The sequence below is a fragment of the Strix aluco genome, chromosome 24 (assembly GCF_031877795.1).
Source record: "Strix aluco isolate bStrAlu1 chromosome 24, bStrAlu1.hap1, whole genome shotgun sequence".
In the NCBI taxonomy this organism is placed as follows: Eukaryota; Metazoa; Chordata; class Aves; order Strigiformes; family Strigidae; genus Strix; species Strix aluco.
The window spans coordinates 4403799-4466282 of record NC_133954.1 but is presented as its reverse complement, the minus strand read 5'-3'; the positions used below and the strand labels follow the sequence as shown (position 1 = coordinate 4466282).

The window sequence follows — 62484 nt, the reverse complement described above, 5'->3', positions numbered from 1 at the left end:
GGCTTGGTTTTGGCCATGTGAGTGGGAAGGGAAGGGGCTTATCCCTTCCCCAGTACTCTGGAACTGGTGGGAGGAGAAAGGACACGTCTTTCCTGTGACTGCTGAGGGAGAGCATGAGCTCCTGCAGGTGAGAACAGCAGGGACAGTGTGGGAACTGGCACAAGACCCTGCTCATGGTGTCCCTGCTCCAGCTGCAGCCAGCAGCCAAGCAGAGAGGTGCTGGGCACCCCAGACCAGACCACCAAGGTGTGGAGGAGAGTCTGACTCAGCAAGGATCCAGCAAACCAGGGCCCCCACGGGAGGATCTGTCAGGAAGTGGCTGCACTGACCAGGTCACAGCCCACGGGGAGCAGAGACCCCACAAGGCACAAGCGATCCGGTTCCCTACTGATCCACATAGGCCTGTGCACCCGGCTGTGCTCCAGCCCCAGGGGGGCTCCACAACAGCACGGGGGTGTCCTGCAGCGCAGGCTGAGCCCACCAGTGCGAGACAGTCTGTGCAGAACCAGTGAACCACGGGGGCAAAGCAGAGCACTAGATGTCTGTGGGGGCAGGAGCTGCACCAAGGGCATGGATGCAGCTCACTGCTGAGCAGAGCTGCTGCACCTCTGCGGCCGGGTGCAAATCAGGGCTCGGAGACCCATCAGGCACCACATCAGGCACCACACAGGGCTACGGGCACCACGAGAAACAACAAGGAACTCCAGCATGTTCAGCTCCCCAGCACGGAGGAATCTGTGCCTAAAGGTAAATGCCGTTTCTTTCCCTCCCTCCTGAATCACCACTGACAACTGCAGACACAAGCATTTCTATCCCAATTTTCCATCGGCATTTCTAGTCAGACCGGTCCTGTGGCCACAGGGCTGGTAGCTCAGACAGGGCAGCGATGGCCCAGCAGGCAGGGAGCACCCACAGGAGCGCTCGGAGCAGGCACAGGCGCTGCTCAGCTACCCAGAAGATCAGGCCAGGGGAAAGTCACCCAGGCGTGTGCTCCAGACCCTCCCCAGCCAGCCAAAAGGAGCTGATATTTTCCTACACCCCATCAGCTTCTCCTGGCAAGGGACACATCCAGCCTCTGGGGAAGGGGTGAGGCTGCAGCACTGCAGGACCTGCCCATCACAAGAGACACTGAGGATTTAACATGGGACTATGTGGCTGTGACCACAGTGACTGTCACATGTAACCTTGGAGCAGGTACCACTTAGCAGACTTTTAAAAATATTCCTTGTCCTGTGGTAAATACAGACCAGAGGGAGTCAACAGCCCAGTGATAAGATGCTACTGGGACTTTAAATAGCCATAATGCTGGAGAAAGGTCATCTTTGTGTTTTACATCCTTAACAGCCTGCTAATCTTGCAGGGAACAGTGAAATGGCGGGTTTCCTGCTCCTCACAGGCAGGGGCTTGAGGAAGCTGCTCAGGATACAGGATTTCAGAACTCGGAGCTCTGCCATGTGTTGACTACACCTACAAGACAAACCCACTTCTTGTGGTCCCCATCCCCTGCATATTCCACCCAGGGGGTGTTTTGAAGTCACGGTCATGACCTTGCAGGCCCATCTGGTCCTTTCCCGGAGGGCTGGGCTGTGGGAGGACAGTGCTGGGCCCTGGGACAGGGTGGCTCCCACGAGCAGGCGCACCCACAGCTCTCCTCTGCAGCGCAGGCAGGAGGCAAGACCCAGCAAAAAGCCGGTAGTTACTGCTCTAAGTACTGCCAGCCTTCCACCAGCAGGCAATTAAATGAGCTCAGGATAATGGGGCCCAATTATGGCATCTATCTGTAAAATTATAATGCAGTGAAACCAGGAACAATCCAACAGCTGACATTTGTCACCACTTTCATTCAAAGTGACAGCAACAAAAAAAAAAAATCAAATAAAAGGTCAAATGGAGGGCTTACTGTGTAAGCATTTATTTATTCAACAGAACAAGAGTATAACAAATCACTGCAGATGTCTTCAAAATATAAAATGGGTCCAACAGTATTCATAACCTTTTTACTCAAAATTGCCAACAAGAATCTTGACAGAACCAAACTTTAATCCTAACTTTGCACATTCTAGTCAACATGTATTATTTTACATAGGTAGTAATACAAATGGTGAAAATTTAGTATTTTGAGAAACATTCTTTTAAAAATGTAAAAGGCATTAATTTCTTTCTAGACAAATACCATGTCTGGTTTCTGAGTTCTTTGTGTTTGTGTATTTAGATCCCATTTTGTACCTTGCACCCATTTTTAGAAATATACTGCTGGATCCAAACATTTACACAGCCCTAAACATGTATTTTTAGTGATTTAAACCATTCCTGTCCCCTCCCTGCCTGCCCTCCCAAAAGAGAACAGTTGTTACAACTCTCAAACATGTTTTAAGTGTTAGAAAACTACAGAACTCTAAGGGAAACTAGACAAGTACTTGAGCATACTCTTTCAATTTCATGTGTTTGGTATTATACACACTGTAGGCAATTCACAGAGGATTCCCCATTATTTTATGACTTGAAGCACCACGCACCCACGTGACAAAGTTAAGGCTTGAAGCTGCAGAGGTGCGATCAGGATGCTTTCTAGGAAGAAGACAGAAGTATCTGTAAATGACAACGTAGTTTAAAACCAAAATTGTCCACTATACATATCCTATGTGGACAAACTGAGATGCTGTCAAAATAAAAAGGAAAAAGTGCATGCACAGAAAAAAATACTTCTAGGTCTTGACTTGTGGAAAACAGGCTCTACAACTCGAATAGAGTTATCCAGCAGGTATGTTGGTATGTTTACTCTGGCGCTGGGGTGCAAGGGGATTTCTCCACAAAGCTTACACACCCACCGCACATTTTACCAGAAACTTATCGAGTGTGGCTATACATATTCATGGCATCACATAACACACATATCCATATGCATGAGTGAGGCTGGGTTAGTTCAAAAGGCCGGTGTCAGCAGTTTATGTTCTCTCTGCACCTGCCCATTGCCTCCTGGGGGGCGTCTCCGGGGTCTGTTGGAGGAAGGCTCACAGTCCTCCTCACCTTGTACTTTTCCTCGGAGCACGTGCAGATTCTCTCAGCCAATTTCTTGAACAACAAGAGTGGTTCCCACTGGTTTACCACCTCTATCTTATCTAAAAGCACCGGTCTATTAATGTCTATCACCCATACATGGCTCTCTATCCATAAACTTGTTAGAACCCATCTGCTTTCCAAGGACACGGCTCTTATTTTTGCCGAACATAGTAATTCTTGGTAAGTTTCCACAGAAAACTGCATTGTTTTGATGAACACAGTAGTCCTTGGTAAGCTTCCACAGAACAGTCAGGGCAAGCAGGATTCTTAAGCAATATTCAGAAATCATTGTAAGTTGCTATAAGTAAGTTGCAAAGTAGGTGATCATTTCCTTGTATCAGTCTGGCTGATGCAGATGATTTTAATTAAACATTATGCAGTAGGAAGTCTCAGCCTCTTTACAGGCCGGAGAAACTCTTAGAACTTACTTTATGCTCTCCAGGCTGTAACAGGCCCTCAAATATGACTTTGCTAGCTACAGGTGTTATGACCACAGCACCTCCCCAGCAAAGAACCAAATGTTCTCACAAATGCCCAGTAAAGGTTCCACAGAATTCACTCCAGACACCATACAATCCTGAGAACAGCAATATGTAGTGCTGCTTTGCAGATGCAAGACACATGGTTATGGTGCAGGGTAGAAACTCCTGGAAATCACTCTGTTGTGTGCTTCTTGACTTCCACTGCAATGGGACTATAATAGTTCCTGCTACACCAAGGCCTGAATTCAGACAGATCTGCCATTCTTGCAGGGCATTTCCTCTCCCGCCCTCCCTGCCCAGAGTAATTGCATCCTTTCGTTTACAGTTCACAGAAAACATCATCACACAACTCTGAAGGGGCCTCTTTTGCAAATGCTTACACTTATTTTAAAGCATCAAGCTAAGGGACAGGATTTTAGTGGTATGTGCAACCCCCCCTTGCTGTTCTGTTTCCCACTATCACTCCTCTGATCAGGAACCTATTCAGACCTCAGATGGTACCTTCTCTACTTTAAATCAGCCCCCTTCCCCACCCCTTAAAAGCCATCACCACTTCAGAAGTTCTCCTGCTCTTCCCAAATCACTGGAGCAAATAGAACAACTTCACAGATCATCAGCACTGCCATTCAACAAGTGAACCAACAGAGACTTGCTAACTCCTGTGGTTTTCCTGTTAACTACAGGAGGAAAAGCTGCTGAGTTGGTGCTGTGTAAATTTATCAGTCCATTTACTCAATAACAGTGTAACAAAGATCACCAAATGAAGATGAGGGTAACCTATGAAATAAACTCTTGGGGAAAAGATTTGGCAACCAAGGACGGTTTTATGAACTCAAATGTTGCAAAAACTTGTCATGCAGCAACAGCCAAGTCTACAGAGTCCTGCCAGCAGATTCAGAGAGTATCTGCCATCTGCAGGAGCTCTACTGTTCTAGAAAGGGAGCAATTTAGTGCTGGGAGAACGAACTTCCAGGGGGAAGAGATGCTAATACTCCAAACTCTGAAAAGGGCAAGACACATTTTTGGCATGAGATAGAGAAAAATACAAGAATTTCCTCCACTCCCCCAAGTGAGAGTGGTCTTTGCTGAAGCAGCACTTGCCACCTCGGCAACAAGGCTTATCTACAAGCACCTTTAAGCTTTTGCTTTGATGCTAACGGCAAATAATGGTGTGTGATTTCAGCATCAGACACTTCAACATGGGAAGCTTTCTCCCTCTCACCTCCAGATGGAATTTGATAGGTTTTTTTCCCCCAGTAGTGCTGGTTTACGCAGCCCTAGTTTTACCTCTGCTCTGACTTAGCTGCATCTGACAGCAGAGTTCCACAAAGCAAGGAAATAATTTGGTTTAAATCAGGGGAGGAGGGTGGGGGGTGAAAGGGGTTAGAGTAGATAGTGTGAAAAGACTTGTTTAGAGACAGAGCCAAAGAGGCTGGGGAGCAGGGCTGCTTAAACTGGACCACTGTAATGAAGGGCCTGTCAAGAATATGAAATAAAGAATCAGAGGATGCTTCAAAGAAAAGATACAGAGGATGATCCAAGCATCAGATTCCCTCAGAAGCTGTGCTCAGGGAGGCAGGTGTTCTATACTACCCCTCCTGTCCCTGCAGCGGTGCCCATAAAGCACTGCTGCAGCCAGAGATTTCAGTGACTGTCACAATCTACAGAAGTCACAGTGCCAAAACTAGATGCATGGTACTTACAACAATATGGCATCTGGGAAGGACTCAGGGGCACGTACTCTTGAAGGCAAGCAATTCTTCTGTTCAAAGGTGGTACTGGAACTGAAAGACTTCAGTTACTTCTCCTGACAAATGCACTTGCTCAAATTTATGCATTTTACTATAGCACGGAGGAGAGCAGGGACGTAAGGGGGTAGTGCTTTGCCACTCGGAGGTGATGGTGCTTAGAAGAGCTACATATGCTCTAGACACTAGAAGGTTTTCCCAGAAATGTAACAAGTGAAAACAGATAGCACTGCTGCCACCCCTTATGGGAGGGGAGGTATATCATGGCTGAGCTCATACAGAACTGCAGAGCTGTCAAGCGCAGGACTGCTGTTACATATGGGCTTAGACGAACCTTAAACCATCCTTTGGCAAGGCTGGTAGTGCCATCACATCTTGTACACAGCCTGCAGCCACCCTGTACACAGCCTGTCGGATCAATGAAACCAGGCAAGGCAGCTCCACCCAGTTAGCAGCTGGCCATGAAGCTCCCCACTCCCCAAACCAAACTGTGATTACACTTTGCAAAGGGCAAGAGGGGGAGATTTCTGCTAACACAGGGCCCTAATGCCAGCACATCTGCCAAGTCCAAGGTGACAGGAGGTCACAAGGGACTGCTAGCTAACCATTAGCTCAACAGAGCTCAGCAACTGTTTGAAAAGGCTCCAGAGGGAGGCACCTGGCCACACTTCCAAAGTCAGCGTAAGGGCTGAGCACCTTTCACCGCTGCACGCTGGCCAGCCAGCCAGCAGGAACTGAACACAGGCCACGGGCAGGAAGAGCGCCCTGCCACATGCATGCGAGAGCAGACAGTATCTGTGTTTCTAAGGGCTTCCTTCCCTTGCACGGGCCAGTCACATGAGAAAGGAAGTAAACCCGAAGCAGCACCCTAACAACATCCACCGTTCATCAGTATCCCTCCTCCCAGGGCTTGCACAGCAGCAAAGTCAGCCCGTGTCCAGCCATCAAGGCTGGGCTGGGAGTAGGCTGCAACACTGCTCTATACAAAACACTGTTGTAAGGAATCAAACTCACACTCCCTACCTGTTTATGCCAGAGTTGATCATGCCCCAAACAAAAGGAGAATCTGACTGCTCTGACAACTCTGCAAAAGGAAACAGATGTTGTGGTTCAGAACTCCAGCAATCACCACCAGATCAGGAACATCTCTGTTGTTCAAGAGAGAGTAAAAGTTGATCTAATGATGAATGTATCTGCTTCACTCATTTCACTGAGGAACATAAAAGTTATGTTTCCATTGTCATAATTGCACATAAGGTATAAAAGCTTATACTGGAAGGAGCAGACGCTTGGAAATACATCTCCATGCCAGTTATGGCAGGCATGTTGAATAGTTCTCTATACCAAGAAAAGCCTGCTGGGTGGAGAAATGTGTGTTTTTAGGAATGAACATAAGCAAGGTGTCCTACAAGCGAGACCCAAGTGAACAGCATCTCTGGACTCACATGGTTCCAAGTGGAGTTGAAGGACAGGACCAGGGAGAAGGCATCAGCGTGGCAGATGGGGAAGTTCCTCACCTGTTTCCCAGTCTTCATCACATGGAGGTGCCTGCCACGTGCTCATTGCATTCATCTGCTCTCTCTGGAAGCCAGAGGACCAATTTTCTTCAGGAAGAGAGAAAACTCAATGACTAGCTGTCAGTCCTGCTTCAGAGACAGTAAGTTCTTTGGATCAAGCTGTAAAACACCTCTTGGCTTTAGAGGAAATCCTGCTCAATGCAGACAGGTTAGGTACACCCAGAAGTCAGGTACTGATCTGAAATCGAGCAACTCTGAGTTAGCCTTTTTCAATGAAAAGGAAGAGCCTCTGCTCCCTGGAACTTTATGTCCAGGGATGCTTGAGTGCAGTGGAAACATGCTTACATGAATGCAGGCATCACTGCTAGCCTCAGTGCAACAATTGCACTGAAAACTATCTATCTGCTCTGTAGTGTGGCAATAGTTAAAGAGCCACTGCAGGGGATGGAAAAGACACTGCATAGCACAGGATGCCTTCCTAAATATTTTGGGGGTTTTGGACAGCCCCCCCCACCCCCCACTGGACAGAAGGTTTCAATCTTAATTGAAGGGCAGATGATGCAAATGCAGCAGCAGAGCAGCCTGGAAGAGGGGCTGCCCCATGCTCAGTGAAGTACTCAGGTTGCCCTGGAGAACAGCTGCAGGGGTTTCCACAGCTTAAACATCTGTTTGGTGAAATGAACTTTTCACATGGCAGCAGTGGTCAAGCCTAAACAAAGGGAGACCAGCTTTACAAAAAGAAGGGTCTGTCCTTCTGGTCATTAAAGTATCTCAGCTCCTGCTGGAGGTACTTCAACATACACAGTCTAGTGGGAAACCTTTTTATTCAACGAGCCCAGTAACAAAATACATGCAAGGTCTACCAGGAGTATCTGCAATATTCTCATGAGCCTAACCAATAAATCAAAGCAAGTCAGACTCAAGTTTTCACGATGCTGCCATGTCACACAAAACTATAGACAATAACTTGACTCCCACTTTTTGGTTATTCTATGAGCTATCCTTACAGACAGGAGATGTCAGCCTCCAGGGTGAACAAACATCTCAGAGCACAGGTGGTTCTCTTACCTATATCTTGCTCAATTAACCCTTTGTCACTGCACTTCAATACGTGATCACTGAGGTCAGCTTGAGGAACTAGATGGCGAGCATTGAAAGGGCACGTGGCCAACTTCTTTGCAACTTCAGGGTAGCTCTAGACAAGGGAAAACCAAAATCATGTGCCATATCTCTCAAGTTCACTTATCTCTTGCTAACCCACAGAAAAAAACCCAAGGATATTTGTGATGTTGCTTTAAAAAAAAAAGCCTAAAAAAGGAATGGTAATATATTGTTCAGACATTTACTAAAAATGCAGAGGAAACTAACATGACTGTTCTTTAAAACACAATTCACTCAGAAACTCAGCCACCCTTGAGTTGACTGAAATGAAACACACTCTCAGCTGAACTCCCTACAATTTGCTGCAACTGGCAGTATGGCATGGTTTAAAGCACAGATGAAACTATTTTGAAAACAACAGGGGGGAGATGTCAGGCAAATCTAAACTATTCAGATAACCATTTTTTAAATAAGCAGGCACAAAGGCAGAGAAATTCCTTAAACCTTTCAAAACAGCTAGGGAGACGGTAGCATTCCACCTGCAGACTTTAATGCTAGATGATCACCATTCAACGAAAACTTTATCACAGACACAGGTTCTACTGGCAGTGCTCAGCTGTCACTACGGTAAGTTAGCCCAGCCCCTGCAAATGATACAGCCTTTACTGGGAAAAGCACAACTTTGCCACTGTACCCGTGCCTGCCTGGCTCTGGCTGACGCAGCTCTGGCGGTCAGGGATCAGACTTGCACCCGCAGCAGATGCGGAGGCACAAGGGCCTTGCACAGACACTGCTCACTACTGCTGATGACAGCGCAGGCCGCAGGCACATCCAGGGCAGTTGTCACTACCTGGTCTGTACAGCCAGGGCTGCCGTGTCCTCATGTGTCCATCATTTGCTTCAACCAGCTTGAGCAAGCTATTCTGGCCACATAACAGAAGCTTCTCAATGCTAACACAGTTCAAGCTGGAAGGATTCAACTTGCTCTGCCTGCAGTGTCCTGTTTCTGTGGCAGGGCTGCATTTGCACAAAGCAATGGGAAGCCAAGGCAGGTGGAAGCGTTTAATTGGATTTTATGCATAGGGTATGCAAAGGAAATTCAACAAACTACCAAACAAGAAGGACAATCTCCATCCAGATGCTTGCTGCTGCAAATAATCACGCAGTTGCACCTTCAGATGGATCAGATGATAATCCCCGAGCCCTTCTTCTGCTAATTACTTACAGACACCAACTGTGTCTGACTGGTGATCATTATCTCACCTCATCCTCCTAACCAGGCAAGCTTGCCAAAACCGGCCATCAGTTATGCAACACAAGGGCAAAACCAACATGGGTAAGAGCTTACTTGCCAACACTGTTCACCTAGCATACGTGCACATTCTTGCCAAAATTTACAGCGGGTCAACAAGGAAAATTTCAGCCCTTATGAATGTTGAAGAGGTGGAGGTACTTGCCACTTCGCTCTGCCCACCACTTTCACTAGTTACTTCATATTTTTTAAGGCCCTAGTTCCACCAAAATGAATTGTTTATAAGTACCAATACCAGGACACACACCCTACAACTTCATCTTAACTGGAAGGCACAGCACTGTTATATTATTTTAAAAAGACATTGGCAAAATTAGGGAGGAACAAGGGGGTTTTAAAAGGTCTCAGCAAAAACCCAGTCAGATGCTAGCACCTGGCCAGTTTAAAGAAAACAAACAGCAGAGAAGAGGAAAAAATGCTTCCTATTAAGTGATTTGTACTCAAATTCTGGATAAAAGATGGAGAGGGAGAAAAAAACCTCTCCCATATGTGCTGAGCCCAGGATGTGCAGTTTCTGCCAGATGCACATTAAACAGTTATTAGGAAAACATAACAAAAAAATCTCTCTGCTAGGCAGCTGCATTTCCAGCACTCAAAGAAGGAATTCCAACCTCACAACACTTCTACTCTGACTAGCCAGAAGGGGTGCACATAGCTCAGACTGAGTTCTCTCTTCAACTTAAGTGGAAAAATGTACTGCTGAGTGAGCTGCTGGAAGAGGCCAGAATTTCCTCCCTGACCTAACCATGAAGAATCTCCATCTCCTTTCACCAGAGCCACACTGGTCTTGGGTGAATTAACATATGCTTGAAGCTATTACTAACTAAATAATAGAGTTGTATGAAATAAAGCCTTAACAAGGCTATTTGTCAGGAACTTACTCTGGTCAGCCAGAAAATGCAACAAGAATGACACCACACACAGAATTACTCCCATTCAGTGCCTTGTTTAGCAGACCAGCTTACCTTCTTACACTTTACAAGGTGATAGGGAAAACGACAGGCTCTGATTTGATGATGTTTATTATATGGACATGGTATTAATCTCTCTGGATCCAAAACATCTAGTAGAACAGAAAAACAGAGAGGAAAAAAACTAATTAGAAAGACAAGATCTAACATCACTAACTCAGCGAAGCGGGAAAAAAACCATACCACCGCATCAGGGCTGTGATCTCGGGGAGTTAAACCAGTTGTTCTTAGTTTGAAACCACTCATTAAAGCAGGCACCTGTTTTGCATAACCAAACAAATTAATTATGAAGTCTGAGGTGACTGGAATGTTAGTCAGAACAGACAGAATAGTCAGTAGCACTGAGCATAACTCCTCTTTAAGTTACCTTATTAGGTAGGTAACCACACTTACTCAAAGCGAATGAGAACAGCAGCACTTTTCCAGCTATCTTAGAGGAGAATCTGGGATGATGACACACCCACCAGTGCCTTCAGGAGCACTGTCAGTCTGAACCACAGCTTTTTTGATCAACAACTACTTTTGCTGGAGGAAGAATGCCAGGCAATTTAGCTTCATTTCTGAGGAAGCAGCATGCCTAACATGGTGCACGTGACTTGTAAATGAAATTTTTCATGTCATGCAATTATTTAGAAGCTGAGGAGTTACTAGACCAGCTAAATCACCCAGGAATCTAGGCACTGAACAGCGAAGCAGAATGAGTGCATGCATACGTGATATAATTTATAGATAAAATATAAATATTAATACCTCTATTAAAAAACCACATTTTCATATTCTCAGTGAGGAAGAGAGGCAGCCAGAAGATGACACAGGTCCCCCCTGCTGCCTGCATGTGGGGTACACACCAGGAAGCCAGTGTGTACCTTTCTGCTTTCTGTCATCCTTTCTGCTCTGCTGCTCTTTTTTGCACAGGCTTTTAGCACATTTAGGATTTGATTACACAGTAGCTTAAACAGATCTAAGTATGGGCTGCTGCTGCTTTAGCCTCTTCCCCGCTATCACCCCCCCTTCTCTTAGACATGTATTGGTGCTCAGTTGCCTCAACAGCCAGGGCAGGGAGCTCCATCAGCCCACAGGCTGACAGCTGGTTAAGATGTTGTTCCACAACTCACAGTGAGCAGACTTCACGCTGCGAGCCACCAGGAAGAAAGGAAGGACAGACCAAATCCTTCTTCCATCTCAGCTGTGCAGTGCCGCTGCTGCCAGCTCTGCCACCTGTGAGCAGCTCTGACCTTCATTAGCCAGTTCAGGTCATCAGAACAGCTGAAAACTAAAGACTTTATCATTAAGAAGGGTTGACAAGCTTTGTACTGGTTCAGATACCCCTAGAAGAACAATCAGAAGTAGCTTCTCAGTGACCTGGCTCAACACAAGATCAGACCAAGTGTGTTACCAGTAAAAGGAAGGAGACAGGGATGAGTACCAGAGGATGAGGTACATAAAGCAGCAAACAAAAAAATCACAGGAAGGGGCTTCATCAGGTAAATAGCTACAGTTAACACAAGGCTGCAACGAGCAAAGCCTCCACAGCAATGCCATGTGCCAACGAGACCCCTGTCCCGTACTGTATGCAAACACAAATCCCCAACAATCCTGAAAATGTACATCTGGAGCCAGCTGGGACAACAGCTACAGAGAGGAGCGACACTTCAACCAAATTAAGTCACTTTATCCAGGTACTTCCTAAAGGCCGGACCCCAGCCGCACCAGAACCAAGTGTAACAGTGGCCTAGTTAAAATAATCAACGACCCACTGGAGCCTGCTTGGCTCTGGCACAGACTGCACGGAGACAGACCCGGGGCCGGGCCCTGCCCGCAGCGACGGCGGCCGCCTCCCCCTTCCGTCCCCCTCCCCCTTCCGTCCCCCTCCCCTCGGCGGGACCCCACGCCGAGCCTCACCGCACTCCTCCTCCAGCTCCATGCCGCGGGACCGGGCCGGGGCCGGCGCCCCTCAGGCAGCGGTCGCGGTTCTCGCGCGCTGCTCGGCGCCTTTGCGCCTGCGCGGCTGTTTCCTAGCAACCGCCCCCTCCCCGCGCCAGGCCCCCACCGCCGTGGAGCGGTTGCCGGGGAAACGCCGCGTCCTGGGTCTCTGTCGGGCGCCATCTTTCCCCGGCCCGGCCGTGCGGGCGAGCGCGGCTCCTCCAGAGCAACGCGCGCTTCGAGGAATGCTGGTTTCCTCGCCACCGGCGCCCAAGATGGGGACTGAAAACCCCTTCCCGGGTAGGGAGAGTGTGTCCGTGCCCTGGAAGTCTTGCAGGAGGCTGTTGCTGAGAGGGAGCTGGAAGGGGGCCGAGGGCACGGTGGAGCCGCGCGCCAAGCAGCCCTGGTGGGTGGTCTGACCTGCTGGGCTGTTTCCAGATGTTTGGAGTAAGGCAATTTGGTTACCCCACTTGATTCGTGCTCCCACAGGTCTCCTACCTTGAAGGCTGAGAGCAAAGAGACAGCTTAGAAGAAAGGCCACATACTTACACACTGCTCTTGGGCATATGCGATGCAGGAGGAATCTGTGTCAGCTCCTATTAAATCATCTAGATATTTCAGTAAAGTAACATGATTGCTGCTACCTTGCCATTGTTCCAACTCTTTTGCCAATACATTACCAAATAGGGTAGGTTTGTTTTTAAATCCTTGTGGGGTACTGACTTGTGGAAAACAGGCTCTACAACTCAAATAGAGTTATCCAGCAGGTATGTTGGTATGTTTACTCCGGCCGGGGTGCAAGGGGATTTCTCCACAAAGCTTACACACCCACTGCACATTTTACCAGAAACTTATCGAGTGTGGCTATACATATTCATGGCATCACATAACACACACATCCATATGCATGAGTGAGGCTGGGTTAGTTCAAAAGGCCGGTGTCAGCAGTTTATGTTCTCTCTGCACCTGCCCATTGCCTCCTGGGGGGCGTCTCCGGGGTCTGTTGGAGGAAGGCTCACAGTCCTCCTCACCTTGTACTTTTCCTCGGAGCACGTGCAGATTCTCTCAGCCAATTTCTTGAACAACAAGAGTGGTTCCCACTGGTTTACCACCTCTATCTTATCTAAAAGCACTGGTCTATTAATGTCTATCACCCATACATGGCTCTCTATCCATAAACTTGTTAGAACCCATCTGCTTTCCAAGGACATGACCAGCACCGACCTCTCTACAACGTCCTTTCAGGGAGCTGTAGAGTGATGAGGTCTCCCCTCAGCCTTCTCTTCCTCAAACTAAACAGTCCCAGCTCCTTCAATCTCTCCTCACAGGATTTATTCTCCAGGCCCTTCCCCAGCCTCATTGCCCTCCTCTGCACTCGCTCCAGCCCCTCGAGATCTCTCTCGTATTGAGGTGCCCAAAACTGGACACAACACTCCAGGTGTGGCCTCACCAGTGCAGAGCACAGGGGGACTATCACCTCCCTACTTCTGCTGGTCACACTATTTCTAACACAAGCCAGGATGCTGTTGGCTTTCTTGGCCACCCGGGCACACTGCTGGCTCATGTTCAGCTGCTTGTCAATTAGAACCCCCAGATCCTTTTCTTCCAGACAGCTCCAGCCACACCTCCCCAAGCCTGTAGCCATGCAGGGGGTTGTTGTGGCCCAAGTGCAGGACCTGGCACTTGGCCTTGTTGAAGCTCATCCCGTTAACGTTGGCCACCGATCCAATCTATCCAGGTCTCTCTGTAGAGCCTCCCTATACATGCTCACAGCCCACATCTCCTCAAGACAATAGCCCTTTCTTGGAACTGACTTCAAATGAGGAGACTCACATGGATGTGAGCAAAAGGAACTGACCTTCAATCCCCTGATTTCCTTGAGGGAAAGAAGGTACACCAGAGGGTTTCCCACTGTTTTAGTTAGAAGTTACTGGACAAGATTTTCTGGCAGTAGCTCCTGCTCTAATTCCAGGAAGTAACTGAAGACTTACCGATGCTTTCTGGTAGCAGCAACAGCAGAATCATCTTAAAGTACAAGAGATAGTGTTTTTGTAGAATCATAACAGTAGATCAGGAGAACAGTGTAGGCTTCTCCTGAATGGAAATATTAACAGCAGACATTTTCAAGCACAGAGAGACTTGCCTCTTCCTGTCCTTTTGCTTGCAAGAGTATGTAAAATCTTAAACTGTTTCCAGGAGCCCAAGATGGACTAAATCTGCCAAAGGATTGAGATGTCTCCCTGCGTAGTTGGTCTTGCAGTGGCATATTTCTTGTCTGCACTAATGCAGATCATAAACCAGCTCTGACCGTTATGTAAACCCAAGGGCTTACACACAGGAATGACCCTTCTTATCCCCGTTTCCAGAATGTTCCCCAGTCAGGGAGTGATTGACATGTATCTTGGATGCCTGTCCTGAGCTGTCTGTTGGGCTGCAGAATCTAAAGTGGCCATTACTGATAGCAAGGATGGGCTGTGCTCCCCTCTCACAGCAACTGGGAGAACTTCTGACAGAAAACTGTCTTTTCAGTCACAGGTCACTCAGTGACAGAGCAGACACGATTTCTGCAATACACCCTGTGCAGCAGTGCATCTTGCCTTGCCTTCTCCTTTCTTGTTTCCACATTTGATCTTCACCTTTTTTTTTTTTTTTTTTTTTTTTCTTGAAGAAAAGGCAAGCAGAAGGGAAAGCAGTTCCTCGCTTGCAGACAGTCTGTCCTGGCAGGCCTTGTAGTGCTGAATACTGTGTGCTGTTCTCCAGCCATGGGGACAGTGAAGACTCTCCCAAATTCAGGGGTACATGGTGATGTGAATTCAAGAGATGTCATGAACAAGGCCAGCCTCTCTGGTGAGGAAGCTGAGCCATGTGTGCTTGTTCCCTTCTTAGACTGATTAGCACCTGCCCCATGGCAGACCCTGCCCCCAGCAGGAAGATCTCTCCATTGTGGGACATCTTTGTATTGATGTAGTGCTCCAGCAGAACATGTTTTCCTAACTCATTTTTGAGCTTTTGCTTGTGTCCTGGTTTTGGCTGGGACAGAGTTAATTTTCTTCCTAGTAGCTGGTACAGTGCTGTATTTTGGATTTAGTATAAAAATAATGTTGATAACAGAGTGATGTTTTAGTTATTGCTAAGCAGGGCTTATCCTAAATCAAGGACTTTTCAGTTTCCCATGCTCTGCCAGCAAGCAGGTGCACAAGAAGCTGGGAGGGAGCATGGCCAGGAGAGCTGATCCAAACTAGCCAAGGGCTATTCCATACCATAGGGCATCATGCCCAGTATAGAAACTGGGGGGAGTTGGCCAGGAGGGGCCAATCCCTGCTCAGGGACTGGCTGGGCATCGGTCAGCAGGTGGTGAGCAATCGCATTGTGCATCACTTGTCTTTCTTGGGTTTTCTTTTTCTTTGTTATCTTCCTTTTCATTACGATTAGTGTTATTATATTTTATTTTATTTCAATAATTAAACTTTTTATATTGACATGTTTTGCTTTTTTTTCTTTCCGATTTTCCTCCCCATCCCACCATGGGGGCAGGGGGGAGGAGTGAGCGAGTGGCTGTGTGGTGCTTAGTTGCTGGTTGGGGTTAAACCACAACAGCTTGCAAGGGGCTGGAAGATGTGTGTGGAGAAAGTTGGCAGTGTCTCTTTGACCGAGCCAACTGCTGATTAAGGCTCTGGGAGGTTCCTGCATCATCATGCTCAGGAACGTCCTGAAGCAGCTGAGCAGCTCCCTTCCTCAGCTGCAATCCTCTATGTAGTCTTTTCTGCTGGTGACAGCACTGCTTCGGAGAGCTTCTTGACTCGCCTTAAAGAATAATTGGCCACAACCCCCTGCCTCTCTCCTTGCTCTCAGCATCTCTCCAGAAACTTTCCCCAGGAAACCCAGAGCATAGAGGGAAGTAGGAGGATGATGTACACTGTGAGCCTATTCACCTCATTTTCACTCCTGCTATTCTCTGGGAACATTGTCTATCTGAGCATTTCTCCTCCAGCACAGTGACATCCAGAGCAAGAGGAATTCCCTTTCCTCCCTGCCACAAGCCGTGTGGAGCTGCTGCCCTCCCAGGGCCTTCCTCAGCCCAGGCTCCTCAACTAAGCTTGGGAGTAGCCATGTGCCTCTTCTGCAGCACGTGGACCGAGGCCAAGAGGCCATTTCTGGGCAGAGGCTCAACAAAGCTGGGCCTGGTGGCAGGGCCTCTGGAGGAGTCATGGATGCCTTCCTCACCTGCAAGTGATGGTGCCTGAAGGGGGCTCACTGCACTATGTCCCACCCTCCCCTCCTTTGGGAATGGTGAGGGTTCCCCATGTGCCCACTCACCCCTAACTTCCCCAGAGGAACGCCCTTCCTCCTGGCGGTATGTGTTAGGAGTGTCCACAGAGGGAAGGACCACAGTGACAGTGAACAATCACTGTGTTAACAACCACTGCACAACAGTCCCCAAAAACTGCCTCCCAGAACCACCCCTGAGCAACATGTGTCTCCCTGGGCATCTCGGGAGAGCATCTGCAGGGGAAAGGACGAGACAAAGGTACGGTCTGGGATGCAGCAGAAATTTAATGAGTCAAAAAAGGGAAATGAGGTTGCTCTGAGTGGGAATCCCAGTGCAGGGAGGACCAAGACAACAAGGACACGGGAGGGAAAGGAGAGAGTGGGAAAAGGGAAGGCAGGCATAGGCCTGGTGAGAGCCCAGGCTGGCTGTGTCCTTTTGCCAGGGGTGCTGGGGTTGCCCAGCCCCTCTGAAAGCAAGAACCCAGTGCTCCGTCCCCAGTCTGGTACCACCCTGTGGGTCCCTGGGGGCCTTCCCCAGGGCCATCACCAGCAGCTTTAGCAGGGGAGGCACCTCCTGCCGCAGAGGCGGCTGCCAAAGCCGGAGAGGCCAAAGCCCCCAGAGTTGATGGGCACTCCCTCAGAGCTGAGGATGCTGCCAACGGCAGCGGAGGTGGAGGAGCCCACAGCGGTGCTCTGCGGGAAGGAGCTGAGGATGGGGCCAGGCAGGGTCACCACCACAGGAGGGGGCTCAATGACGACGGTGGAGCTCTGGCACTGCCTGACACAGGGCTCATTGCAGCTGTTGGCCAGCGGGGTCGGGCCGCAGGGCTGGCATGGCAGGCATGGCACGCACGGGTTGTAGCAGGACATGTCTTGACGATGGGGTAGCACCTGGGAGAGAGATCAGGGAGAAGCAGAGCCTGAGGTCTGGGTGAGGAGCAGCCTGTCACCCCACCATGAGGGAGACAAGGGATGTGCTGACTGGGGAGCTGAATGGTGCTCAGAGGAGGAGAGAAAGGAAGAGAAAGGGCTTCAGACTCACCTGATCCTCAAGGAGAAGGAGGTGAGAGAAGTGGATGAAAGACTGGGTATTTGTGCTGGCTTTTATACTGCTTGCGCAGTGCCCCAGGTGTGCAGTCATGCTATATACAGGCAGTAATTTTCCAACAGACTCTCTAATTGAAGACATCCCAGCCAATGGTACAGGCCCTTTTGGTTTTCCACTGTTCAATGCTTTCATATTGTGATTTATGCCATGGCCATTTCCTTTTGAGTCTCCTTTCAAGTGCTGACATGAGAAACCCAAGGATTTTTGGGTCAGGAATGCATCATTATGGGCTGAAGACCTGACCCAGTTCCTGGATAGAGATCCAGTGGAGGCAAGTAACAATGGTCTGAGATTTTCCTGTGGGGTTGTTTGTCACCCTGTTCAAAAGAAGGGTCCAGCATGCTCTGATGGTCACTGGTCTGCTTTCCAGTGTGTGGGCTGCACTGCTCATTTTGAATCTCCTCCTCCTGGGGCTCTTGCTTTTGGGACAAATCTGCCAGTTGCCATTTCCTCTCTCTGAGCAATCTCTTGGGGTCTCCAACCAATGCTTTCAGCATATTAGGGTTATTTCTCTGTCCAATCTATGTGCAAACAACATCTGTGTTCATGCATATATGTTTTCTCACTTGTTTGTCTGTATTAATTCTTGTATCAAAAGAATTTGTTTTCCCTAAGATCTTGGTATATATGCATGCTTAAGTGTGTGCATGCACAGAGGTGTGCATGAGTGTCTGTCTATGTGTTCCTACACATGTCTCCTCCTCACGAGGATATGTGCTGGTCATGGCAGGGGCACTCTCCACTCTGAACAGGATCACCACAGAGCAGCAGGTTCCACAGGCCACAAGAGGGTCAGTGGCATCTTAACAGCAATGGCATGGATCTGGTGGAGATCTGCCCTGGGCGCCAGCACTCAAACACAACCCCTGTCTCCTGAGCTCTCTTTCTCATTCTCCTCCAAAGCTCACATTCTGCTACTTCAGATTTCAGAGCCTAGTGAGGACAGTTTCACACTAGTTTGGAAACACAGTTTAATTCAGTGTATCAATGTTCAAAGTGTCTTAGCATGACTGTCAGTCACCACTCCCTGCCTCTCCAGGTCAGGATACATCTTCTCCTCCTAGTGTTAAGGAGTTCAAAACAGTGGGTTAACTTTATGTACAGGGAGAAAAGCCAGGAAATCCTGCCCACTTCATGAAGGGCACTCCTGAGTGAACCTGCTTCTGTTGCAGTGTCAACAGTGTCGGGGATGGGACACAGGCCCCTTGTGTCCAAGTCAAAGCCATGGGCACCTCTGCAGCTAATTGACCTGACACTGAGTCAGGAGGGGGCTGAGACCTTGAGTAGCTGCCAAACACAAGGACAGATGACCTAGTGTCACTATGTTTTGAGAGGAAGGACAGACTGTCTAGGCTGCAAAGGGAGACCCAAACAGCTGACAACTCATTTGGTCTTCAGCCACACAGAGCTTTTATGTTCCACACTGAGATCCTATTCTGCCAGGAACTGCCTGGGAGGGAAGGATTGTCTGATTCATTGCCACACTCCCCAGATGCTGCTGCTGTCCTTCGAGGAGTGTCAGGAGAACTCTTTCCCTTGGAGACTGTTGACAGTGAAAGGAAGGGCACTGCAGGAGAGGGGGAAATGCTCTCCCTATTGAGAACTGCTTCTACAAGAAACTTCTTTGTGTTTCACTTTGGGCTGTTTCTCTCAGTAACCTTCTTCCTCTCCTCCAGACAGGCTTTCCATGTCTCTAATCCCTGCACAGTGGTGCTTGCTGGTGGGGAATGGGATGTGCAATAGCAGAGAAAAATTCTCTTCTGTGACTGAATCCACTTTTGCCCCATTCCTCCATGGCCCCTGAACACCCCTGGGCACACCCCCTCCACCTCGATGCAGGTAGGAAAGCATTGGCTTTGGCTATTGAGAGGTTCCAAAAGACAGGCTCTCACTCTGCTGATTCCATCCCCAAGATGTTTTATCCAGTCCCTGAGATATAGAAGTGGGAATCCTGTCACTTCTGGGTGCTACAGCCACTTAGATGTCCCCAGCCAGGCTGCACACCTAGAGAGACCAGGGAGGAGAGGAGGCCAAGAAAGGGGGAAAATTTCTTCTCAAATCAAGCACTATAAGGAGAAAGAGAGCTGAAACTGTAAGCACAGGCCACCGGCCTGAGGAGTGACTACCACTGACTGTCAGAGTGAGCTGGGGTAGAGGGAGAGAGAAGGATGGAGCAAGCCCTTGTGCATGGGAACCTGTGGGTATACAACTGAGGACTGCAATACTTAGAGTACCTGGGACCATTCCTGAAAAAAGAGTTGCAAATGAGCCCACCAAGGTACCCCAAGCTGGTGTCCCCTGCCTGCATGGGACCTCTTCAGGACTTGAGTTCCATCCTCAGCACTGTTGCATTCCTGTGTGGAAAGTCCTTGGACCTCTCATTCCAGCATTTGGCAGGAGCGTCTCTGGCACAAAGGGCATTTCAGAAATGAGGAAATGAAAAGGAGGCAATAAAGGAAACCAAATTGCAAGCTATGTGATTAGGAAGGGTATTCTCCATTTAAGATGAGTCTGTTGGAAAATTAGTGCCTCTGCAGAGACAGCCTCAGGGCCTGGGGTGGTGCAAGAGCAGTATAAAAGCAAACCCAAAGCCTTGTTCTCTCATCCACTTCTCTCACCTTGCTCTCCTTGGGAACCAGGTGAGTCTGCAGCCCTTTCTGCTTCTCATCCTTCCGAGACCTCAAACAATGCCTCCTCCATCATGCCACAGCAGGACATGGAGGGCCTTGTCATAAAAATAGGAAGGAGAGAGAAGATCTAGCATGGAGAGAGGCTGGGTCTTGGCTGAGGTGTTTCCTGAGCTATCAGCTAGGTGGGGACCTCCCTGGGCTTGGCCGCTCTTAGCAGGGCACTTTTGGGCTGAGGGGAAGGAGACACCCATTAGTCTCCCTACAGAAGCACTAGCTCTCTGACCAGCATGTGCCTTTATCTCCCTCATGGTGAAGTGACAGGCTGCTCCTCACCCAGACCTCAGGCTCTGCTTCTCCCTGATCTCTCTCCCAGGTGCTACCCCACCGTCGAGTCATGTCCTGCTACAACCTGTGCGTGCCATGCCTGCCCTGCCAGCCCTGCGGCCCGACCCCGCTGGCCAACAGCTGCAATGAGCCCTGTGTCAGGCAGTGCCAGGACTCCACTGTCGTCATTGAGCCCCCTCCTGTGGTGGTGACCTTGCCCGGCCCCATCCTCAGCTCCTTCCCGCAGAGCACCGCTGTGGGCTCCTCCACCTCCGCTGCCGTTGGCAGCATCCTCAGCTCTGAGGGAGTGCCCATCAACTCTGGGGGCTTTGGCCTCTCCGGCTTTGGCAGCCGCCTCTGCGGCAGGAGGTGCCTCCCCTGCTAAAGCTGCTGGCGACAGCCCTGGGGAAGGCCCCCAGGGACACACACAGGGTGAGACCAGACTGGGGACGGAGCACTGGGTTCTTGCTTTCAGAGGGGCTGCTCAACCCCAGCACCCCTGGCAAAAGGACGCGGCCAGCCTGGGCTCTCACCAAGCACGCCCCATGCCTGCCTTTCCTTTCTCCCACTCTCTCCTTTCCCTCCCGTGTGCTGCTTGTCCTGTGCTCCCCTGGGCTCTGAGCCCCACAGAGCCAGCCTAGGGAGGACCTGCTGGCCCAGCTCCCTCTGTGGGGCAGGCAGGTGGACACCTGGCTGCATCTCTGCCACAGCCATGGGGCGCAGACTGCTCTCTGCCCCTGGTGCTCCCTGCACCAGAACTTCAACTCTGAGTTACCTCGTTTCTGCCATTTGATCCATTAAATTTTTACTGCATCCCAGCCCATGCCTCTATGTCATCCTTTGCCTCCATACAGTTCCCCAAGATGCCCAGGGAGAGAGGTGTGGCTCAGGGGTGATTCTAGGTGGGAGTTTTTGGGGATGATTGTGCAGTGGTTGTTAACACAATGATTGTTATCTGAAAGACTGTAGCAGTCTTTCCAAAGTAGCTGTTCTTTGGAGAATGCCTGGGCATTTGGTGGTGCGAGGTGTTGCGTGTCTTTGCACCACTTGTTTTTCTCTTCTTTCCCTTCCTCTCTTAGACTGTCCTGATCTTGACCCAAGGGCATTTCCCTCTCCTGCTGTTTCAGCTCTTCCCCCATCCCACTAGGACAGGGGATGGAGAGAATATTTTGTAGGTGCTTAGTGCTTGCCAGGGTCAGCACACCACACAGGCCCCCAGGCAGTGAATGTCCTCCTTGTCCTGCTCCTTCCCTGTCTGTGCCCAGGGAGTCAGGGAGAGACTCAGGGCAGGAAGAGAGGCAGCAGGTGCAGGCTGAGTGTCTCAGGGCTGTGCAGGAGCTCTCCAAAGCAGTGCGGTGAGCAGCAGCGAAGCGTGTAACGAGATTTGCATCTAAGGAAGGGGAGCTGCTGAACTGCTGCAGGACACAGCTGAGCAAGATGACACATGTCTGCCCAGAGCCCTGAGTGGCGGCTGGCTTGGTAGCAACCAGCCCTGCCTCCCCACACATCCTTCAGCCCCTGACAAGCCACAGCCCAAAAGCAGGGCCAGGGAAAGATGCTTTTGCATGAAACCCAGCAAAAGAAGTGTGACTCCCACCACTGTTCCCGGACATGGAGGACTGTCATCAACATCCTGGGCTATCAGAGCAGGACCTGAGTGAGGAGGCAGAGGGTAATGCTTAGCACTCAGCTGATGGCATCTAGAACACTGCTCTAATACAAGAAAAATGTAATGCAAGAACGTCCTTGACTTAGTGGTGTGAGTTCAATGGAGGGTGTCCAGGATAGTGAGGAGCTGGACCACTTGGTTGGGGAGGAGATGCTGAGGGCACAGGGCTTGCTGAGTGTGAAGAGAAGGCTTTGGTGGGAGACTTAGGACTAGCTTTGGAGTAGCTATGGTGAGGTCCCCAGAAGACAGATCCAGGCTCAACACTGTGCCAGTGCATGACTGAAGGACTAGAAGCATTGGGCTCATGTTGAAATATGAGATTTTTGGACTTGATAGGTGAGAAATGGTTTTCACCAAGAGAAGAGTGAAGCAGTGGAACAGGTTTCCTGGAGAGGTTGTGCAGTAATCCTCCTTGGATGCTCATGGCTGACTGAGCTTGAAGCAAGGGGTTGGAAGGGACCTTAAAGATCATCTAGTTTCAACCCCCCTGCCATGACCAAGGACACCTTCCACTAGCCCAGGTTGCCCAAAGCCCCGTCCAACCTGGCCTTGAACTGTTCCAGGGAGGGGACAGACACAGCTGCTCTGGGCAACCTGTGCGTGTGTCACCACCCTCACAGGGAAGAATTTCTTCCTTAGATCTCATCTAAATCTCCCCTGTGTAAGTTTAAAACCATTACTCCTTGTCCTATCCCTACACTCCGCAATAAAGAATCCCTCCCCCCTTTCCTGTAGCCCCTTTAAGTCCTGGGAGGCCGCCTTAAGGTCTCCCCAGAGCCTTCTCTTCTCCAGGCTGAACCCCCCCAACTCTCTCAGCCTGTCCTCACAAGGGAGGTGCTGCATTCCCCGGATCATCTTCGTGGCCTCCTCTGGCCCCGCTCAAGCAGGTCCATGTCCTTCTGATGTGGGGGCCCCAGAGCTGGACACAGCACTGCAGCATGGGTCTCACAAAAGTGGAATAGAGGTGTTGAATCCCCTCCCTCGACCTGCTGGTCACACTTCTCTTGAACACAGTTGACTTTCTGGGCTGCCAGCTCACATTACCGACTCATAGTCAGTTTTCCATCCACTACCACTCGCAAGTCCTTCTCCTTAGGGCTGCTCTCAATCCACTCATTGCCCAGCCTGCATTTGTGCATGGGATTGCCACAACCAATGTGCAGGACCTTGCACTTGACTTTCATGAGGTTTGCACGGGCTCACCTCTCCAACCTGTCCAGGTCCCTCTGGATGGCACATCCCTTCCCTCCAGCATGTTGACTGCACCACACAAATTGTTGTTGATGAACTTGCTGAGGGTGCACTCAATCCCACTGTCCATGTCTCCAACAAAGATGTTAAACAGCGCCAGTCCCAACACTGACCCCCGAGGAAAGCTGCTTGTCACTGCTCTCCACTTGGGCATTGAACTGTTGATCACAACTATTTGAGTGCAACCATGCAGCCAATTCCTTATCCACTGAGTGGTCCATCCATCAAACCCATGTCTCTATGATTTAGAGACAAGGATGTTGTGTGGGAGAGTGTCAAAAAGTTTGCACAAGTCCAGGTAGATGACTACAGTTGCTGTTCCCTTATCCACCAGTGCTGTAACCCTGTCATAGAAGGTCACCAAATTTGTCAGGCCTGATTTGCCCTTAGTGAAGCCATATTGGCTGTCACCAATCACCTCCCTATTTTCCATGTGTTCTAGCATATTTTCCAGGAGGATCTGCTCCATGATCTTAACAGGCACAGAGATCCTATGGCCCCAGGACTGTCTTTTTATGCCTCTGCCCGCTGGGGATAGATCCAGCAATGAGCAGGAGGGGCTCAGCTTCCTGGTCTTGGAGACAGACAGTGTGAAGGAGATATCATGAATGCTCTGTGGAAGGAAACAAAAAGTTGTAAAAGCATCACTGCACCAGCTAGAAGACCACAAGAGCTGTGAACCCCAGCTGTTGGGACAATGTTTTCTCACTGCAACACATTCCTTCAGTTGGCTGAGCTTGGAACATGTTAACAGAACCAAAAGCCATGTGCTTTGCCCTGGCCTTGAGGCCCTTCCTGTGCTGAGGGAGCTGTCTTGCGGAGAGCCCCACCTGGGACTGCCATGGGACATTCTGTTGCGCAGGCTCCCAAGGTCCTTCTTCACCCTTACAGGAGGTGTTTAAAACTACCGATTCACACTGTTGGCTTATCGCACGGTTTGCGGAATCTGCTGTCATGCTGGCATAAGAAGAGACAACTTTTGGCTGAGGCGACAGTGAAACGTGTCCTGAGCTGGCCGGACCCTGGGTGGCAGCTGCTTGAAAACCAGCTGCTTTTTGCCCTGTATTGGGGTTTGACCTGCGTCTGTTGAGCCACAGAGGACTGTGGCTAATGGCAGGAAGAAGTTAGAGAAATCACTCCAGAGAAGAAAAGTACGGGCTTCCTGACTTTGAGAGAGCTTTGAGACATGTGGAAAGATGACAGGCACTAGCCAGGTGAGAGGAGAACTGCCTGGCAACTCCGCTGCTGGGAGAGTGGGGCCAACAGTCAGAAAATGGATGGTAAGGAAGCTCAACAGCTGCGATCCTTTGACACTGGGATTGGAAAAAAGGCAACAAATTGCAGTCTCTGGAAGCATCTCCTGTCAAGTGTGAGGACAAGATATCAGTCCGAGGGAGATCTTAGGCTTTAGCAGGGAAGGTCGACTGCTGCTTAAGAAGGTTTGCAGAACCTGAGAGAATTAATGGTGCTGGAAGTCATCTACCGTGACCTCGATGACAGGGAGGTCTCCAAGCTCTAGATAATGCCCTGCGTATACAGACCATGTGAAAAAGGTTGTCCAGATCTAACAGCTTGGCAGCAACGTATTGCCCAGATTTGGATACAGCAGTGGTGGAGAGAGCATCTTCCTGCCTGTGAAATTTGGAAGAAAATCTCTCTCCCTCCTTGTGCCCACAGGCCAGCACTTCAGCTGTGAGGGGCAACCCATGGAGCTAGTCTGAAAGGTGGATTGGCCGTAAAAAGAAGCAAGGTCAAAGGACGTGCACAGGAGATGCATTTCTGGGGAGTAAAAAGGCATGATGGAGGTCCTCATATCCCTGTGGATGTGATCAGTAACAATTGTATCCTCACCAACCGGGCAGCAAGGCAATCTTAACCCACCACAAGAAAGATTTTTACTGCCCTCTGCATGGTCCTTCCTTCTGCGGACACTGCAGCAGCAGTGGTGAGGAGAGTGTTGCCCTGGGGAAGCTCTGGGTGCATGGGGCACACGGGGAGCCTTCAGCATTCCCAAAGGCATGCGAGTGGGAACCACTGCATGACTGCACAAAGTGAGCCTGTGTCACTGCACAGCCATCCTCGGGATCCCCTTCCCAGAATCAGCCCTGAGCAACCTCAACTCTATCCCTGATTATCTTGGGAGAGCTTCTGCAAGGCAAAGGATGACATAGAGGCATGGGCTGGGATGCAGCGAAACTTTAATGGATCAAATGGCAGAAACGAGGTAACTCTGAGTGGAGGCTCTAGCGCAGGGAGCACCAGGGGCAGAGAGCAGTCTGCGCCCCATGGCTGTGGTGGAGATGCAGCCAGGTGTCCACCTGCCTGCCCCACAGAGGGATCAGGGTCAGCAGGTCCTCCCTAGGCTGGCTCTGTGGGGCTCAGAGCCCAGGGGAGCACAGGACAAGCAGCACACGGGAGGGAAAGGAGAGAGTGGGAGAAAGGAAAGGCAGGCATGGGGCGTGCTTGGTGAGAGCCCAGGCTGGCCGCGTCCTTTTGCCAGGAGTGGTGGGGTTGCTCCCCTGCCTCTGAAAGCAAGAACCCAGTGCTCTGTCCCCAGTCTGGTCCCAAGCTGTGTGTTTCCCTGGGGGCGTTCCCCAGGGCTGTTGCCAGCAGCTTTAGCAGGGGAGGCACCTCCTGCCGCAGAGGCGGCTGCCAAAGCCGGAGAGGCCAAAGCCCCCAGAGGAGATGGGCACTCCCTCAGAGCTGAGGATGCTGCCAACGGCAGCGGAGGTGGAGGAGCCCACGGCGGTGCTCTGCGGGAAGGAGCTGAGGATGGGGCCGGGCAGGGTCACCACCACGGGGGAGGGCTGGATGGCCACGGTGGAGTCCTGGCACTGCCTGACACAGGGCTCATTGCAGCTGTTGGCCAGCGGGGTCGGGCCGCAGGGCTGGCATGGCAGGCATGGCACGCACGGGTTGTAGCAGGACATGACTCGACAGTGGAGATGAACCTGGGCTCTAGAAGTGGAAAACAAAGCACAAGGGGTGGTTGAGGAGCAGCCTGTCACCCCACCATGACGGAGAAAAGAGACAAGAAGGAGAGAAAAGGTGGAGGCCTTTTAGGGAGGCCCACGGGTTTCTCCTTCCCATCAGCCCAAAAGAATCCTGCCAAGACTGACCAAGCCCAAGGACGTCCCCACCATGTCCATAGCTCACCTGAGCCAAGCCCCAGCCTCTCTCCCTGAAAAACCTTCTGCCCCCTTCCCACTCCCATGATAAGTGGCCCCATGTCCCAGGGAAGACACGAGGAGGAGCAGGAAGAGGAGGAGGAGGGGGAGGAGGAGGAGGGGGAGGAAGACAAGAAAGGAGTCCCAACTCACCTTGTTCCCAAGGAGATGGAGCTGAGAGGAGTGGATGAGAGAGTGAAGAGAAGGGCCGCTTTTATACTGCTCCGGCACTGCCCCAGGCCCACAGTCACTGCACGCGGGCAGTAATTTTCCAACAGACTCACCTCCAAAGCAAAATATCCTACCTAGTGGCACAGGCTGTGCTTTGCTTTCCGTCAACAGTGCCATTTCATTTCCTCATTTCTGACATGCTTCCTCTCCCATGCAGGCTCTTTGATGTGCCGCGATGAGAAGGCCAAGGATTTCCTGGGCAGGGTTGTGTCAATGCGGGCACAAGACGCCTCCGAATTGCTGGAGGGGTCCAGCTGGCACTGAAACAGTCAAAGCATATGGAGGGCAACAAGGAGGTCTTCTTCCAGGCAGGTCGGCACCAAAAGGAGGCTCGCTCAAAGGCAGCCTCAGCGCTGAACGGGGCAGACTCACTGGGGATTTATAGGGCTTATAGTAAAGGTGGAGGTATTCCACGGGTTCCTCGCCTTGGTCTTTACTGGCAGGATTTGCTGTCAAGAGATCAGGCTCCTGACACTCCTCAGAACATCTGGAGCAGAAAAGGAGGATCAAGTGTGGGAGCAGTCAAAGAGATTGGACTGACACAAGCACAAGCAACCTGATGCCACACACCCAAGAGAGTTGGTGGCGTCACAACAAGGCCACTCTCAACTCCCTTTGAAAGTCACAGCAGTCAGGGAATGCATCTGAGGACTGGAAGGAAGCCAGTGGGCCTCCTGTCTTCAAGAAGGGCACAAAGGAGGAGCCGGGGAACAACAGGCCGATCAGCCTCACCTCCACCCCTGCAAAGGTGATGGAGCAAATCATCCTGGAAGGGCTTCCCAAGACAAAAGGACAAGAAAATGATTGTGAGTGGTCAGCATGGATTTACAGAGGGCAAGGCAGGCCTGACCAACCTCCTGGCCTTCTCTGATGACCTGCTTGGCTCCGGTGTATGAGGGAAGGGCAGCAAATGTGGTTAATCTCATCTAAACAAGGCTTTTGATGCTGTCTCCTGTGACAATCCTTATGGAGCGAGTGACAAAATAGAGGCTGGGGAAGAGGCCAGTGTAGGGGATTGAAATCTGGCACTGCTGCTTATCTCCAGGGATTACGACGAGTGGCACAAAGTCCAGCTGGTGGCCTCTCACAGAGGTCCGGACTGAAGCCAATAGCGTTTAAGCCCTGTATGCATAGTCCCGTGGTGGCGGAGGAACAATTTCCTGCGCCACTACAGGCTGGGCCTGATGGGCCGCCAAACAGCTTTGCAGCAGAGGACGTCAGTCCTGGAGGACACCATGAGGCAACACGCACCTCTGGGCAAATGGCATCCAACAGCATCCTGGGCTGCATTAGGATGATTGTTGCTATCACATTGCGGAAGGGGATCCCTCTTCTTGGCTCAGCACTGCTGAGACCACAACTGCTGTCCAGTTCGTGGCTCCCCAGTTTGAGAGAGGCACGGCCATACTGGCGTGAGTCCAGCAAAGGGCCACAGAGCCCGCCACAGAAGCGACTGGAGCCCCTGAGGCAGGAGGGGCTGCCAGAGGTGGGGTGGTTCACCCTGGCGCGGAGAAGGCTCCAGGACACGCTTCCTAGCACTGGGTAAAAGAGCTGATGGGAGGGTGTCAAGAACATAGAGTCAGACTGTCCGCAGTCCTATCCAGTGAAGGGACAAGAGGTAACAGGCACCTACTGAAATGCGCGAGATTCCACAAAAACAGAAGAAAAGACTTTGTTAGGGTGAGAGTGGCAAAACGTCGGCTGGGGTTGCCTGAACAGTTTATGGATTCCCTGTCCTTGTAGGCATTCAGAGCTTGACAGGACGTGGCCCTGAGCATCCTCCAAGGGCTGACCATGCTTTCAGCAGGGGCGGTTGGACTAGGTGATCTCCAGAGGTCCCTTCCATCCTCAAGGATCCTGTGATTCTGTTATGGGCAAAAAACACTTGAGGCACAGCTGCCCCCGAGAGGGAAGAAGTGGTTGGGAAGATTGGAACCGAGGGCAGCCTTGGCTGCCACACCTGAGAAACAGCAGAGTTCAAGCCCTCAAGAGAGGAAGGAAAGTGAGTATCAGGATACAGCCCCTGGATTTCAGGCACACCACATTTGGCCTATTCAGGCACCTGGTATGTGGGATGCCATGGAGGCAGCGGAGAAGTGTAAAGGAGCTCAGAAAAGCTGGCAGCGCCTTAGGCACCTCATGCTGCAAGAGTAAGAAGGCTCCAGCCCAATACTCGGGAAAACAAGCAGAGACTTTGAGGGTGAGAGGAACAGACACACAGGCCTCATCTTCCTGGTCAAGGAGACCAAGGCTGCCATTGAGGAGCTCTCCTGAATGCTCTCTGGAGGGAAAGAAAGGGTTTCGGAAAACACCTCCCCACTGGTTGGGACTCATCCTTGGGTCCCGTGTGGTACGGCTTCTCCCAGGCCTGAGGGCTTCATCACACCTCCCCTCCCATGACCTAAAAGCCCCCTCAGCCTGGAGAACCACCCAGCACCGTTGGAGAGGCAAGGAAACCTACTGCATTTCCAAACAAATGAGGGTTGTCAGGACCCTGCAGTGCCACGTGCCTGAGGATGCTCAAGGAGGGGATGTACTGGGTACAGAGCCAGCTTGCAGACTACATCAAGGAGCGATGCACTTCCCTGCCCTGCAGACATGGGGGCAGCTGGGACGCACCCCAGGAGGGCGAGGGAACGTCTTTGGTGGGCAAGCTTCCTGGGATAGACTCTCCCTACCCATGGCGAGTCACACTCTAATTTTGGATGGGCCATGCCATGTGTCAGCCTTCTGGCATGAGGCCACGCCAGGAATGCGTGCTGTCTGCAGACCTGTGTCCCATACAGGGCTGAACTCCCCTGCGGCCTGGACAGCACCATCCCTGCCCTGGGAAAACCATTTCTGAGCACCGGGCTGTACCCGAGTACCCAGCTCCAGGCATCCCCAACGGCCTTTGCCCTCAGCGTGACCTTCTTGTTAGCACTCCCACAGCTCAGGACAGTCAGTATGTCTTGGAGAAGTATCTCCTTCTGGTCAGGGTCCAAAGCGTGTGACCAAAGCGCATGGTGGAGTGAGGAGAGTGGGAGGAACAAGGCACTTTCCTGAGCCCCAATACCACGCAGGCAGTGAGGAGGGACCTGACTCCACAGGGCTTGTTGAGGAATCACAGGGTTCAGAATGACAGCATTCTCCTTCTGCAAGCCAGTTGACCGCCTTGGTTGGGGACGCCCAGAGACTGCAGTGAGATGGGGTGACTTGGCCAAACAAAGTGACACAAGCAGGAGAGCACTGCATTGGTGGCAGGATATGTGCACCTTCCTGCCAAGACCGTTTTCCAAATCACCAGATTTCCCCAGACCCATTCCCCCACCCTGCACAGACCCCTCCAGCACTTGGAGCACAGCTTCTGCCTGGGCTGATGTGTCCCTGCTCGGGAAAACCCTGGGCCGCTCATCTCAATATTTGAAAGGAGCCTCTGAGGACTAATGGTCACGTCAGAAATGAGGAAAAGAAACGGCAGCGTTGACAGAAACCAAGGCACAGCCATTAGGTAGGATGTTTTGTTTTGGAGGTGAGTCTGTTGGAAAATTACTGCCTGTGTGCAGTGACTGTGGGCCTGGGGCGATGCTGGAGCAGTATATAAGCAGGCCCTTCCCCTCACTCTCTCATCCACTCCTCTTGCCTCCATCTCCTTGGGAACAGGGTGAGTTTGGAGCCCTTCCTCCTCCTGCTACTCCTCCTCCTCTTCCCCCTCAGGTTTTCTCAGCACATACCTGCCCCCTTTCCTACACTGGGGCATGGGGCTCCCTAGCACGAGAGAGGGAAAGGGGATGAAATCGTAGGGTGGAGATAGGCTGGGACCCTCCTGAGGTGAGCTATGGACCAGGCATGGATCTCCCTGGGCTTGTCCACTCTTGGCAGGGTTCTTTTAACCTGATGGGAAGGAGAAAACCATGGGCCACTCTAAAATGACCCTGTCTCTTGTCTCCAGCTTGTGATTTGAATCCCTCACGGTGGGGTGACAGGCTGCTCCTCAACCACCCCTCAGGCTCTGCTTCTTCCTGATCTCTCTCCTAGGTGCTACCCCACCGTCGAGTCATGTCCTGCTACAACCCGTGCGTGCCATGCCTGCCATGCCAGCCCTGCGGCCCGACCCCGCTGGCCAACAGCTGCAATGAGCCCTGTGTCAGGCAGTGCCAGGACTCCACCGTGGCCATCCAGCCCTCCCCCGTGGTGGTGACCCTGCCCGGCCCCATCCTCAGCTCCTTCCCGCAGAGCACCGCCGTGGGCTCCTCCACCTCCGCTGCCGTTGGCAGCATCCTCAGCTCTGAGGGAGTGCCCATCTCCTCTGGGGGCTTTGGCCTCTCCGGCTTTGGCAGCCGCCTCTGCGGCAGGAGGTGCCTCCCCTGCTAAAGCTGCTGGCAACAGCCCTGGGGAACGCCCCCAGGGAAACACACAGCTTGGGACCAGACTGGGGACAGAGCACTGGGTTCTTGCTTTCAGAGGCAGGGGAGCAACCCCACCACTCCTGGCAAAAGGACGCGGCCAGCCTGGGCTCTCACCAAGCACGCCCCATGCCTGCCTTTCCTTTCTCCCACTCTCTCCTTTCCCTCCCGTGTGCTGCTTGTCCTGTGCTCCCCTGGGCTCTGAGCCCCACAGAGCCAGCCTAGGGAGGACCTGCTGACCCTGATCCCTCTGTGGGGCAGGCAGGTGGACACCTGGCTGCATCTCCACCACAGCCATGGGGCGCAGACTGCTCTCTGCCCCTGGTGCTCCCTGCGCTAGAGCCTCCACTCAGAGTTACCTCGTTTCTGCCATTTGATCCATTAAAGTTTCGCTGCATCCCAGCCCATGCCTCTATGTCATCCTTTGCCTTGCAGAAGCTCTCCCAAGATAATCAGGGATAGAGTTGAGGTTGCTCAGGGCTGATTCTGGGAAGGGGATCCCGAGGATGGCTGTGCAGTGACACAGGCTCACTTTGTGCAGTCATGCAGTGGTTCCCACTCGCATGCCTTTGGGAATGCTGAAGGCTCCCCGTGTGCCCCATGCACCCAGAGCTTCCCCAGGGCAACACTCTCCTCACCACTGCTGCTGCAGTGTCCGCAGAAGGAAGGACCATGCAGAGGGCAGTAAAAATCTTTCTTGTGGTGGGTTAAGATTGCCTTGCTGCCCGGTTGGTGAGGATACAATTGTTACTGATCACATCCACAGGGATATGAGGACCTCCATCATGCCTTTTTACTCCCCAGAAATGCATCTCCTGTGCACGTCCTTTGACCTTGCTTCTTTTTACGGCCAATCCACCTTTCAGACTAGCTCCATGGGTTGCCCCTCACAGCTGAAGTGCTGGCCTGTGGGCACAAGGAGGGAGAGAGATTTTCTTCCAAATTTCACAGGCAGGAAGATGCTCTCTCCACCACTGCTGTATCCAAATCTGGGCAATACGTTGCTGCCAAGCTGTTAGATCTGGACAACCTTTTTCACATGGTCTGTATACGCAGGGCATTATCTAGAGCTTGGAGACCTCCCTGTCATCGAGGTCACGGTAGATGACTTCCAGCACCATTAATTCTCTCAGGTTCTGCAAACCTTCTTAAGCAGCAGTCGACCTTCCCTGCTAAAGCCTAAGATCTCCCTCGGACTGATATCTTGTCCTCACACTTGACAGGAGATGCTTCCAGAGACTGCAATTTGTTGCCTTTTTTCCAATCCCAGTGTCAAAGGATCGCAGCTGTTGAGCTTCCTTACCATCCATTTTCTGACTGTTGGCCCCACTCTCCCAGCAGCGGAGTTGCCAGGCAGTTCTCCTCTCACCTGGCTAGTGCCTGTCATCTTTCCACATGTCTCAAAGCTCTCTCAAAGTCAGGAAGCCCGTACTTTTCTTCTCTGGAGTGATTTCTCTAACTTCTTCCTGCCATTAGCCACAGTCCTCTGTGGCTCAACAGACGCAGGTCAAACCCCAATACAGGGCAAAAAGCAGCTGGTTTTCAAGCAGCTGCCACCCAGGGTCCAGCCAGCTCAGGACACGTTTCACTGTCGCCTCAGCCAAAAGTTGTCTCTTCTTACGCCCGCACGACAGCAGATTCCGCAAACCCTGCGATCAGCCAACAGTGTGAATCGGTAGTTTTAAACACCTCCTGTAAGGGTGAAGAAGGACCTTGGGAGCCTGCGCAACAGAATGTCCCACGGCAGTCCCAGGTGGGGCTCTCCGCAAGACAGCTCCCTCAGCACAGGAAGGGCCTCAAGGCCAGGGCAAAGCACATGGCTTTTGGTTCTGTTAACATGTTCCAAGCTCAGCCAACTGAAGGGATGAGCATTGCAGCAAGCAAAGTCCCTGACCTGCCCAGAGGCCTGTCAGTTAGTAACTACCACAACTATAGCACGCTCCATTCAAAACTGCCATTGTCTCGAACCCCACGATAAGCACCAAAAAGACTTGGGTGAGTTGTCCTTGTCTGCTCGTCAGGTGTCCACCAAGATGCTCTATCACTCCCCATCCTCAAAGAGAAAGGGGAGACAAAAGAAGATGGAAATCTCATGGGTCAGGATAAGGGCAGTTTAACGAAGACAGTCAAAGCAAAGCGTGCAGATGCAAAGCGAAGCAAGAAGGTTTATTCTCTACTGCCCATCAGCAGGCGATGTGCAGCCACTTCTGGGAAGCAGGGTCACGGTACACTTAGTGGTTGCTTCCGAGGAGAAAGGCCGTAATAAGGAATGCCACCTCACATCCCATCCCCCCACCTCCTCCTTTCTCTTAGCATTTGTTGCTGACCATGATGTCATCTGGTACGGAATATCCCTTTGGTCAGCCTGGGTCGGCTGTCCTGGCTATGTCACCTCCAACCTCCTGCCCACACCCAGCCTACTGGCCTTTTGGAGAGGGAGCTGGAGAGACAGTCTTGCTGCTGCACAAGCACTGCCCAGCAAAACCCAAAACATTTATGTGTTATCAACACCATTCTAGCTACAACTACAAAGAGCAAGCTGGAGGGCTAATATGGTGGAACTTAACTTCACCCCAGGTAGACCCTATACAGTGCTGTTACCATCCACCGTGCATTCATCCCCAACAACCGCTTTCCAGAAACACCCCTGAGCCAAACCTATCTCCCTGGGCACCTTGGGGGACTATACGAAGGGGAAAGGATGACACAGAGGCGTGCGCTGGGATGCAGCAGAACTTTAATGAGTCAAAAGAGGAAATGAGATCACTCTGAGTGGAGGTCCTGGTGCAGGGAGCACCAGGGGCAGAGAGCAGTCTGCACCCCATGGCTGTGGTGGAGAGGCAGCCAGGTGTCCACCTGCCTGCCCCACAGAGGGAGCTGGGCCAGCAGGTCCTCCCTAGGCTGGCTCTGTGGGGCTCAGAGCCCAGGGGAGCACAGGACAAGCAGCACACGGGAGGGAAAGGAGAGAGTGGGAGAAGGAAAGGCAGGCATGGGGCGTGCTTGGTGAGAGCCCAGGCTGGCCGCGTCCTTTTGCCAGAGGTGCTGGGATGGCCCAGCCCCTCTGAAAGCAAGAACCCAGTGCTCCATCCCCAGTCTGGTCCCACCCAATGGGTCCCTGGGGGCCTTCCCCAGGGCTGTCACCAGCAGCTTTAGCAGGGGAGGCACCTCCTGCCGCAGAGGCGGCTGCCAAGGCCAGAGAGGCCAAAGACCCCAGAGGAGATGGGCACTCCCTCAGAGCTGAGGATGCTGCCAACGGCAGCGGAGGTGGAGGAGCCCACGGCGGTGCTCTGCGGGAAGGAGCTGAGGATGGGGCCGGGCAGGGTCACCACCACGGGGGAGGGCTGGATGGCCACGGTGGAGTCCTGGCACTGCCTGACACAGGGCTCATTGCAGCTGTTGGCCAGCGGGGTCGGGCCGCAGGGCTGGCATGGCAGGCATGGCACGCACGGGTTGTAGCAGGACATGACTCGACGGTGGGGTAGCACCTAGGAGAGAGATCAGGAAGAAGCAGAGCCTGAGGGGTGGTTGAGGAGCAGCCTGTCACCCCACCGTGAGGGATTCAAACCACAAGCTGGAGACAAGAGACAGGGTCATTTTAGAGCGGCCCATGGGTTTCTCCTTCCCATCAGGTTAAAAGAACCCTGCCAAGAGTGGACAAGCCCAGGGAGATCCATGCCTGGTCCATAGCTCACCTCAGGAGGGTCCCAGCCTATCTCCACCCTACGATTTCATCCCCTTTCCCTCTCTCGTGCTAGGGAGCCCCATGCCCCAGTGTAGGAAAGGGGGCAGGTATGTGCTGAGAAAACCTGAGGGGGAAGAGGAGGAGGAGTAGCAGGAGGAGGAAGGGCTCCAAACTCACCCTGTTCCCAAGGAGATGGAGGCAAGAGGAGTGGATGAGAGAGTGAGGGGAAGGGCCTGCTTATATACTGCTCCAGCATCGCCCCAGGCCCACAGTCACTGCACACAGGCAGTAATTTTCCAACAGACTCACCTCCAAAACAAAACATCCTACCTAATGGCTGTGCCTTGGTTTCTGTCAACGCTGCCGTTTCTTTTCCTCATTTCTGACGTGACCATTAGTCCTCAGAGGCTCCTTTCAAATATTGAGATGAGTGGCCTAGGGTTTTCCCGAGCAGGGACACATCAGCCCAGGCAGAAGCTGTGCTCCAAGTGCTGGAGGGGTCTGTGCAGGGTGGGGGAATGGGTCTGGGGAAATCTGGTGATTTGGAAAACGGTCTTGGCAGGAAGGTGCACATATCCTGCCACCAATGCAGTGCTCTCCTGCTTGTGTCACTTTGTTTGGCCAAGTCACCCCATCTCACTGCAGTCTCTGGGCGTCCCCAACCAAGGCGGTCAACTGGCTTGCAGAAGGAGAATGCTGTCATTCTGAACCCTGTGATTCCTCAACAAGCCCTGTGGAGTCAGGTCCCTCCTCACTGCCTGCGTGGTATTGGGGCTCAGGAAAGTGCCTTGTTCCTCCCACTCTCCTCACTCCACCATGCGCTTTGGTCACACGCTTTGGACCCTGACCAGAAGGAGATACTTCTCCAAGACATACTGACTGTCCTGAGCTGTGGGAGTGCTAACAAGAAGGTCACGCTGAGGGCAAAGGCCGTTGGGGATGCCTGGAGCTGGGTACTCGGGTACAGCCCGGTGCTCAGAAATGGTTTTCCCAGGGCAGGGATGGTGCTGTCCAGGCCGCAGGGGAGTTCAGCCCTGTATGGGACACAGGTCTGCAGACAGCACGCATTCCTGGCGTGGCCTCATGCCAGAAGGCTGACACATGGCATGGCCCATCCAAAATTAGAGTGTGACTCGCCATGGGTAGGGAGAGTCTATCCCAGGAAGCTTGCCCACCAAAGACGTTCCCTCGCCCTCCTGGGGTGCGTCCCAGCTGCCCCCATGTCTGCAGGGCAGGGAAGTGCATCGCTCCTTGATGTAGTCTGCAAGCTGGCTCTGTACCCAGTACATCCCCTCCTTGAGCATCCTCAGGCACGTGGCACTGCAGGGTCCTGACAACCCTCATTTGTTTGGAAATGCAGTAGGTTTCCTTGCCTCTCCAACGGTGCTGGGTGGTTCTCCAGGCTGAGGGGGCTTTTAGGTCATGGGAGGGGAGGTGTGATGAAGCCCTCAGGCCTGGGAGAAGCCGTACCACACGGGACCCAAGGATGAGTCCCAACCAGTGGGGAGGTGTTTTCCGAAACCCTTTCTTTCCCTCCAGAGAGCATTCAGGAGAGCTCCTCAATGGCAGCCTTGGTCTCCTTGACCAGGAAGATGAGGCCTGTGTGTCTGTTCCTCTCACCCTCAAAGTCTCTGCTTGTTTTCCCGAGTATTGGGCTGGAGCCTTCTTACTCTTGCAGCATGAGGTGCCTAAGGCGCTGCCAGCTTTTCTGAGCTCCTTTACACTTCTCCGCTGCCTCCATGGCATCCCACATACCAGGTGCCTGAATAGGCCAAATGTGGTGTGCCTGAAATCCAGGGGCTGTATCCTGATACTCACTTTCCTTCCTCTCTTGAGGGCTTGAACTCTGCTGTTTCTCAGGTGTGGCAGCCAAGGCTGCCCTCGGTTCCAATCTTCCCAACCACTTCTTCCCTCTCGGGGGCAGCTGTGCCTCAAGTGTTTTTTGCCCATAACAGAATCACAGGATCCTTGAGGATGGAAGGGACCTCTGGAGATCACCTAGTCCAACCGCCCCTGCTGAAAGCATGGTCAGCCCTTGGAGGATGCTCAGGGCCACGTCCTGTCAAGCTCTGAATGCCTACAAGGACAGGGAATCCATAAACTGTTCAGGCAACCCCAGCCGACGTTTTGCCACTCTCACCCTAACAAAGTCTTTTCTTCTGTTTTTGTGGAATCTCGCGCATTTCAGTAGGTGCCTGTTACCTCTTGTCCCTTCACTGGATAGGACTGCGGACAGTCTGACTCTATGTTCTTGACACCCTCCCATCAGCTCTTTTACCCAGTGCTAGGAAGCGTGTCCTGGAGCCTTCTCCGCGCCAGGGTGAACCACCCCACCTCTGGCAGCCCCTCCTGCCTCAGGGGCTCCAGTCGCTTCTGTGGCGGGCTCTGTGGCCCTTTGCTGGACTCACGCCAGTATGGCCGTGCCTCTCTCAAACTGGGGAGCCACGAACTGGACAGCAGTTGTGGTCTCAGCAGTGCTGAGCCAAGAAGAGGGATCCCCTTCCGCAATGTGATAGCAACAATCATCCTAATGCAGCCCAGGATGCTGTTGGATGCCATTTGCCCAGAGGTGCGTGTTGCCTCATGGTGTCCTCCAGGACTGACGTCCTCTGCTGCAAAGCTGTTTGGCGGCCCATCAGGCCCAGCCTGTAGTGGCGCAGGAAATTGTTCCTCCGCCACCACGGGACTATGCATACAGGGCTTAAACGCTATTGGCTTCAGTCCGGACCTCTGTGAGAGGCCACCAGCTGGACTTTGTGCCACTCGTCGTAATCCCTGGAGATAAGCAGCAGTGCCAGATTTCAATCCCCTACACTGGCCTCTTCCCCAGCCTCTATTTTGTCACTCGCTCCATAAGGATTGTCACAGGAGACAGCATCAAAAGCCTTGTTTAGATGAGATTAACCACATTTGCTGCCCTTCCCTCATACACCGGAGCCAAGCAGGTCATCAGAGAAGGCCAGGAGGTTGGTCAGGCCTGCCTTGCCCTCTGTAAATCCATGCTGACCACTCACAATCATTTTCTTGTCCTTTTGTCTTGGGAAGCCCTTCCAGGATGATTTGCTCCATCACCTTTGCAGGGGTGGAGGTGAGGCTGATCGGCCTGTTGTTCCCCGGCTCCTCCTTTGTGCCCTTCTTGAAGACAGGAGGCCCACTGGCTTCCTTCCAGTCCTCAGATGCATTCCCTGACTGCTGTGACTTTCAAAGGGAGTTGAGAGTGGCCTTGTTGTGACGCCACCAACTCTCTTGGGTGTGTGGCATCAGGTTGCTTGTGCTTGTGTCAGTCCAATCTCTTTGACTGCTCCCACACTTGATCCTCCTTTTCTGCTCCAGATGTTCTGAGGAGTGTCAGGAGCCTGATCTCTTGACAGCAAATCCTGCCAGTAAAGACCAAGGCGAGGAACCCGTGGAATACCTCCACCTTTACTATAAGCCCTATAAATCCCCAGTGAGTCTGCCCCGTTCAGCGCTGAGGCTGCCTTTGAGCGAGCCTCCTTTTGGTGCCGACCTGCCTGGAAGAAGACCTCCTTGTTGCCCTCCATATGCTTTGACTGTTTCAGTGCCAGCTGGACCCCTCCAGCAATTCGGAGGCGTCTTGTGCCCGCATTGACACAACCCTGCCCAGGAAATCCTTGGCCTTCTCATCGCGGCACATCAAAGAGCCTGCATGGGAGAGGAAGCATGTCAGAAATGAGGAAATGAAATGGCACTGTTGACGGAAAGCAAAGCACAGCCTGTGCCACTAGGTAGGATATTTTGCTTTGGAGGTGAGTCTGTTGGAAAATTACTGCCCGCGTGCAGTGACTGTGGGCCTGGGGCAGTGCCGGAGCAGTATAAAAGCGGCCCTTCTCTTCACTCTCTCATCCACTCCTCTCAGCTCCATCTCCTTGGGAACAAGGTGAGTTGGGACTCCTTTCTTGTCTTCCTCCCCCTCCTCCTCCTCCCCCTCCTCCTCCTCCTCCTGCTCCTCCTCGTGTCTTCCCTGGGACATGGGGCCACTTATCATGGGAGTGGGAAGGGGGCAGAAGGTTTTTCATGGAGAGAGGCTGGGGCTTGGCTCAGGTGAGCTATGGACATGGTGGGGACGTCCTTGGGCTTGGTCAGTCTTGGCAGGATTCTTTTGGGCTGATGGGAAGGAGAAACCCGTGGGCCTCCCTAAAAGGCCTCCACCTTTTCTCTCCTTCTTGTCTCTTTTCTCCGTCATGGTGGGGTGACAGGCTGCTCCTCAACCACCCCTTGTGCTTTGTTTTCCACTTCTAGAGCCCAGGTTCATCTCCACTGTCGAGTCATGTCCTGCTACAACCCGTGCGTGCCATGCCTGCCATGCCAGCCCTGCGGCCCGACCCCGCTGGCCAACAGCTGCAATGAGCCCTGTGTCAGGCAGTGCCAGGACTCCACCGTGGCCATCCAGCCCTCCCCTGTGGTGGTGACCCTGCCCGGCCCCATCCTCAGCTCCTTCCCACAGAGCACCGCCGTGGGCTCCTCCACCTCCGCTGCCGTTGGCAGCATCCTCAGCTCTGAGGGAGTGCCCATCTCCTCCGGGGGCTTTGGCCTCTCCGGCCTTGGCAGCCGCCTCTGCGGCAGGAGGTGCCTCCCCTGCTAAAGCTGCTGGTGACAGCCCTGGGGAAGGCCCCCAGGGACCCATTGGGTGGGACCAGACTGGGGGTGGAGCACTGGGTTCTTGCTTTCAGAGGGGCTGGGCCACCCCAGCACCTCTGGCAAAAGGACGAGGCTAGCCTGGGCTCTCACCAAGCACGCCCCATGCCTGCCTTTCCTTTCTCCCACTCTCTCCTTTCCCTCCCGTGTGCTGCTTGTCCTGTGCTCCCCTGGGCTCTGAGCCCCACAGAGCCAGCCTAGGGAGGACCTGCTGGCCCTGATCCCTCTGTGGGACAGGAAGGTGGACTCCTGGCTGCATCTCCACCACAGCCATTGGGCACAGATTCCTCTTTGCCCCTGGTGCTCTGGGGTTGAGTCCTTCATGCATTCTAACCCTGTTAACATCTCTTGAGTCATTAAAGTTCTGCTGCATTCCAGCGCACTCCTCTGTGTCATCCTTTTCCTTGCAAATGCTCTCCCAAGATGTCCAGGGAGAGAGATGTTCCTCAGGGTCGTTTTTGGGAGGGGCTTTTTGGTGATGATTTTGCAGTGATTGTCAACACAGCCTTGCTCAGAGTCTGCTTAGTCATACACCAGGTGATTCTCTAATTTCTAAATCTGTCCGCCAATGTGGATCCTAATACAATTACCCAATGTATCTCAGTGGCTACCAGCCACTTTGTTGTGCACACCTTTTCTTTTTCGTCAGTAACATCAACACTGAGAGGCAAGTAGTCATGAGTGAATGTGGTATTGAGAAGACTGGAAGGACTAGCTTCCCAGGAGATGCCAGCAGAACCTATCCTAACCACAGCCCTCTCAAAGGGAGGGACACAGTGCAGTGGGCTGCCTTATCATAGAACCGTATTATCATACAATCATAGAATAGTTCTGGCTGGAGGACACTGTTAAAGATCATCTAGTCCATCTCCTCTGCCACGGGCAGGGATATCTGTCACTGTATCACGTTCATCAAAGTTCTGTTAAACTGGAATTTGAGCACTTCTATTGTTGGGGTCATTCTCTGGGCGACCTTTTCCACTGTCTCAGCACCCTTATGTAATAAATTTCTTTCTCATGTCTAATCTATGTCTACCCTATTTGAGTTTAAAAATGTTGCTTTTTGCCCTATCACTATAGCCCTTGATAATATGTCTCTCTCGTCTTCCTTATATGTCCCCTGTATATATTGAATGTCTGCATGTATGTCTCCCCAGAGCCTTCTCTTCTCCCAGTTGAAAACCCCACAAGCCCCTCAACCTTTCTTCACAGGAGAGGTGATGCATCCCTTTGATCATCTTTGTAGCCTTTCTCTGGACCTGCCCTAACAGGTCCACATCTTTTTTGTTCTGGGGACCCCAGACTAGATGAAGTACTCCAGGTGGAGCCTAATGAGAATGGACTAGAGGCAGAGAATCCCCTCCCTCGACCTGCTGTTCTGTTTCTTTCTGTGCAGACAGGATACAATTGGCCTTCTGGGCTGCAAGTGCACAGTGCTGGTTCATGTCCAATTCTTCAACCACCAGCATCTCTAACTACTTCTCTGCAGGGCTACTCTGAACCATTCATCCTCCAGTGTATATTTATATTGGGGATTGCCCTGATGCAGGTGCAGGAGCTTGCACTTGGCCTAATGGTAGTTCCTGAGTTTCACGTGGCACCATTCCTCAAGCCTGTCAAGGTCCTTCTGGACAACATCCTTCCCTCAAGTTGCACCCCTCGGTTTGATGTCATGCACAAACTTGCTGAGGGCACGCTCAATCCCACGATCTGTGTCATTGATGAAGATATGAAATAGTTACTGGTCCCTGTACAGACACCTCTTGTCACTGGTTTCTACTTGCTCGACATTGAGCAGTTAACTATAACTCTCTGGATGCAACCAAAGTGCCCTTGGGGCATGGTCAGTGACAGGTGAGGAAGGCATCCGTGACTCCACCAGACCCCTGGCCATTAGGCCCAGCTTTGCTGAGCCTCTGCACAGATGTGCCCTCTGGGCCCTGGTGCAGCAGAAGGGGCACGTGACCACAGCTGGTGTTGGTTGAGGAGCCTGGGCTGTGGAAGGCCCTGGGAGGGCAGCAGTCCTACAGGCTCCTAGGAAATGAACAGGAAGGGAGAGAGAGGGGAGAGGAGGGGCGGCAATTCCTCTTGGCCTGGCTGCCACTGTGCTAGGAGAGGAGACTTGAGCAGGAAAAGGCCCCAGAGGACAACAGGAGAGGGAATGGGCGAACCAGGCTGGATATGGCTGGATGGAGGTCATTTTCTTCATAGCAGCCCCTATGGTGCTGTGCTTTAAAAGTGTGGCTAAACCACTGCAGATAATGCACCAAAGCATTAGCTATTGCTGCACAGTTCTTGCACACCATCAAGGCCACCTCTCTTCCTCACTCTGCACCCCGTGCAGTAGAGGATAGGGGTGGGCAAGGTGGTGGGAGGGGTCACAGCTAGGATGGCTGACCGGCCTTGGCCAAAGGTCTATTCCATGCACATAACATCATGCTCAGCAATAAAACTGTGGGCAGTCTTTCCAAAGCAGCCGTTCTTTGGAGAATGGAGGGACACCAGTCTCCTGGTGCGAGGTGGTGGGTGAGTGCCTTTGCACCACTTGTTTATTTTTCTCTTTTGTCCCTTTCCTTCTTAAACTGTCCTTAAGTTGACCCAAGGGTGTTTTGCTCTCTTGCTTTTCCAGTTCTTCCCCCCATCCCACTAGGACAGGGGATGGAGAGAACAGCTGGTGGGTGCTTAGTGCTTGCCAGGGTCAGCACAACACACAGGCCCTCAGACAGTGAATGTCCTCCTTGCCCTGCTCCTTCCTGTCTGTGCCCAGGGCTTCCTGGGAAGGTTTCTGGAGAGATGGAGGCAGGGAGAGACACAGGGCAGAAAGAGAAGCAGCAGGTGCAGGCTGAGTGTCTCAGGGCTGTGCAGGAGATCTCCAAAGCAGTGCGGTAAGCAGCAGGGAAGTGTGTAATGAGATTTGCATCTGAGGAAGGGGAGTTGCTGAACTGCTGCAGGACACAACTGGGCAAGATGACATGTGTCTGCCCAGAGCCCTGAATGGCAGCTGGCTTGGTAGCAACCAGCCCTGCCTCCCCACACATCCTTCAGCCCCTGACAAGCCACAGCCAAAAAGCAGGGCCAGGGAAAGTTGTTTTTGCATGAAACCCAGCAAAACAGGTGGGACTCCCGCCACTGTTCCTGGACATTGAGGACTGTCATCAACATCCTGGGTGACCAGACAAGGAGTGTAGACAGAAGATCAATGGGAGCAATGATCCCAATCTGTTAGGACTTGGCTGATGGCACTTAAAACACTGTGTCATGTTTTGGGCTATAATGCAAGAACATGTTTGACCAAGGGTTGTGTGAGTTCAGCAGAGGGGGCCAGGATGGTGAGGATGCTTGAACTCTTCCTTGGGGAGGAGAGTCTGAGGGCAGAAGCCTTGCTGAGAATGGAGAAGAGAATGCTTTGGTGGGAGACCTCAAAGTCTCTTTGGAGTAGCTACGGCCATGAAACTGCACGGGGTCATCCATCTAGCCCCTGATAGTCAGAGAAGTTTGGAAAGCAAAGGATCACCCACCTGATGCATGACTAAGTATACTCACAGCAAGCCTGTGCTAACAGTCACTGCACACCCATCCTCAGGATCCCCCTCCTAGAATCAGCCCTGAGCAACCCCAACTCTATCCCTGATTATCTTGGGAGAGCTTCTGCAAGGCAAAGGATGACATGGAGGCAAGTGTTGGGATGCAGCAAAACTTTAATGGATCAAAAGGTGGAAACGAGGTAACTCTGAGTGGAGGCTCTAGTGCAGGGAGCACCAGGGGCAGAGAGCAGTTTGCGCCCCATGGCTGTGGTGGAGAGGCAGCCAGGTGTCCACCTGCCTGCGCCACAGAGGGATCAGGGCCAGCAGGTCCTCCCTAGGCTGGCTCTGTGGGGCTCAGAGCCCAGGGGAGCACATGACAAGCAGCACACGGGAGGGAAAGGAGAGAGTGGGAGAAAGGAAAGGCAGGCATGGGGTGTGCTTGGTGAGAGCCCAGGATGGCCATGTCCTTTTGACACGGGTGCTGGTGTTGAGCAGCCCCTCTGAAAGCAAGAACCCAGAGCTCCATCCCCAGTCTGGTCCCACCCTGTGGGTCCCTGGGGGCCTTCCCCTGGGCTGTCACCAGCAGCTTTAGCAGGGGAGGCACCTCCTGCCGCAGAGGCGGCTGCCAAGGCCGGAGAGGCCAAAGCCCCCGGAGGAGATGGGCACTCCCTCAGAGCTGAGGATGCTGCCAACGGCAGCGGAGGTGGAGGAGCCCACGGCGGTGCTCTGCGGGAAGGAGCTGAGGATGGGGCCGGGCAGGGTCACCACCACGGGGGAGGGCTGGATGACGACGGTGGAGTCCTGGCACTGCCTGACACAGGGCTCATTGCAGCTGTTGGCCAGCGGGGTCGGGCCGCAGGGCTGGCAGGGCTGGCAGGGCAGGCACGGGTTGTAGCAGGACATGACTCAACTGTGAAGATGAACCTGGGCTCTAGAAGTGGAAAACAAAGCATGGGGGGGTGCTTGATGAGCCACCTGGCACCCCACCATGAGGGAGAAGAGAGACGAGGAGAAGAGGTGGAGGCCTTTTAGGGAGGCCCACGGGTTTCTCCTTCCCATCAGCCCAAAAGAACCCTGCCAAGAGTGACCAAGTCCAGGGAGGTCCCCACCATGTCCATAGCTCACGCCAGACAAGCCCCAGCCTCTCTCCATGAAAAAAACTTCTGCCCCCTTCCCACTCCCATGATAAGCAGATTCATACACCAGGGAAGACACGGCGAGGAGGACGAGGAGGACGAGGAGGAAGATGAGGAGGAAGGCAAGAAAGGAGTCCCAACTCACCTTGTTCCCAAGGAGATGGAGCTGAGAGGAGTAGACGAGAGAGTGAGGAGAAGGGCCCGCTTTTATACTGCTCCGGCACCACCCCAGGCGCACAGTCACTGCACGCAGGCAGTAATTTTCCAACAGACTCACCTCCAAAGTAAAATATCCTACCTAGTGGCACAGGCTGTGCTTTGTTTCCGTCAACAGTGCCATTTCATTTCCTCATTTCTGACATGCTTGGTCTGCCATGTAGGCTCTTTTCATGTGCCGGGAGGGGAGGCAGGATTTGCCGTCAAGACATGAGGCTCCTGACACTCCTCGGAGCATCTGGACCAGGGAAGGCTTACATGCAGTAGAGGAGAATCAGGTGTGGGAGCAATCAAAGAGATTGGACAGGCATGAGTGCATGTATCCTGATGCCACGCACCCAAGGGAGTTGGTTGGTGTCACTACAAGGCCGCTCTCAACTCCCTTTGAAAGTCACAGCAGTCAGGGAACGCATCTGAGGACTGGAAGGAAGCCAGTGGGCCTCCTGTCTTCAAGAAGGGCACAAAGGAGGAGCCGGGGAACAACAGGCCAGTCAGCCTCACCTCCACCCCTGCAAAGGTGATGGAGCAAATCATCCTGGAAGCGCTTCCCAAGACAAAAGGACAAGAAAATGATTGTGAGTGGTCAGCATGGATTTACAGAGGGCAAGGCAGGCCTGACCAACCTCCTGGCCTTCTTTGATGACCTGCTTGGCTCCGGTGTATGAGGGAAGGGCAGCGAATGTGGTTCATCTCATCTAAACAAGGCTTTTGACGCTGTCTCCTGTGACAATCCTTACGGAGCGAGTGACAAAAAAGAGGCTGGGGAAGAGGGCAGTGCAGGGGATTGAAATCTGGCATGCCTGCTGGCCTCCAAGGATTATGACAAGTGTCACGATGTCCAGCTGGCGGTCACTCTCTCCTGGTGCCAGGCCTTTGGGTCGCCAGGTCGGGGTCCAAAGCATGTGACCAAAGTGCATGGTGGTGTGAGGAGACACAGAGAGAGGAACAAGGTGCTGTCCCGAGCCTCAACACACTGCTCTGGTAGTGAGGAGGGAGGGACCCAACTGCACAGGGCTTGTTGAGGAGCAACATTGTCCCTCTGCAAGCCTGCTGATGGCGTAGGTTGGGGACCCCCAGAGACAGCCACAAGAGGGGATAAATTTACCAGAGAAATCAGCACATGTCTCCCCAGAAGGAGAAGCTGTGCTTGGGCAAAGGCATTTGAAATCACTAGCGCAGCCCATCTGCCCATAGAGGCAGTGATCAGCACGAGCTGGAGTGAGCAGAGAGGCAGACAGGAAGGTAGAAGGATGTGGCGGCTCCTCAGTCACAGGAGCCTTTGGGAACCCAGGAGAGGACCGCATTGGTGCAAAGACAGGCCGACCTTCCTGCACAGGGTTTTGAAAACAACCTCACCAGCCATGTCCTCCATCTGCACAGACTGCTCCAGCACTTGGGGGCACATCTTCTGCCTGTACTGACATGGTCTTGCTCAGGAAATGCTTGGGCCTCTCATCCTGATACTTCAAAAGAGCCTCTGCGGCCTAGAGGTCACGTCAGAAATGAGGAAATGAAATGGCACTGTTGACAGAAACTAAAACACAACCTGTGCCACTAGGTAGGATATTTTGCTTTGGAGGTGAGTCTGTTGGAAAATTACTGCCCGCGTGCAGTGACTGTGGGCCTGGGGCGGTGCCGGAGCAGTATAAAAGCGGGCCCTTCTCCTCACTCTCTCATCCACTCCTCTCAGCTCCATCTCCTTGGGAACAAGGTGAGTTTGGCGCCCTTTCTTGCCTTCCTGCTCATCTTCCTCCTTGTGCTCCTCTGGGGTTTTTCAACACATACCTGTCTCTCTGTCCGATGCTGTGTCTTGAGGCTGTTTGTGAAGGGAGAGAGAAGGGAGGAGAAGGTGTGGCAAGCAGAGAGGTTGGGGCTTGGTGGAGGTGTCTTGTGAGGTATGGGCTAGGTGGGGAGCTCCCTGGGCATGGTCACACTTGGTTGGGCTCTTTTGAGCTGAGGAGAAGGGTATCCCTCGTGGTGGGGTGCCAGGCTGCTCGTCAACCACCCCTCGTGCTTTGTTATGCCGTTCTGCATCCCTCAGGTTCATCTCCACTGTCGAGTCATGTCCTGCAACAACCTGTGCCTGCCATGCCTGCCCTGCCAGCCCTGCCAGCCCTGTGGCCCGACCCCGCTGGCCAACAGCTGCAATGAGCCCTGTGTCAGGCAGTGCCAGGACTCCACCGTCGTCATCCAGCCCTCCCCCGTGGTGGTGACCCTGCCCGGCCCCATCCTCAGCTCCTTCCCGCAGAGCACCGCCGTGGGCTCCTCCACCTCCGCTGCCGTTGGCAGCATCCTCAGCTCTGAGGGAGTGCCCATCTCCTCCGGGGGCTTTGGCCTCTCCGGCCTTGGCAGCCGCCTCTGCGGCAGGAGGTGCCTCCCCTGCTAAAGCTGCTGGTGACAGCCCTGGCGAAGTTCTCCAGGTACCCACACAGCGTGGTACCAGACTGGGGACGGAGCATTGAGTTCTTGTTTTCAGAGGGGCTGCTCAACACCAGCACCCCTGGCAAAAGGACACGGCCAGCCTGGGCTCTCACCAAGCACGCCCCATGCCTGCCTTTCCTTCTCCCACTCTCTCTTTTCCCTCCCGTGTGCTGCTTGTCCTGTGCTCCCCTGGGCTCTGAGCCCCACAGAGCCAGCCTAGGGAGGACCTGCTGGCCCTGATCCCTCTGTGGCACAGGCAGGTGGACACCTGGCTGCATCTCCACCACAGCCATGGGGCACAGATTCCTTTCTGGCCGCTGGTGCTCCCTGCACTCAGAGTTATTTTATTTCTGCTATCTGATCCATTAAAATTTTGCTGCATCCCAGCCCTTGCCTCCATGTCATCCTTTGCCTTGCAGAAGCTCTCCCAAGATAATCAGGGATAGAGTTGGGGTTGCTCAGGGCTGATTCTAGGAGGGGGATCCTGAGGATGGGTGTGCAGTGACTGTTAGCACAGGCTTGCTGTGAGTATACTTAGTCATGCATCAGGTGGGTGATCCTTTGCTTTCCAAACTTCTCTGACTATCAGGGGCTAGATGGATGACCCCGTGCAGTTTCATGGCCGTAGCTACTCCAAAGAGACTTTGAGGTCTCCCACCAAAGCATTCTCTTCTCCATTCTCAGCAAGGCTTCTGCCCTCAGACTCTCCTCCCCAAGGAAGAGTTCAAGCATCCTCACCATCCTGGCCCCCGTCTGCTGAACTCACAGAAAAGTCAACAAAGATGATCAGAGGGATGCATCACCTGTCCTGTGAAGAAAGACTGAGAGGCTTGGGGGATTTTCAGCTGGGAGAAGAGAAGACTCTGGGGAGACCATCTTGCAGCCGTTCAGTATATACAGGGGACATATAATGAAGGTGGAGAGAGACTTTTTATCAAGGCCTGTTGTGATAGGGCAAGGAGCAACATTTATAAACTTAAATAGGGTAGACATAGATTGGAGATGAGGAAGACTAGGCCGACTAGGGCACAGTGATCATGAAATAATATATTTCTCTATTATTAGAGAGGCCAGGAGAGCGGGCAGCAGAACTGACATCCTGGACTTCAAAGCGCTGACTTTGTCTTTTTTAGGCAGCTGCTTGACAGGATCCCTTTGGAGATGGCCCTGAAGGGTATAAGGGTCCAGGAAGCCTGGATGCTCTTTAAGAAGGAAGTCTAAATGGCACAGGAGCAGGCTGTCCCCAAGTGCTGTAAGATAAGCCGGCGCCAGAGAAGGCCACCCTGGTTAAACAGGGAGCTTTGGCTGCAACTCAGGGTGAAAAGGAGAGTTTACAGCTTTTGGAAGAAGGGGCTAGTGACTCACGAATATAACAAAGATGCTGTGAGGCTATGCAGGGCAGAAATCAGGAGGTCTAAAGCCCAGCTAGAAATTAATCTGGCTTCAGCAATCAAGGACAACAAGAAATGTTTCTATGTCAGCAGCAAAAGAAAGACCAGGGAGAGCCTCCATCCCTTGCTAGATGCAGGAGGAAACATGGTAACAAGTGATGAGGAGAAGGCTGAGGTGCTTAATGGCTTCTTTGCCTCAGTCTTTAATAACAAGACTAGTTGTACCGATGGAATCCAGCCTCCTCAGCCAGAAGACAGAGACTGGGAGAACGCCCCTCCAAGAGGAGATAGGCAGTGACCTACTGCATCACATAGACACACACAAGTCTATGGGACCGGATGGGATACACCCGAGGGTGCTGAAGGACCTGGCTGGGTGCTCACCAAGCTGCTTTCCATCATTTCCCAGGAGTCCTGGCTGACCGGGGAGGTCCCGACAGATTGGAAATTGGCCAGTGTGATGCCCATATATAAGAAGGGTAGGAAGGATGATCTGGGAAATTACAGGCCTGTCAGCTTGACTTCAGTGCCCGGGAAGCTGATGGAGCAGCTCATCCTGAGCACCATCATACAACACATGCTGGACAACCAGATGATCAGGCCCAGTCAGTGGGTTTAGGAAAGGCAGGTCCTGCTTGACAAACCTGATCTCCTTCTACGACAGGGTGACCTGCTTATTGGATGAGGGAAAGGCTGTGGATGTTGTTTACCTTGACTTTAGCAAGGCCTTTGACACCATTTCCCACAGCATTCTCCTGGCAAAACTGGCTGCTCGCAGCTTGGATGGGCACCCACTTTGCTGGGTAAAAAACTGTCTGGATGTCTGGACCCAAAGAGTTGTGGCGAAGGGAGTTAAATCCGGTTGGCGGCCGGTCACGAGTGGTGTCCCCCAGGGCTCGGTTTTGGGGCCACTCCTGTTTAACATCTTTATTGATGATCTAGACGAGGGGATCGAGTGCACCCTCAGTAAGTTTGCAGACGACACCAAGTTGGGTGGGAGTGTTGATCTGCTCGAGGGTAGGGAGGCTCTGCAGAGGGATCTGACCAGGCTGGAGTGATGGGCTGAGGCCAACTGTATGAGGTTTAATAAGGCCAAATGCCGGGTGCTGCACTTTGGCCACAACAACCCCCAGCAGCGCTACAGGTTTGGGGAGGAGTGGCTGGAGAGCTGCCAGTCAGAGAGGGACCTGGGGGTGTGGATTGACAGCCGGCTGAACATGAGCCAGCACTGTGCCCAGGTGGCCAAGAAGGCCAGTGTTATCCTGGCTTGTATCAGCAATAGCATGGCCAACAGGGACAGGGAAAGGATGTTACCCCTGTAGTCGGCACTGGTGAGGCCACACCTCAATGACTGGGTTCAGTTTTGGGCCCCTCACTACAAAAAGGACATTGAATCACTTGAGCGTGTCCAGAGAAGGGCAACGAGCTGGTGCAGGGTCTGGAGCACAGGTCTGATGGGGAGCGGCTGAGGCAAATGGAGGTGTTTAGTCTGGAGAAGAGGAGGCTGAGGGGAGACCTCATCGCCCTCTATAACTCCCTGAAAGGAGGGTGCAGAGAGGGGGTGATGACTCTCCTGAACCAAGCAACAAGCAATAGGTCAAGAGGTAATGGCTTCAAGTTGTGCAAGGGAAGGTTTAGACTAGATATTATGAAGCATTTCTTTACAGAACGGGTTGTTAGATATTGGAATGGGCTGCCCAGGGAGGTGGTGGAGTCCCCAACCCTGGAGGTGTTTAAGAGTAGGGTAGACATAGTGCTTAGAGATATGGTGTAGTCGGGAACTGTCAGTGTGAAGTTAACTGTTGTACTAGATGATATTCAAGGTCTTTTCCAACATAGATGATTCTGTGATTCTGTGATTCTGTGAAGAAATTTATTACAATGAGGGTGCTGAGACACTGGAAAAGGTTACCCAGAGAATGGTGAGATGACCCATCACTGGAAGTGCTCAAAGTCAGGTTTGACAGAACTTTGATGAACGTGATACAGTGACAGATATCCCTGCCTGTGGCAGAGGAGATGGACTAGATGATCTTTAACAGTGTCCTCCAGCCAGAACTATTCTATGATTGTATGATAATACGGTTCTATGATAAGGCAGCCCACTGCACTGTGTCCCTCCCTTTGAGAGGGCTGTGGTTAGGATGGGTTCTGCTGGCATCTCCTGGGAAGCTAGTCCTTCCAGTCTTCTCAGTACCACATTCACTCATGACTACTTGCCTCTCAGTGTTGATGTTACTGACGAAAAAGAAAAGGTGTGCACAACAAAGTGGCTGGTAGCCACTGAGATACATTGGGTAATTGTATTAGGATCCACATTGGCGGACAGATTTAGAAATTAGAGAATCACCTGGTGTATGACTAAGAAGATTCCGAGCAAGGCTGTGTTGACAATCACTGCAAAATCATCGCCAAAAAGCCCCTCAAAAAAACTACCCGGCGGAACACCTCTCTCCCTGGACATCTTGGGAGAGCATTTGCAAGGAAAAGGATGACATAGAGGAGTGTGCTGGGATGCAGCGAAACTTTAATGAGTGAGGAGATGTTAACAGGGTCAGACTGCATGAACGACTGCAAGAAGTGCCCCTGAGCACCAGGGGCAAAGAGGAATCTGTGCCCAATGGCTGTGGTAGAGAGGCAGCCAGGTGTCCACCTGCCTGCGCCACAGAGGGATCAGGGCCAGCAGGTCCTCCCTAGGCTGGCTCTGTGGGGCTCAGAGCCCAGGGGAGCACATGACAAGCAGCACACGGGAGGGAAAGGAGAGAGTGGGAGAAGGGAAATGCAGGCATGGGGCGTGCTTGGTGAGAGCCCAGGCTAGCCTCGTCCTTTTGCCAGAGGTGCTGGGGTGGCCCAGCCCCTCTGAAAGCAAGAACCCAGTGCTCCATCCCCAGTCTGGTCCCACCCAATGGGTCCCTGGGGGCCTTCCCCTGGGCTGTCACCAGCAGCTTTAGCAGGGGAGGCACCTCCTGCCGCAGAGGCGGCTGCCAAGGCCGGAGAGGCCAAAGCCCCCGGAGGAGATGGGCACTCCCTCAGAGCTGAGGATGCTGCCAACGGCAGCGGAGGTGGAGGAGCCCACGGCGGTGCTCTGCGGGAAGGAGCTGAGGATGGGGCCGGGCAGGGTCACCACCACGGGGGAGGGCTGGATGACGACGGTGGAGTCCTGGCACTGCCTGACACAGGGCTCATTGCAGCTGTTGGCCAGCGGGGTCGGGCCACAGGGCTGGCAGGGCTGGCAGGGCAGGCATGGCAGGCACAGGTTGTTGCAGGACATGACTCGACAGTGGAGATGAACCTGAGGGATGCAGAACGGCATAACAAAGCACGAGGGGTGGTTGACGAGCAGCCTGGCACCCCACCACGAGGGATACCCTTCTCCTCAGCTCAAAAGAGCCCAACCAAGTGTGACCATGCCCAGGGAGCTCCCCACCTAGCCCATACCTCACAAGACACCTCCACCAAGCCCCAACCTCTCTGCTTGCCACACCTTCTCCTCCCTTCTCTCTCCCTTCACAAACAGCCTCAAGACACAGCATCGGACAGAGAGACAGGTATGTGTTGAAAAACCCCAGAGGAGCACAAGGAGGAAGATGAGCAGGAAGGCAAGAAAGGGCGCCAAACTCACCTTGTTCCCAAGGAGATGGAGCTGAGAGGAGTGGATGAGAGAGTGAGGAGAAGGGCCCGCTTTTATACTGCTCCGGCACCGCCCCAGGCCCACAGTCACTGCACGCGGGCAGTAATTTTCCAACAGACTCACCTCCAAAGCAAAATATCCTACCTAGTGGCACAGGTTGTGTTTTAGTTTCCGTCAACAGTGCCATTTCATTTCCTCATTTCTGACGTGACCTCTAGGCCGCAGAGGCTCTTTTGAAGTATCAGGATGAGAGGCCCAAGCATTTCCTGAGCAAGACCATGTCAGTACAGGCAGAAGATGTGCCCCCAAGTGCTGGAGCAGTCTGTGCAGACGGAGGACATGGCTGGTGAGGTTGTTTTCAAAACCCTGTGCAGGAAGGTCGGCCTGTCTTTGCACCAATGCGGTCCTCTCCTGGGTTCCCAAAGGCTCCTGTGACTGAGGAGCCGCCACATCCTTCTACCTTCCTGTCTGCCTCTCTGCTCACTCCAGCTCGTGCTGATCACTGCCTCTATGGGCAGATGGGCTGCGCTAGTGATTTCAAATGCCTTTGCCCAAGCACAGCTTCTCCTTCTGGGGAGACATGTGCTGATTTCTCTGGTAAATTTATCCCCTCTTGTGGCTGTCTCTGGGGGTCCCCAACCTACGCCATCAGCAGGCTTGCAGAGGGACAATGTTGCTCCTCAACAAGCCCTGTGCAGTTGGGTCCCTCCCTCCTCACTACCAGAGCAGTGTGTTGAGGCTCGGGACAGCACCTTGTTCCTCTCTCTGTGTCTCCTCACACCACCATGCACTTTGGTCACATGCTTTGGACCCCGACCTGGCGACCCAAAGGCCTGGCACCAGGAGAGAGTGACCGCCAGCTGGACATCGTGACACTTGTCATAATCCTTGGAGGCCAGCAGGCATGCCAGATTTCAATCCCCTGCACTGCCCTCTTCCCCAGCCTCTTTTTTGTCACTCGCTCCGTAAGGATTGTCACAGGAGACAGCGTCAAAAGCCTTGTTTAGATGAGATGAACCACATTCGCTGCCCTTCCCTCATACACCGGAGCCAAGCAGGTCATCAAAGAAGGCCAGGAGGTTGGTCAGGCCTGCCTTGCCCTCTGTAAATCCATGCTGACCACTCACAATCATTTTCTTGTCCTTTTGTCTTGGGAAGCGCTTCCAGGATGATTTGCTCCATCACCTTTGCAGGGGTGGAGGTGAGGCTGACTGGCCTGTTGTTCCCCGGCTCCTCCTTTGTGCCCTTCTTGAAGACAGGAGGCCCACTGGCTTCCTTCCAGTCCTCAGATGCGTTCCCTGACTGCTGTGACTTTCAAAGGGAGTTGAGAGCGGCCTTGTAGTGACACCAACCAACTCCCTTGGGTGCGTGGCATCAGGATACATGCACTCATGCCTGTCCAATCTCTTTGATTGCTCCCACACCTGATTCTCCTCTACTGCATGTAAGCCTTCCCTGGTCCAGATGCTCCGAGGAGTGTCAGGAGCCTCATGTCTTGACGGCAAATCCTGCCTCCCCTCCCGGCACATGAAAAGAGCCTACATGGCAGACCAAGCATGTCAGAAATGAGGAAATGAAATGGCACTGTTGACGGAAACAAAGCACAGCCTGTGCCACTAGGTAGGATATTTTACTTTGGAGGTGAGTCTGTTGGAAAATTACTGCCTGCGTGCAGTGACTGTGCGCCTGGGGTGGTGCCGGAGCAGTATAAAAGCGGGCCCTTCTCCTCACTCTCTCGTCTACTCCTCTCAGCTCCATCTCCTTGGGAACAAGGTGAGTTGGGACTCCTTTCTTGCCTTCCTCCTCATCTTCCTCCTCGTCCTCCTCGTCCTCCTCGCCGTGTCTTCCCTGGTGTATGAATCTGCTTATCATGGGAGTGGGAAGGGGGCAGAAGTTTTTTTCATGGAGAGAGGCTGGGGCTTGTCTGGCGTGAGCTATGGACATGGTGGGGACCTCCCTGGACTTGGTCACTCTTGGCAGGGTTCTTTTGGGCTGATGGGAAGGAGAAACCCGTGGGCCTCCCTAAAAGGCCTCCACCTCTTCTCCTCGTCTCTCTTCTCCCTCATGGTGGGGTGCCAGGTGGCTCATCAAGCACCCCCCCATGCTTTGTTTTCCACTTCTAGAGCCCAGGTTCATCTTCACAGTTGAGTCATGTCCTGCTACAACCCGTGCCTGCCCTGCCAGCCCTGCCAGCCCTGCGGCCCGACCCCGCTGGCCAACAGCTGCAATGAGCCCTGTGTCAGGCAGTGCCAGGACTCCACCGTCGTCATCCAGCCCTCCCCCGTGGTGGTGACCCTGCCCGGCCCCATCCTCAGCTCCTTCCCGCAGAGCACCGCCGTGGGCTCCTCCACCTCCGCTGCCGTTGGCAGCATCCTCAGCTCTGAGGGAGTGCCCATCTCCTCCGGGGGCTTTGGCCTCTCCGGCCTTGGCAGCCGCCTCTGCGGCAGGAGGTGCCTCCCCTGCTAAAGCTGCTGGTGACAGCCCAGGGGAAGGCCCCCAGGGACCCACAGGGTGGGACCAGACTGGGGATGGAGCTCTGGGTTCTTGCTTTCAGAGGGGCTGCTCAACACCAGCACCCGTGTCAAAAGGACATGGCCATCCTGGGCTCTCACCAAGCACACCCCATGCCTGCCTTTCCTTTCTCCCACTCTCTCCTTTCCCTCCCGTGTGCTGCTTGTCATGTGCTCCCCTGGGCTCTGAGCCCCACAGAGCCAGCCTAGGGAGGACCTGCTGGCCCTGATCCCTCTGTGGCGCAGGCAGGTGGACACCTGGCTGCCTCTCCACCACAGCCATGGGGCGCAAACTGCTCTCTGCCCCTGGTGCTCCCTGCACTAGAGCCTCCACTCAGAGTTACCTCGTTTCCACCTTTTGATCCATTAAAGTTTTGCTGCATCCCAACACTTGCCTCCATGTCATCCTTTGCCTTGCAGAAGCTCTCCCAAGATAATCAGGGATAGAGTTGGGGTTGCTCAGGGCTGATTCTAGGAGGGGGATCCTGAGGATGGGTGTGCAGTGACTGTTAGCACAGGCTTGCTGTGAGTATACTTAGTCATGCATCAGGTGGGTGATCCTTTGCTTTCCAAACTTCTCTGACTATCAGGGGCTAGATGGATGACCCCGTGCAGTTTCATGGCCGTAGCTACTCCAAAGAGACTTTGAGGTCTCCCACCAAAGCATTCTCTTCTCCATTCTCAGCAAGGCTTCTGCCCTCAGACTCTCCTCCCCAAGGAAGAGTTCAAGCATCCTCACCATCCTGGCCCCCTCTGCTGAACTCACACAACCCTTGGTCAAACATGTTCTTGCATTATAGCCCAAAACATGACACAGTGTTTTAAGTGCCATCAGCCAAGTCCTAACAGATTGGGATCATTGCTCCCATTGATCTTCTGTCTACACTCCTTGTCTGGTCACCCAGGATGTTGATGACAGTCCTCAATGTCCAGGAACAGTGGCGGGAGTCCCACCTGTTTTGCTGGGTTTCATGCAAAAACAACTTTCCCTGGCCCTGCTTTTTGGCTGTGGCTTGTCAGGGGCTGAAGGATGTGTGGGGAGGCAGGGCTGGTTGCTACCAAGCCAGCTGCCATTCAGGGCTCTGGGCAGACACATGTCATCTTGCCCAGTTGTGTCCTGCAGCAGTTCAGCAACTCCCCTTCCTCAGATGCAAATCTCATTACACACTTCCCTGCTGCTTACCGCACTGCTTTGGAGATCTCCTGCACAGCCCTGAGACACTCAGCCTGCACCTGCTGCTTCTCTTTCTGCCCTGTGTCTCTCCCTGCCTCCATCTCTCCAGAAACCTTCCCAGGAAGCCCTGGGCACAGACAGGAAGGAGCAGGGCAAGGAGGACATTCACTGTCTGAGGGCCTGTGTGTTGTGCTGACCCTGGCAAGCACTAAGCACCCACCAGCTGTTCTCTCCATCCCCTGTCCTAGTGGGATGGGGGGAAGAACTGGAAAAGCAAGAGAGCAAAACACCCTTGGGTCAACTTAAGGACAGTTTAAGAAGGAAAGGGACAAAAGAGAAAAATAAACAAGTGGTGCAAAGGCACTCACCCACCACCTCGCACCAGGAGACTGGTGTCCCTCCATTCTCCAAAGAACGGCTGCTTTGGAAAGACTGCCCACAGTTTTATTGCTGAGCATGATGTTATGTGCATGGAATAGACCTTTGGCCAAGGCCGGTCAGCCATCCTAGCTGTGACCCCTCCCACCACCTTGCCCACCCCTATCCTCTACTGCACGGGGTGCAGAGTGAGGAAGAGAGGTGGCCTTGATGGTGTGCAAGAACTGTGCAGCAATAGCTAATGCTTTGGTGCATTATCTGCAGTGGTTTAGCCACACTTTTAAAGCACAGCACCATAGGGGCTGCTATGAAGAAAATGACCTCCATCCAGCCATATCCAGCCTGGTTCGCCCATTCCCTCTCCTGTTGTCCTCTGGGGCCTTTTCCTGCTCAAGTCTCCTCTCCTAGCACAGTGGCAGCCAGGCCAAGAGGAATTGCCGCCCCTCCTCTCCCCTCTCTCTCCCTTCCTGTTCATTTCCTAGGAGCCTGTAGGACTGCTGCCCTCCCAGGGCCTTCCACAGCCCAGGCTCCTCAACCAACACCAGCTGTGGTCACGTGCCCCTTCTGCTGCACCAGGGCCCAGAGGGCACATCTGTGCAGAGGCTCAGCAAAGCTGGGCCTAATGGCCAGGGGTCTGGTGGAGTCACGGATGCCTTCCTCACCTGTCACTGACCATGCCCCAAGGGCACTTTGGTTGCATCCAGAGAGTTATAGTTAACTGCTCAATGTCGAGCAAGTAGAAACCAGTGACAAGAGGTGTCTGTACAGGGACCAGTAACTATTTCATATCTTCATCAATGACACAGATCGTGGGATTGAGCGTGCCCTCAGCAAGTTTGTGCATGACATCAAACCGAGGGGTGCAACTTGAGGGAAGGATGTTGTCCAGAAGGACCTTGACAGGCTTGAGGAATGGTGCCACGTGAAACTCAGGAACTACCATTAGGCCAAGTGCAAGCTCCTGCACCTGCATCAGGGCAATCCCCAATATAAATATACACTGGAGGATGAATGGTTCAGAGTAGCCCTGCAGAGAAGTAGTTAGAGATGCTGGTGGTTGAAGAATTGGACATGAACCAGCACTGTGCACTTGCAGCCCAGAAGGCCAATTGTATCCTGTCTGCACAGAAAGAAACAGAACAGCAGGTCGAGGGAGGGGATTCTCTGCCTCTAGTCCATTCTCATTAGGCTCCACCTGGAGTACTTCATCTAGTCTGGGGTCCCCAGAACAAAAAAGATGTGGACCTGTTAGGGCAGGTCCAGAGAAAGGCTACAAAGATGATCAAAGGGATGCATCACCTCTCCTGTGAAGAAAGGTTGAGGGGCTTGTGGGGTTTTCAACTGGGAGAAGAGAAGGCTCTGGGGAGACATACATGCAGACATTCAATATATACAGGGGACATATAAGGAAGACGAGAGAGACATATTATCAAGGGCTATAGTGATAGGGCAAAAAGCAACATTTTTAAACTCAAATAGGGTAGACATAGATTAGACATGAGAAAGAAATTTATTACATAAGGGTGCTGAGACAGTGGAAAAGGTCGCCCAGAGAATGACCCCAACAATAGAAGTGCTCAAATTCCAGTTTAACAGAACTTTGATGAACGTGATACAGTGACAGATATCCCTGCCCGTGGCAGAGGAGATGGACTAGATGATCTTTAACAGTGTCCTCCAGCCAGAACTATTCTATGATTGTATGATAATACGGTTCTATGATAAGGCAGCCCACTGCACTGTGTCCCTCCCTTTGAGAGGGCTGTGGTTAGGATAGGTTCTGCTGGCATCTCCTGGGAAGCTAGTCCTTCCAGTCTTCTCAATACCACATTCACTCATGACTACTTGCCTCTCAGTGTTGATGTTACTGACGAAAAAGAAAAGGTGTGCACAACAAAGTGGCTGGTAGCCACTGAGATACATTGGGTAATTGTATTAGGATCCACATTGGCGGACAGATTTAGAAATTAGAGAATCACCTGGTGTATGACTAAGCAGACTCTGAGCAAGGCTGTGTTGACAATCACTGCAAAATCATCACCAAAAAGCCCCTCCCAAAAACGACCCTGAGGAACATCTCTCTCCCTGGACATCTTGGGAGAGCATTTGCAAGGAAAAGGATGACACAGAGGAGTGCGCTGGAATGCAGCAGAACTTTAATGACTCAAGAGATGTTAACAGGGTTAGAATGCATGAAGGACTCAACCCCAGAGCACCAGGGGCAAAGAGGAATCTGTGCCCAATGGCTGTGGTGGAGATGCAGCCAGGAGTCCACCTTCCTGTCCCACAGAGGGATCAGGGCCAGCAGGTCCTCCCTAGGCTGGCTCTGTGGGGCTCAGAGCCCAGGGGAGCACAGGACAAGCAGCACACGGGAGGGAAAGGAGAGAGTGGGAGAAAGGAAAGGCAGGCATGGGGCGTGCTTGGTGAGAGCCCAGGCTAGCCTCGTCCTTTTGCCAGAGGTGCTGGGGTGGCCCAGCCCCTCTGAAAGCAAGAACCCAGTGCTCCATCCCCAGTCTGGTCCCACCCAATGGGTCCCTGGGGGCCTTCCCCAGGGCTGTCACCAGCAGCTTTAGCAGGGGAGGCACCTCCTGCCGCAGAGGCGGCTGCCAAGGCCGGAGAGGCCAAAGCCCCCGGAGGAGATGGGCACTCCCTCAGAGCTGAGGATGCTGCCAACGGCAGCGGAGGTGGAGGAGCCCACGGCGGTGCTCTGTGGGAAGGAGCTGAGGATGGGGCCGGGCAGGGTCACCACCACAGGGGAGGGCTGGATGGCCACGGTGGAGTCCTGGCACTGCCTGACACAGGGCTCATTGCAGCTGTTGGCCAGCGGGGTCGGGCCGCAGGGCTGGCATGGCAGGCATGGCAGGCACGGGTTGTAGCAGGACATGACTCGACAGTGGAGATGAACCTGGGCTCTAGAAGTGGAAAACAAAGCACAAGGGGTGGTTGAGGAGCAGCCTGTCACCCCACCATGACGGAGAAAAGAGACAAGAAGGAGAGAAAAGGTGGAGGCCTTTTAGGGAGGCCCACGGGTTTCTCCTTCCCATCAGCCCAAAAGAATCCTGCCAAGACTGACCAAGCCCAAGGACGTCCCCACCATGTCCATAGCTCACCTGAGCCAAGCCCCAGCCTCTCTCCATGAAAAACCTTCTGCCCCCTTCCCACTCCCATGATAAGTGGCCCCATGTCCCAGGGAAGACACGAGGAGGAGCAGGAGGAGGAGGAGGAGGGGGAGGAGGAGGAGGGGGAGGAAGACAAGAAAGGAGTCCCAACTCACCTTGTTCCCAAGGAGATGGAGCTGAGAGGAGTGGATGAGAGAGTGAAGAGAAGGGCCGCTTTTATACTGCTCCGGCACTGCCCCAGGCCCACAGTCACTGCACGCGGGCAGTAATTTTCCAACAGACTCACCTCCAAAGCAAAATATCCTACCTAGTGGCACAGGCTGTGCTTTGCTTTCCGTCAACAGTGCCATTTCATTTCCTCATTTCTGACATGCTTCCTCTCCCATGCAGGCTCTTTGATGTGCCGCGATGAGAAGGCCAAGGATTTCCTGGGCAGGGTTGTGTCAATGCGGGCACAAGACGCCTCCGAATTGCTGGAGGGGTCCAGCTGGCACTGAAACAGTCAAAGCATATGGAGGGCAACAAGGAGGTCTTCTTCCAGGCAGGTCGGCACCAAAAGGAGGCTCGCTCAAAGGCAGCCTCAGTGCTGAACGGGGCAGACTCACTGGGGATTTATAGGGCTTATAGTAAAGGTGGAGGTATTCCATGGGTTCCTCGCCTTGGTCTTTACTGGCAGGATTTGCTGTCAAGAGATCAGGCTCCTGACACTCCTCAGAACATCTGGAGCAGAAAAGGAGGATCAAGTGTGGGAGCAGTCAAAGAGATTGGACTGACACAAGCACAAGCAACCTGATGCCACGCACCCAAGAGAGTTGGTGGCGTCACAACAAGGCCACTCTCAACTCCCTTTGAAAGTCACAGCAGTCAGAGAATGCATCTGAGGACTGGAAGGAGGCCAGTGGGCCTCCTGTCTTCAAGAAGGGCACAAAGGAGGAGCCGGGGAACAACAGGCCGATCAGCCTCACCTCCACCCCTGCAAAGGTGATGGAGCAAATCATCCTGGAAGGGCTTCCCAAGACAAAAGGACAAGAAAATGATTGTGAGTGGTCAGCATGGATTTACAGAGGGCAAGGCAGGCCTGACCAACCTCCCGGCCTTCTCTGATGACCTGCTTGGCTCCGGTGTATGAGGGAAGGGCAGCAAATGTGGTTAATCTCATCTAAACAAGGCTTTTGATGCTGTCTCCTGTGACAATCCTTATGGAGCGAGTGACAAAATAGAGGCTGGGGAAGAGGCCAGTGTAGGGGATTGAAATCTGGCACTGCTGCTTATCTCCAAGGATTACGACGAGTGGCACAAAGTCCACCTGGTGGCCTCTCACAGGGGTCCGGACTGAAGCCAATAGCGTTTAAGCCCTGTATGCATAGTCCCGCGGTGGCGGAGGAACAATTTCCTGCACCACTACAGGCTGGGCCTGATGGGCCGCCAAACAGCTTTGCAGCAGAGGACGTCAGTCCTGGAGGACACCATGAGGCAACACGCACCTCTGGGCAAATGGCATCCAACAGCATCCTGGGCTGCATTAGGATGATTGTTGCTATCACATTGCGGAAGGGGATCCCTCTTCTTGGCTCAGCACTGCTGAGACCACAACTGCTGTCCAGTTCGTGGCTCCCCAGTTTGAGAGAGGCACGGCCATACTGGCGTGAGTCCAGCAAAGGGCCACAGAGCCCATGAAGCGACTGGAGCCCCTGAGGCAGGAGGGGCTGCCAGAGGTGGGGTGGTTCACCCTGGCGCGGAGAAGGCTCCAGGACACGCTTCCTAGCACTGGGTAAAAGAGCTGATGGGAGGGTGTCAAGAACATAGAGTCAGACTGTCCGCAGTCCTATCCAGTGAAGGGAGAAGAGGTAACAGGCACCTACTGAAATGCGCGAGATTCCACAAAAACAGAAGAAAAGACTTTGTTAGGGTGAGAGTGGCAAAACGTCGGCTGGGGTTGCTTGAACAGTTTATGGATTCCCTGTCCTTGTAGGCATTCAGAGCTTGACAGGACGTGGCCCTGAGCATCCTCCAAGGGCTGACCATGCTTTCAGCAGGGGCGGTTGGACTAGGTGATCTCCAGAGGTCCCTTCCATCCTCAAGGATCCTGTGATTCTGTTATGGGCAAAAAACACTTGAGGCACAGCTGCCCCCGAGAGGGAAGAAGTGGTTGGGAAGATTGGAACCGAGGGCAGCCTTGGCTGCCACACCTGAGAAACAGCAGAGTTCAAGCCCTCAAGAGAGGAAGGAAAGTGAGTATCAGGATACAGCCCCTGGATTTCAGGCACACCACATTTGGCCTATTCAGGCACCTGGTATGTGGGATGCCATGGAGGCAGCGGAGAAGTGTAAAGGAGCTCAGAAAAGCTGGCAGCGCCTTAGGCACCTCATGCTGCAAGAGTAAGAAGGCTCCAGCCCAATACTCGGGAAAACAAGCAGAGACTTTGAGGGTGAGAGGAACAGACACACAGGCCTCATCTTCCTGGTCAAGGAGACCAAGGCTGCCATTGAGGAGCTCTCCTGAATGCTCTCTGGAGGGAAAGAAAGGGTTTCGGAAAACACCTCCCCACTGGTTGGGACTCGTCCTTGGGTCCCGTGTGGTACGGCTTCTCCCAGGCCTGAGGGCTTCATCACACCTCCCCTCCCATGACCTAAAAGCCCCCTCAGCCTGGAGAACCACCCAGCACCGTTGGAGAGGCAAGGAAACCTACTGCATTTCCAAACAAATGAGGGTTGTCAGGACCCTGCAGTGCCACGTGCCTGAGGATGCTCAAGGAGGGGATGTACTGGGTACAGAGCCAGCTTGCAGACTACATCAAGGAGCGATGCACTTCCCTGCCCTGCAGACATGGGGGCAGCTGGGACGCACCCCAGGAGGGCGAGGGAACGTCTTTGGTGGGCAAGCTTCCTGGGATAGACTCTCCCTACCCATGGCGAGTCACACTCTAATTTTGGATGGGCCATGCCATGTGTCAGCCTTCTGGCATGAGGCCACGCCAGGAATGCGTGCTGTCTGCAGACCTGTGTCCCATACAGGGCTGAACTCCCCTGCGGCCTGGACAGCACCATCCCTGCCCTGGGAAAACCATTTCTGAGCACCGGGCTGTACCCGAGTACCCAACTCCAGGCATCCCCAACGGCCTTTGCCCTCAGCGTGACCTTCTTGTTAGCACTCCCACAGCTCAGGACAGTCAGTATGTCTTGGAGAAGTATCTCCTTCTGGTCAGGGTCCAAAGCGTGTGACCAAAGCGCATGGTGGAGTGAGGAGAGTGCGAGGAACAAGGCACTTTCCTGAGCCCCAATACCACGCAGGCAGTGAGGAGGGACCTGACTCCACAGGGCTTGTTGAGGAATCACAGGGTTCAGAATGACAGCATTCTCCTTCTGCAAGCCAGTTGACCGCCTTGGTTGGGGACGCCCAGAGACTGCAGTGAGATGGGGTGACTTGGCCAAACAAAGTGACACAAGCAGGAGAGCACTGCATTGGTGGCAGGATATGTGCACCTTCCTGCCAAGACC

General features: G+C 53.0%; 8 protein-coding genes and 1 pseudogene across 8 annotated transcripts; 4 read left to right on the top strand and 5 right to left on the bottom strand.

Moving 5' to 3' along the window:
* Positions 1-1896: 1896 nt before the first annotated feature.
* On the bottom strand, positions 1897-12217 carry LOC141934120 (gametocyte-specific factor 1-like). The gene is made up of 7 exons (XM_074849424.1): positions 12094-12217; positions 10186-10283; positions 7876-8002; positions 6808-6894; positions 6314-6374; positions 5246-5326; positions 1897-2568 (listed from the first exon to the last, which is right to left on the bottom strand). The coding sequence occupies exons 1-7, from the start codon at positions 12113-12115 to the stop codon at positions 2472-2474; spliced, it is 573 nt and encodes a 190-aa protein (XP_074705525.1). The 5' UTR covers positions 12116-12217; the 3' UTR covers positions 1897-2471.
* A 4721-nt stretch (positions 12218-16938) lies between these two features.
* LOC141934088 (feather keratin 1-like) lies at positions 16939-17524 on the bottom strand. Its single transcript, XM_074849365.1, has 2 exons — positions 17426-17524; positions 16939-17274 (listed from the first exon to the last, which is right to left on the bottom strand). The coding sequence occupies exons 1-2, from the start codon at positions 17522-17524 to the stop codon at positions 16939-16941; spliced, it is 435 nt and encodes a 144-aa protein (XP_074705466.1).
* Positions 17525-20057: 2533 nt separating this feature from the next.
* LOC141934393 (feather keratin 1-like) lies at positions 20058-20830 on the top strand. The gene is made up of 2 exons (XM_074849805.1): positions 20058-20130; positions 20514-20830. Exon 2 carries the CDS (start codon positions 20516-20518, stop codon positions 20828-20830), a length of 315 nt encoding a protein of 104 aa, XP_074705906.1. The 5' UTR covers positions 20058-20130; positions 20514-20515.
* A 5150-nt stretch (positions 20831-25980) lies between these two features.
* On the bottom strand, positions 25981-26295 carry LOC141933991 (feather keratin 1-like). The gene has a single exon (XM_074849140.1). It carries the CDS (start codon positions 26293-26295, stop codon positions 25981-25983), a length of 315 nt encoding a protein of 104 aa, XP_074705241.1.
* A 4506-nt stretch (positions 26296-30801) lies between these two features.
* Positions 30802-31116, top strand: LOC141933993 (feather keratin 1-like). The gene has a single exon (XM_074849141.1). It carries the CDS (start codon positions 30802-30804, stop codon positions 31114-31116), a length of 315 nt encoding a protein of 104 aa, XP_074705242.1.
* Positions 31117-34297: 3181 nt separating this feature from the next.
* Positions 34298-35086, bottom strand: LOC141933990 (feather keratin 1-like). Its single transcript, XM_074849139.1, has 2 exons — positions 35008-35086; positions 34298-34614 (listed from the first exon to the last, which is right to left on the bottom strand). The coding sequence occupies exons 1-2, from the start codon at positions 35084-35086 to the stop codon at positions 34298-34300; spliced, it is 396 nt and encodes a 131-aa protein (XP_074705240.1).
* Positions 35087-38692: 3606 nt separating this feature from the next.
* LOC141934077 (feather keratin 1-like) lies at positions 38693-39433 on the top strand. The gene is made up of 2 exons (XM_074849325.1): positions 38693-38728; positions 39098-39433. The coding sequence occupies exon 2, from the start codon at positions 39119-39121 to the stop codon at positions 39431-39433; it is 315 nt and encodes a 104-aa protein (XP_074705426.1). The 5' UTR covers positions 38693-38728; positions 39098-39118.
* A 4165-nt stretch (positions 39434-43598) lies between these two features.
* LOC141934327 (feather keratin 1-like) lies at positions 43599-43913 on the bottom strand. Its single transcript, XM_074849687.1, has one exon. It carries the CDS (start codon positions 43911-43913, stop codon positions 43599-43601), a length of 315 nt encoding a protein of 104 aa, XP_074705788.1.
* A 4749-nt stretch (positions 43914-48662) lies between these two features.
* Positions 48663-54271, top strand: LOC141934059 (feather keratin 1-like; annotated as a pseudogene).
* Positions 54272-62484: the final 8213 nt, after the last annotated feature.

Bases quoted from the DNA above. Each gene is read 5' to 3' on its own strand.
- LOC141934120 (XM_074849424.1), bottom strand. From the start codon at position 12,115: ATGGAGCTGGAGGAGGAGTGCG. The intron at 6,895-7,875 runs GTAAGAGAACCA...CTCTTCCTGAAG, and splicing joins GTTAATTGAGCAAGATATAG to AAAATTGGTCCTCTGGCTTC. The intron at 5,327-6,313 runs GTAGGGAGTGTG...GAAGTCTTTCAG, and splicing joins ATCAACTCTGGCATAAACAG to TTCCAGTACCACCTTTGAAC.
- LOC141934088 (XM_074849365.1), bottom strand. From the start codon at position 17,524: ATGACTGCACACCTGGGGCACTGCGCAAGCAGTATAAAAGCCAGCACA. The intron at 17,275-17,425 runs GTGAGTCTGAAG...TCTCTCTCCCAG, and splicing joins TCCTTCTCCTTGAGGATCAG to GTGCTACCCCATCGTCAAGA.
- LOC141934393 (XM_074849805.1), top strand. From the start codon at position 20,516: ATGTCCTGCTACAACCTGTGCGTGCCATGCCTGCCCTGCCAGCCCTGC.
- LOC141933991 (XM_074849140.1), bottom strand. From the start codon at position 26,295: ATGTCCTGCTACAACCCGTGCGTGCCATGCCTGCCATGCCAGCCCTGC.
- LOC141933993 (XM_074849141.1), top strand. From the start codon at position 30,802: ATGTCCTGCTACAACCCGTGCGTGCCATGCCTGCCATGCCAGCCCTGC.
- LOC141933990 (XM_074849139.1), bottom strand. From the start codon at position 35,086: ATGCTGGAGCAGTATATAAGCAGGCCCTTCCCCTCACTCTCTCATCCA. The intron at 34,615-35,007 runs GTGAGTTTGGAG...CCCACCGTCGAG, and splicing joins TCCATCTCCTTGGGAACAGG to TCATGTCCTGCTACAACCCG.
- LOC141934077 (XM_074849325.1), top strand. From the start codon at position 39,119: ATGTCCTGCTACAACCCGTGCGTGCCATGCCTGCCATGCCAGCCCTGC.
- LOC141934327 (XM_074849687.1), bottom strand. From the start codon at position 43,913: ATGTCCTGCTACAACCCGTGCCTGCCCTGCCAGCCCTGCCAGCCCTGC.